The sequence below is a fragment of the Dryas octopetala genome, chromosome 2, assembly GCF_963921425.1.
Source record: "Dryas octopetala chromosome 2, drDryOcto1.1, whole genome shotgun sequence".
NCBI lineage: Eukaryota > Viridiplantae > Streptophyta > Magnoliopsida > Rosales > Rosaceae > Dryas > Dryas octopetala.
The window spans coordinates 1,181,889-1,253,102 of NC_141367.1; the positions used below are offsets into that span (position 1 = coordinate 1,181,889).

The window sequence follows — 71,214 nt, forward strand, 5'->3', positions numbered from 1 at the left end:
AAATGCCAGTTTGTTCTCCTCCTTTCTCACCTTTATGCTCTATTCCTGTTACAGCAGAGCCAGTCTTACCTGCAGTACCAGCTCCACCTGTTGATCTTCGTCATTCTACACTCACTATTGTGCCGCCTGTTTATCTTGCTGATTATGATTGTTCCCATGTTGTCTCTCCACCAGTGGCTATTTCGAAAGTGAATCCTACAAGTACTTCTTTTCCTCTCTCCCATTATTTATCTTATCATTGATTTAATCCTACTCACCATGCCTTCCTAGCCTCTATTACTTCTGTTACATAACCTACCTCTTTTACCCGTGCTGTTCAGCAGAGTGAATGGCGTGAGGCCATGGCTATTGAGATTCAAGCTTTGGAGTCCAATAACACTTGGACATTGACTCGACTACCCTTTGGTAAAGAAGCTATAGGCTGCAAGTGGGTATTCAAAATTAAGCTTCGTCTTGACGGTTCTATTGAGCGTTATAAGGCTCGATTGGTTGCAAAAGGATATACGCAGCGTGAGGGTCTTGATTATCATCATACCTTTGCCCCGGTTGCTAAATTGACCACAGTCTGTTGCTTACTTGCTGTTGCTAGTGCTCGTAAGTGGCCTTTGTACCAAATGGATGTCACCAATGCCTTCCTCCATGGTGATCTTGATGAGGAAGTGTACATGAAACTACCTCCTGGTTATTCCAAACAGAGGGAGTTTCGCGTTTGTCGCCTCAACAAATCTTTGTATGGTCTCAAACAAGCCTCCCGCCAATGGTTTGCTAAACTCTCTACAACTTTATGTGCGGAAGGTTTCATGCAGTCTCGGGCAGATTATTCTCTTTTTTATCATCACACCGGTACTGCTCAAACTCTTGTTTTAGTTTATGTTGATAATATAATTATCACTGGTGATAACCCATTCATGATCTCTCGTTTAAAAAAGGCTTTTCATCAACAATTTCATATAAAGGACTTGGGTTCTCTCAAGTATTTTCTAGGCATTGAAGTTGCTCGTGCTTCTACTAGTTTGTTCTTGTCCCAACGAAAGTATGCTCTAGACATCTTAAAGGATTTTGGTTATCTTGGTGCGAAAACTGCTGTCACCCCAATGGAACAAAATTTGAGACTCACTTCTACTGATGGAGACATTATTCCTGACCCCGTAGTCTATCGTCGCTTGGTTGGTCAGTTAATTTACCTCACCATTACCCGTCCTGACATTGTGTTTCCTGTCAATCTTCTCAGCCAATTCATGCATGCACCACAGTGCCTCATTTAGATGCTGCTCATCGCATTCTTCGCTATATCAAAGGCACACCGGGACAAGGCATTCTTCTTCCTTCCAATAGTGATCTTCGCCTCTATGGTTATTGTGATTCTGATTGGGCGCATTGTCCTCTTACACGTCGCTCCACTACCGGTAATTGTATTTTCTTGGGCTCCAGTCCTATATCTTTGCAAACAAAAAAGCAAGTAACAGTGGCTTGTTCTTCAGCTGAGGTTGAGTATCGTTCCATGGCCAGTACAACCCGTGAGCTCACATGGCTGCGTTCTCTTCTTCGTGATCTCGGTGTTCCTCTTTCTGCCCCTGCTACTCTTTTTTGTGGTAATCAGGCTGCATTATATATTGCTGCTAATCCGGTTTACCATGAGCGTACCAAACATATCGAGATTGACTGTCATATTATTCGTGAGAAGATTGTAGCTGGTCACATTCGTACTGCCAAGATTCACACTTCCTGTCAACTTGCAGATGTGTTTACCAAGGCTCTTGGAGTTGCTCAATTCCGATCCCTCACCTCCAAGTTGGGCATTCTCAATCTCCATGCTCCAACTTGAGGAGGAGTGTTGAGATTACTAGAGATAATTCCTTTTATTTTCTAGCTATTATCTTCTTATGTACAGATTTATTCACTTTGTTTTATCTGTAAGTTAGATAAGTTCATTCTTGATGAGCCTTATCTCTTATTTGCCTTTACGTCACTTTTGTTGTAATCACCTAAGTTGAGTTAAAGTCTTGGACTCTTTTACCTGTATCTATTTATACACACAATTCAGTAAATGAAATTATCAAGTTGGAAACATATCAATATTCCTGTTTTCACACTTGATGACTTGAATTGCTCCCAAAGGGCATTTCTACGTTATCACATGATAGAGTCAAAAGAATGCATCCTGTTAAACACAATTATAGTACATAAAAACAAGAAAACCCAATCTACACTTTTTACATACATTAACACAGATACCACAACCAGTGCACGATTCTTCCGATAGAAAAGCAATCTTAGACTTTCCTGTAACTTCAATACATTGTCCACCTGCAGATTTATGGTTAATAGGTAAGACAATGAATATTTGTAGCACTAAATGACATGAAAAAATGTGTCAAGATAAAATAATTTGTAAAGAAGCTCAATCATATGGGAGTACACAATCACTATCATCAAGCACGGGAAAAAAAAAAAAAAAAAACATTTTCCTATGCACAACATAGAAATGGGGGAGTAAGTGATTTTATTTATTTTTGTTAATTACATAAAGACTTGAACCTAGGATGTACTCTGAGAGAGTCTTAAATGCTCTCTTGCCAGTACTTGATGGAAAAATTATTTGTTGCGGCTTTCAAAAGGAACCAGGCTTCTTTGGGGAATTGGTCTCTAGCAATGAGATTGCTAAGAAAGGTTTTGAGATTGAAGTGGCAGTGTCACAAAAATGCAATGCTGGAGTGGCTAGCTGAAGCTGGATCAATGAGGAATACATGCATGGACACATCTGAGATTTTTTATTTGAACTGGGTTTGAGTGCCAAAAGAGAGATTCTGGGTGCTTCAGATTTAAAGCACTGGTTTGGGTGCTTCAGATTTTAAATTCAAAGAGAGAAGAGAAAGAAGAGAGGAAGAGAGAGAAAGGATGGAGAGAAGGCAAGGAAGGGATCATTTTTTTTCTTAGATTTAATCTTTCAATTAATATTTAGGGTGTAAAATGATGATTAATCCTTCTGACGTACGGAGAATATAAAGGATTTGATGACACAGAACAGTTAAACACACGAATTAAAATTCAGGGGGAAAAGTGAAATTCAGGAACCAAAGTAGTACACTGGCCAAAATTAAGACAAGGGGAAGTGTTAAACTTTTCCCCTCTAAAATATGTTAGCAATCAAAAAATTCTTAAAACGGTTACATAAATTACTATTTTTAATAAGTGTTATACTTCTTTTATTATTGGACTTTCTCAAAGAGAGAAAAGAACGATGACAAATGAAGAGTTAAAATTGACATGGAATATTTAATAAATTTTTCTCCTGCATTTTAGTTAATGACCATGTAAAAGTTAAGCTTCTTGACAAAGTATAATTTCTGAAGTACTATCATGGGTAACAGAAATAGTGTTGACATTATTATAAATTGACCTTAACATGATACTCAATAATTATAGTTCAAGTTTTAAGTCCATAATTATAATCAATGCACACTATATTGAAGCTATATGTCATGCACTTCTTATAGATATCAATATATCTTCTTGGACCACCGCCATTTCCATCAACATTCATATTTTCATCTTTGATCATAATTCAAAACAACAGGAACTCAACAATACCGAAACAATGAAATAAGTCATGCAAGCCATTCTCAGATTACAAACACTTCAAAGACCAATCGAACCAAAGTATTACATTTCATGATAAGCATCCAATTCGGGGAAAAAAAAAAACAGCTAGCAGAGGTTGCTTAAAAAGGAAAACACTCAGTTGAGAAATCCAAGTAATCTGATAACTGGTGCATACCACAAAGAACCATAGTATCACGATTGTAGTTGAAGATACAAGACAAGATATGCTTCCTATCAGGAAAATAAAAGAGACCCATTATCTTTGAGTAATTTAAGGGAACATAATATTTTGTTTTAATATTAATTAGCATATAATCAATAAAAAATCATATAAATAAATAAATACATTTGCAAAAGAAGAAAATAAAAAAAGGTAGCATAATATACGAGAAGAGACGACGGGACAATTGGTCTTGCATCCCAGGTTACATGTATTGGGCTTGCATCTGTCGGAGCTCACTAGTGCTATAGGAGTGAACTGATCTTCGAGATTTGGTTTTTTGTTGGGTACAAACTGATCTTCCATCTAAGACGGGAACAAAATGTTTAGGATTCTACATACATAACTCAAATAATACTTCTAAGCAAACTAGCCACCTGGGCAGTGGGATAAAACAACCTGACGAAAGCGACCGATCGACCCGATACGAATAGAGATTAGAGACGAAAGTGAAAAACCTACATGCACACGTAGAGAAAAGAAAAGAAAAACTGTCGTAGAGCGGCCGCCATTGGAGCTCTGCTTCCAAAGCTCTCTTCATCCACTAGAACAAAACTTACCAATTCACCGTAATACATGTGCGTTGGGAGTGTTTTATTCTAGCATCTTACGGTAATTGAAGAGAGCTTTGGAAGCAGAGCTCCAATGGCGACCGCTCTACGACAGTTTTTCTTTTCTTTTCTCTACGTGTGCATGTAGGTTTTTCACTTTCGTCTCTAATCTCTATTCGTATCGGGTCGGTCGCTTTCGTCAGGTTGAGCTCAGGCCAAATTATAAGTAATTATTCCCTCCACCAGAATATCCTTGGACTTTCTTTTTTTGGTACCGTGGACTTTTAATTCATATTCACTGTAAGAAAATTAGGATTAAATACCAAATATCAATAGTTTTTCAGTAAAGCAGAAAGACACTAATTTTTTTTAGTTTAGATACTAACTTAGAGTAAGACATTTTGGATTAGGTCACAAATCAGTTTGTTATACAGTTGTGACTGTCAAACAGTTACAGTTGTAATTGTCGAACAGTCACAGTTGTGATTGTTTAAAATTTATAAAAAATCAAAATTTTTAAGGATTTTATACTTTTGATTTAGGTTTGGGAGATGAAGTCCTATAACCCAAAGACTAAACATTAAAGTTTAAACCTTGCAAATATTGAAAAAACAACAAATCAATAAAAAAGTTATGACTGTTAGACAATCACGGTTCCATATAACCATGTTTTTTAAAGTTAGTACTTAAACTGAAATTTAGTACTTAAAGTGAAATTCCATAAATGTTTTGATAGTTAAAATAAAAAAAACATTACAATTTGGTACCTAAAGTCAATAGACATTTCTTTGCCTTGTAAATTTTCAACACTTTCTATTGGTAAATTGGTAACGCGTTTTTAAGTCTATAATGTGCTAATTCGGCACGTGCGGGTTCGAGTTATGATCCTACCTTGCACATGCGATTTATTTGATGGCTATTAATTTGAGGGAATTCTATTTTTTAGAAAGATTGAAAAAAATTTTAAACTATGATGGTACGATTAAGGGGATTTTATTTACGTAAAATTGAAAATATTTTAAACTATGGTGGTACGATTTAAAAAATTAAAAAAACCACAAGAATGACGGAAATATGAGGCAAAACTACCATGGACCGTTTATGACATTTAGCCTAAAATGTAAATAATTCTTTTAACTTTTCAACTTATTTAATATGGCCAAACAGAAAACAAGAGTCTAGCTGATACTAAAATGATCTGGCCAAATTGGTAGCTCAACCATTGATACCATAATCCATATAGCGGTAGCTCAGCCTAAAGTGTTATCTTGAATATTTGATCATGTAATAATGACATTAATCATATATGCTAAATTTGCCAACCGGCAACTATTATTTTTATTTTCTCTTTAAGTTTCCAAGCACATCCGCAACTACCTTAATAATAAATATACAATTTTCTGCATTTGTACAGCAATACAAAATATCATTACACAACCAAATACATGCACTATAGCATAAAACTGTACATGTATGGAAGTATATATCATACCTAAACTACTGGTTTCCCCTCGCATACATCACAAATTGTATATCCAAGACCCTCACAGTATGGACAATTCTCTCCCTCATCCACCCATTCCAAGAACTGCATCATTGAACCAAATAATTAGAACTATATCCTGGACACTGCTGGAAAATGATAATGGCAAAAGCATAATGTGTGTGTTTGTGTATGTGCATGTGCATGAATGGGCACACATGTAAAATCCTCTGACCTGTGGTTCAATGTTTGGCTCGCCCGTTCCATCACATTCTGCAACAAAGAAATACAGATAAGCTACCAAGAGTATGAGGACCGCTGAAGACCATTTTAACATCAAATTGTGAGGTCGTAATTTATCAGAATCTGTAATAAGAAAGGCTTTTTAAGGAATTCATTACGAGCATATCAAAGTTCTTCAAAATCCAGTTTTCTTGTATTCCAGATGTTCATATTTTTCACAACAACACAATGGTCAACTCATAGGATGTCTGAAGGAAATTGAAGCATCAAACCCAAAACCAATTGGCAATGGGTGGAGAGGCCCAACACCTTTTTTTGTTTGTCTAAGGCCCAACACCTTATTAACAACTATGAAAGACCTTACATTCCCGATATGGAATCTCTCTCTCAACAAGGTCAAGCCACCAATTTTTATGGATGAACCTTTATTTTTCCAATAACTACACAATGAAAATGCATAAATGACTCTTCAAATATGTAGAATGAAAGACATGAATGAGTCTTCAAATATTTAGAAGTCTAGGAATTTTAAACAGTTTTGTAGTAAGTTTATAGGTTTTATAGATTCACATATAACCTTTGCTCTCATTTTGTGATTTTGAGATCTTAAAAACTTCTTCTGTTGTGTTTGAAAAACAAATGAAACACGCTGCACTATTTGGTTGTGTAGAAACATAAAATCCCTTTCTGAGATAGAATATTTGATTGGAGTAATCTCATTGACTAGGTAAATATTAGGACAACAGTAAGAAGCCAACTTCAGACCCTGTCCCAGCATATACTAAGAAAAGGAAAGTTCATAAGATAAGACTAATGGCTACTACTATCTCAGTAATATTACTAAAATCCATTTGTGATTTTTCAACATTATTTTAAAAATATCCAATCAAACAAAAATGTGAAAATACATATGATGCATGGTTGGATTAAGAGTATTACTTGAAAAGTTTAATCTATCAAGGCAATGGTTTCTGAATGAATATAGGGACAAGGTAGGAAGACAGACAAGAGTACCTGTACACAATAAGCGACCCTCGCCACGGCAAGTAAGACATCTTGTTGTGGTATCCATTTTCTTGCTTTCACCACTTTTTTTGTTTCTGTTCGTAAGTCTAGAAGGTTCTTCCCAGCGATTCTCTCCAAGGAGAAAAACTCGATGATGATCCACCTCTACTTCTATTGCACCTTCTTCTTCCACAACAGTTTTCCGGACCTCTGAAATTTCTGTTACAGAAGTAACTGCAGCTCCATTTACATGTTCCTGAAAAACAGAACCCACTCATCCATAAACAGAATTACAACTTTTCAGGCCATGTACTTATTCACTACAATTAACATTGCACCATGTTTTGCATTAGGAAATTTTCGCATCTACACATACAATTTACACCTGATCTTACAAAAAAAAAAAAACAATTTACACCTGATGGTATCGATTAAGATGGCAGATTGTACAGTCCAAATTGTCTGCTGCTTGTATCAAACTTAACAATTCAAACTATGCACTTACTGCTTGTTTTCCAACATATAAACCACTTGTGGAAGCTAGAAATCATTTGAATAGCATTTGCAATCTCATAATATTAGCTATATCTATTAATATAAAAAGATTACAGTGCAGCATAGTTCCTTGGTGGAAATAATACATGTAAGTATGTAACACATGAAGATGCAGATTATAATATTATATGGTCAAGCTATACTATGTATGTTCTGTTCTGTTGTATTTGTCTGCATGTTATGTGTTCATCTCATGAAGTGGAATCAAGAAAACCTTGTGTCTGAGTTAGCGGTGTAGAGTCAGAGGTTTATGTTGATTTCTTAATTAAGTAGGAAGGTTGGTACTGTTGGTGACATTTAGTTACAATGACTCTGGTTAAAGAAATGAAGGCTTACTTCACTTCAAATTGAACAATCAAATGAGTTTTTGGTTCCTCTTAAAGCAAACTGTTCTTTTTCACCCAAGTAAGGAATGCAAGTAATGACTTACCAGACATTCTTACAACCGAACTAGTACTCTCTACATAAATTACATTATTGCTAAGTGCAATTCCAAGTATGATATATTGGTGTTGAAACTTAAACATCAATTGCTCCCCTTATTGGAGGCTAATGGTATGTTGTCCCAAGGCTATGGAAACTGTGGCTTCAATACTTTTTAAGATTAGACCACTTACCATATTGGCTGACAATTAATTAACATGAATGCTGCAAGTCTGCAACCACAATAACCCTAAAACCTCATGATTTCAACATACCTTTGGAGTAACACCCTCAATTCGTTGCTCCATTAATCTTTCAAGAAGTTCTTCAGTCACTATTCCATCTTCAGGGGCACCTACGGAGGCCTGTCAAAAGTTGATTCCATGAGATGAATGACAGTTAGCAAACCAAGAACAGCTTTAACTAACCTATATAATTTCCATTGGGAAAGTTTGTTCAACCTGATGATTCTGAGTTTTTTCTCATCATGTATAATGAAATTTGTAACTTACTTGCCAAGTCTTCACAGCACGTTCGGTCCCGCTTGAGAAGCTAGAAAATTCCATGTCTTCCTCACCGGAGTAAAAACCCAATTTTAGCAATGCTTCCTGTCAAATCACACATATAGAACAAAATATTGCATAGCATATTTGGAAGAAAACACTAAAAAAGGAAAGAACCACACATACCCAATTACAAAAAAGTTTCTTATTGACTTCAGTATATGCAAAATACCTTTTTAACTATTGCAAATAACATTCACGGATATACATTTAATCTTTTAATCACAATATATCATTAAAAAAAATTATTAAAAAAAAAAAAACATAACAAATGAAGCATAAAAACCCCAAAACAAAACTCGCCTTTCAAAAGCAGACCTGCATTGCTCGAACCTCTTGGCCTTCCGATCCCTGCCTCAGAGCCTCCCTCGTCTTCTTCTCCTTCTTCACTTCCGAAACCGTAAACACCTCCTTCTCCTTCTCCTCCAATTCCAAGGGACTCGAAATGGAGCCGGTCTCCGCAATCCGATTCTTCTCCTTGAGTACCTGCAGCAAGCCGGCGATGTTGGCGATGGTGTCAGACTCGGAAGCCCCTCCCTGGAGCGAGGCCTGGCGCTCCAAGGCCTGGATTTTGAGCTTGAGGTCAGCGATTTCGCAGAGGAGGGCGTCGCGGTCACGCGCCCAGCGTTGCTCCTCGCGGACCCAGCGCTGTTCTTCTCGCAGCCAGCGCTGCTCCTCGCGGAGCCAGCGGGACTCTTCGCGCTCGTAATGGGAAGCATTTGAATTTGAAGAAAAGCAAATTATGTGAGATTTGAAGGTGAGGGAGCGGAGGAGGCAGAGAGAGTAGTGGTGGGCTTTGGGGTGGTGAAGAGTTAGAGGAGGAGGAGGGTGGAGAAAGAGAGTGAGTGAGGAAGAGGAAGACATCTCAGACTGAGACTGACTCAGAGGTTTTAGAGAGAAATTGAAGAAGAAGAAGCTGTGGATATCAATTTTGACGAAGCTTTCCAACCACACGTTCCGGGTATACAACAAGTATGCAACCCTCAACTGCCTTCGTTTGGCTAACCGCCACTATCAGTTATAACGGTCATTTCACAATCTCCTATTTTCCAATTATTATTATTTATTTATTTTAATATAATAGAGGAAAAAAAAAACTAGAAAATTCTCAAAAATACTTCTATACTATATTTTTTAAAAATAGGATTAAAATTATTATTTTATGCTGTTTTTTTTTTTTGGCCAAGATTATTTTATGCTGTTTAATTTTAGGTGGGACGCTTGTTTCAAACTGCATTTTTTCTCTTTGGTGTTATGGACACTACATTATTGTCACTCACTTTTACTATGAGTAAAAACTCAATCATAAAATTAAATTGCATGTGATTATTTTCTCTCTTGACTTGTATGTTAATGCATATTAATTTTCCACATGGACCACACATGATATGTAATAAAATTACATTTGTATGATGAGAAAATTTTAGCTAAAGGACTCCAACTATACCTCATTTCTCTATTCAGGACATGAATTTCACTTTTGTCAACTGAGAACTGAAACTTTCATTTTGTGTCAATTAAGAATCCTGTTTTTTTCAATTTTTATTTCAACTTTGGCCCAACTTTGGACCCATTAATCTTCACCAAATTCAGAAAAATTATACTGAGTTTAAAGATATGCATCAACTCTTTACAACCATATAAAGATCACCCAAATCGGACCTCTACAACTCTGGATAATCGGCCCCAAAGTAGGGTGCTCAAAACTGTCCAATTTTCTAGATATTTTCCCAGAGGTCCGATTGGACAATTTCAGATATTTTACTTTGGAGCCGATTATCTAGAGTTGTAAATGTCCGATTTGAGTAATCTTTATATGGTTGTAAAAAGGAGATGCATACCTTTAAACTCAGTATAAGTTTACTGAATTTGGTGGAGATTTGATAGATCTAATGTCGGGCCAAAGTTGACATAAAAACAAAAAAAAAACAAGGTCCTTAATTGACATAAAATGAAAGTTTCAGTCCTCAGTTGATACAAAATGAAATTGATGTCCTGATAGAGACATGAGGTATAGTTGGAGTCCTTTAGTTAAAATTTTTCTTTGTATGATTGTCATATGTAACTAAGTTTAATTAGTCAACAATCATTAAGTATAGTGCTTTAAAATCAAAATAAGACGCACAGAAAAAAATCTCTTGTTCGATCGCATGGTTTTTGGACCTTGTATTTTGGTCTCATAAGAAAAACACTCCAAAAAACAAGGTATATCCATGGATTTAAATTTCAAAAATTTTGGCGAAATTTCACCGAAATTTTTCGATTTTTTGAGGTATGGAAATTTTAACCCTAAACCAACAAAATTTCGTTTCAATTTCGATGATTTCGCCGAAATTTTCGACTGGGTGGATTTATGGGTTTTGGGAGGCTGGGTTTTGGGGAGGTTGGGTTTTGGGAGGAGCTGAAGCCGTGGAGGAAGAGAGGAAGGGCTGGGTTTTGGTGGGTTTCAGCGGCAGGGGGCGGCGACAGAGGGCGAGAGGAGGGAGAAAGAGATTAGAGTGGGCTAGTGGCCGGCACCGATGAGGGGATGAAGATGCCGAGAGAGAGAGAGAGAGAGAGAGAGAGAGAGAGAGAGAGAGAGAGAGATGAATGAGAGAGAGCACGAACTGGACTTCTGATGGAGGATATGACTATATGAGAGAAAGAAGAAGAATAGAAAAAAGAAAGAGAAAAGGGAAGAAAAGAAAGAGAAAAGAGGGAGGAGAGAGAAGAGATAGACTTAGAGTAGTGGGTTGCGTGAATGATGAAATGAGGAAAGAGAATGAGAGTAGACTAGTAGAGTGGGTTGCGTGAATGATGTAATGAGGAGAGAGAAATTAACATAAAAAATTTAATTTGAGTTTTTAAAACTCATGTTTATAAATTTACAAAAATATCCTTCATTTCAAATGCTCATATCTCTTAAACTATAGCTTCAATCGATGCACAGTTTGCGCTTACGTGTTCGTGTGTTCGAGACCTTTCCAACAAGCCACAAATCGAAGTCAAAAGTCCAATAGTTCGAAAAGTCAAAAAACAGGTCAAACTAATTTAAAACAAAAATTATAAAATTAACTCAAAATATTTTATTTCTCAAATAAATTTTTAAAATAAAACTTGAAAAAATACGGGGTCTCACAATCTATCCCTCTTATAAGAATTTCGTCCTTGAAATTCCCAAAGAAAGTAATAATTGAACAACTTCAAACAAGCACAACAACAATAATCTAAAGCTCTGAAAAGTTCTTTTCATTTATAAAAAACTGGAAATAAATTTCACAACCTCTGAGGTGTTTGTTCAATCAAATTTATGTAATTATTAATTAGTGAACTATTTTTTTAACAGTATTTGCCTCCAACGCACATTATATTTATCTTATATTACATGAAACCTACTATATAATTTGGTCTATTCAATGTTTTTTATCAATGTAGTAGATAATATGTTAAATAAACATATGGTAAAGTTTCATTCAAAATTTCCGTATTTTGATAGCAATTTCCGTCGTTTCCGTCTAATTTCTGTCGAAATTTTAAAATTTTTGAAATTTCCATCGAAATTTTCTCGAAACCCGAAATTTTATTCCTTGGGTATATCCCAAAATTTTAAACCGATTCAACCCAACCCATTTAAAACATAACTTGGGTTGGATTCATCCATTTCTAGCTTAACCAAGTCAGATTAGGTTAGTTGGTTGATTGAACAAAAACCTAAGCCTACCCAACACGTGTACACAGAGACGGACGTACCTCTACAGCCACCCCATGTTTTGGCAAAAAAAAAAAAAAGCTTGTAGTAATATTAGCCCAAAAAATAGCTTGTAGTAATATTACCAAGAACACAATACTCAATTGTTGACATGCACCCAATAACTCCTTTTGAATCTTTAAATTTAGAGTTAGCTTTTTGAGTTATGGTTTTAATTTAGGGCTTTCAATTTCAATTAAGAGTTCTAAAATTTTAAGTTAGGGGATGTTTGAGTTTGTTATAATATGTTATAGAACTATTAATTTTTTAAATTGTTGATATGTTGTTAATTTGTTAATTTATTTTATTAAATAGTCATTAATTTTTTAATTGATCACACATAATAGACAATTCTAATATTTCACACATTATTTACAATTTCATAATGTGTTGTCCTCCATTTATGAATTATGTCATGAACTTGTTAGAACAAGAAAATCATAATAGTTGATTGAGAGATTGATTCGTCTTGTGTTGACTCTTCCTGTTTCGAGGGCAACAACTGAACGAACATTATCATCCATGAAATTTATTAAAAATCGACTTCGAAATAAGATATGTGATGAGTTTTTTGCTTATTATATGGTTATCCACATTGAAAAATATTTTGTTGATACTATCAGTTATGATTTTGTTATTGATAATTTTTATATTATGAAGAATCGTAGGGCACAACTTAAGTATGTGTATTTTTTGTTGTTTATTAATGAAATTCACTTCGAGTTTTCTTTGAATAAATTGCATTCTAAATCAATGAAGTGTTTTAATAAGTTATTTGAATTTGAGAAGTGTCATAAACATAAACAGTATGCCATCGAAATTTCAATAGCCTTAAAGTTTAGCCCACCCCGTTTTAAATTTCTGGGTCCGTCCCTGTGCGTACACCCCTATACGTTTCCCTTCACTAACGTTTAAGGTTGATGGACACATTTCATTATACATTAAAAAGGTACCATTAAGGTACACAAATTCAAAATCCCTAGCAATACTCTTAAAAGAATCAAATACATATCAAGTTGACCTATATTTGAAGCATCTTGTTCTTTCTCAGGATTTGTTACAATTTTCTTAAATTATAAATTTATTAACTTGAAAAGGGGGAAGATGTACCTCAAAATGTTGGGCAAGATTTCAAAGGGCATATTTAAGCACTTACACATGCGTCCACAAAATAATATTTGACCATAGAAAAAAGAAAAAAAAAAGTAACGTCGATAAATAAAGATTGAAACATTTTATTTATTCCAAACTCAGGAGATACATTACATAATACATTACATAATGTAAAAATCGATCGCATGGTGTGTAGACCTTGTATGAAAAACACTCCCAAAACAACATAAAAATGAAAATTCGGTATATCTTAAAAGTTGACAAAAAAAAAAGAAAGTATATCCCAAAATTCTATTTAAAACTAGCTCGACCCAACCCATTCAAAACGCAACTTGGCTTGGATTCATCCGCTTCTAGGCTCATAATCGATCAGTTTCGATTAGAAAAAACCAACTCAATCAGATTAGGTTAGTTGGTGGATTAGACTCGAACCTTAGCCTACATAACACATGTGTGGCCCTATTACAAACCCTTTCCCCAACGTTTAAGGTTGATGGACATTTTTCATCATACATTAAAAAGGTAGTTTCTACGTTGAGTTATTTACACTTACACCTCTAAGGTTTATCGTCTTTTTACGTACACACTTTGGGGCTTAAAAAATTACACACACTCCATAAGGTTTCCAAACTGTTGCACATAACCCCTACAGTGAGATGAAAAATGATGAGAAGATATGCAAAAGACATGCTAAGGGGGTGAAATAACCTAATAAAATTACTCAAGATGTAAGGTCCAACATCAATACAAATATCTTCTTTTTTGTTTATTTATTGTTTTCTCTTGCAGAGACTTATATGCAACCATTTTGAAACCTTAAGAGGTGTATGTATAATTTTTAAAACTCTAGAAGATGTATATTGATAAACCTCAAGGGATATAAGTGTAAATAACTCTTTCTACTTTGTAGGAAGCAAATAGTAAGGTACCACTAACATGCACAAATTTAAAATCCCTAGCAATACTCTTAAAACAAATTAGATACATATCAAGTTGACCTATGTTTGAAGGCATCTTTGCATCTTGTTGTTCTTTCTCAGGATTTGTCGCAGTTTTCTTAAATTATAAATTTTAAAAACTTGAAAAGTGGTAAGATCAACCTCAAAATGTTGGTCAAGATTTCAAAGGGTATATTAAGAACATATACATGCAATGCACGAAATAATTTGATCATAGAAAAAAAAAAATACCATTGATAAATAAATGATAGAATCATTTTCTTTATTCCGAACTCAGGAGGTACAATACATAATGTGAAATTTTATATTTAAGTCCAGCAAATACATATCATAGAGAATCTCCTCAATAATCCTAATGCAGATAATAACTGAATTCAACATACCCCCAATTTCTCACACCCCTGGACCCCTGGTGCCCAAACCATACTTTACATATACAAAAACCCCCCTATGTCTAACAATTAACTTTTCCATAAACCCAATTCCCACTTCGTGCCATCAGTGTGTAAATGAGAGAACACCTGTTAGATAGAGAAACCTGTTCAATATCATCGAGTAACAGTATCCCAACAACAGTTAATCAAGGATACATACAGCAAGGCATCTATAGATAAACATGTCATAATAGGTGTAGTGGCAACCTGGGTCTCTTCGGGCACTTGAAACATTGATCAAGTATCTCCCTTTCATGCTTAGTCCAGCTTGACATTAGCGTACAGTAACGTATCCCTGGTGAGTGGCATATTCAAAAGGAAGTATACCTATACAGAAACAATGACAGCCAAATGTCAAGAAAATATCCTTTAACCATTTGTCTAACTGTATCACATAGCCACCAGGGCCAAAACACAAAATAGTTTCATTAATCTACAAGATCAATCAAAAACATATATTTGTCAATACACATGAGCCTATTGTACAAAGGTATCTTGATAAGACTAATTTGAGAAATCCCCGTTAATTTTTTTCCTAACTCCTAATTTGAACTAAATCCCTATACCTGTTAAATCAATGTAGATATTTGAGTAGAATTAGTATGATTCTTCTCATCCTTAAATTTTCAACTTTTTTCACCAAATTCAAGCCAAACATCATGTAAAAAATGGTTCTTAGCCATCATTTCATCATTTTTCTTTTCCTTTTTTTTTTTTTTTTTGGCTGTTACTGTAGGTCTTCATTGACAAGTAAATCTTACCCCCAAGAGAGTTGCAATGATAAGAATTATTCCTGTGATCCAAGCTAGTATTCGTCTAACCAATAACACTTCCACAATGGTCGCATTTGTTGGGACTTTTGTTTCTGACAACCAACGCGGAGATGGCCGATGAGTAAACATCACACTCAGCATCTTTTCCGACGCCACAGGTGCAAGTTCATTGAAGAGGATAGCTCCAACAATTTGACCTGCCATATTGTTAATTTAGTGTCAATTTTAATGACTGAAGAAAAATTTCAACCAAATTATTGAATGAAGAAAATTGGCTACAATATTTCAAGAAGCAGGAGCTACCTTACAAGGACAAAAATTAACTATGTGAAGACTATCACACGAAACGTCAAGAATTTTGTATACTTGGCATAGGAATATTGCAAAGTTACATTCTGAGATCAGACAATAATTAACAAAAACCAAGATGAAGATCACCTTTGTATAAATCTTCGAGTGAATCAAATATCTTGGACAATGTAGCAAGTAGTAGCTCCACTCCATGTTGAGCAACACCTTCAGGTCCATACTGCTCTTGCAAAACCTATCACAATATTATAAAATTTTATGAAGCTATGTAAGAGAACACAGTTGCCTAAGAAAAAAGAAACATAAAAAAACAGAAGTGAATACATATGATGCAAGTGTGCGTGTTTGCTCATGTCTGCGCATATATTGAAGACACATAACTTGTGGAATCATCATTTTGAGAGTATATTTTGATGTATAACTTTTTTTTGAGAAACAAAAGGATTTTATTAAAATGATTATCAATATAGATACAAACACAGTGAAAAATTGGACACTGAAAAATTGAAAATACATAAAAGACTAACCAACCAGCTACTACAAACATCATACAATGTCCAATACTATGTCAAATTAGCATCACAAAACATCTAAGCTAAACAAGAATAACTTAAGATCGCAGCCTTCCACAAACCGCATAAATAAGAAAGATTACTATAAGTCCCCCCCACCCCCCAAAAAAAAGCAATATTTAAAAATTCTCTTATTTCATTCCATCTATACAACCCACAATATAGCCATCATACTACAAATTCACAAGGCTTGTTCTACATGGACTACCACCAGCTGGGTGTTAGAGATATTTTTTTTTACCTTCAGTGAACTACTGATCCACTGCTACTGTACTTTTATTTATTTCATATTAATAAATTTGTTCTGTTTCTTATCAACAAAAGAAAACATAAAAGGAAACCGTCACACTTCAAAATATGCACTTCATTCAATGGATTCAAGCATTTAGCTGCGGGCATAAGTAGGTGTTGAGTGAGCAACATATCCCAATAAGAGAAGTACCTCACATAAAATAGTTCTCTAAATTATATTATGCAGCTTATGCTTATAAGAATGTGGATAGAATTAGGAGAGCAATAATTCAAAACTTTCTTGTACGAACAAAGAATTAAAAAAAAAATTAAGTAAATATAAGAAACCATCAAAGGAATCCTTTAAAATGAAGAGGTAGGAAATCACTTTTTTCACTGATAAATTCTGGTTTGTCATAATGGACTAAGTGGTTTCTTGGGTTATGCCTTCTCTTCATTGGATGTCAGATCAGAAAAATAGAAAAACAGAGTCTCTGCTAGAGGATACATCTGAAAAGTGGTCTTCTATTGTTATGACCAATTTGGAAAGAAAGAAAGAAGAGAGGTTATTGAAATGCAGAACAGAGAGTAAATGGTGGAGAAGAATTGTTTATTTATTTCATTTTATTTTGTAAGTTTGGACCCAAGTCCAACACCAAACCCACCCTACAAATTATCACTTTAAGGCCCTGGGGAAGATTAATGAAGTTAAGAACCACTTCCTTGTAGATTATTATAAGCTTTAGAGATGCAATAGCATCCTAAAACTTTGATCTTATAGGTTGCATTTCCTATTGTTAATGAGCAACTCCAAACCACCCCCCCCCCCCCCCTTTCCCTAACCATACACATACACACACAACAAGAACACTATTGTCACTACTTTGAAGTTTTGCAACATGACATAATATAAGACTCCAGACTTTTAATCTAGTTATGTTCAAATGGCCACTGGATGCATGCTCGATGCCCCTCAGCTTATTCATGTTGGCACATGATGAAAATATCTCCACTTAACTGTCCTAATCTGGGTGCATTCTATTCATTTTCTAGGAGTTCATTATATCAAGCATCACAATCCATGCAGAACGCCTACGGCTTGTCCTCCTTATCTTAACTGTTAGATTACTAGCTAAAATATAATCTTTATAAAACAACACTTACATTCAGAAAATTAGCTTAACTTATGTTCTAAACTTTGAATTTACAAAAAAAAAAAAAAAAAAAAAAAAAAGGGAAGGAAACAACACCTTGATGCCATCAAAACAGCCTGTTAATAACTCAGCTGGACTGTGAATACTGTGCACCAAATCTTCATGCATCGTCATTGCCCTTCCAAAATTGCGAATGAGAGACAAAAGGCTAGTTGTGAATTTCCTGTCTGCCTTCTGCAAACACATAAGATGCAGATCCTCTAATATAAGTGGCCAAATTTTTTAAAAGTATAAATAATATGTATATAATCAAACAGTGAAACTATAATACTGAATACTAAGAACCTTTGACATATGAAGCTTCAAATTGTCACCATTGGCCAAGGGGATGGTCAACTCTCCATTTAGTGGTTCTGATGTATCAACAACATATGATCCACCCATCAATGATGCCTAACAAAAAAAGTTCAATACAATCTCAAATTCATTTCCATGTATATGGGGGAGAAACCAAGCATATGAATAGGTAAACAAAATATAATATAAAATAACTTTAAGCATGACTCACAAAATCGCCAATTTCTTTGTCAGTATAATCTACCAATTGTTCATCCAAAGAAAACACAGAGACTTCACCTTCATCTGCAACAACCCATATAATGAACAAACTCATGTAATTCTAGATAAGGAATGGAAATGTTCCTGCATTATTTTAGCGAATTATACAATTAGAAAAGGTCATATACCCGGAAGTTCAATGTCAGCTTTGTCTGCACCAAAATCAATCTTGGTACTATAGGCACTTCTGAGCATGGCATTATCTTTGACTACAAGCGAAGGATCTGCATGTATAATCCATCCACGTTGATGATAAGCCCACAACAAAAAACAATAAATATACAATATAAGAGTCATAGCTTAACATGCATTTGGAAAGCAAGGTGTAAATACCTCCAATTCCTCTGACTTCCAGCACAAAAACAGCACGAGGTCTATTGAATGGATTAGGAACGAGAACCTCATTCAACTACCAAAATAACAAAAACACAACAAAAATATCATGAATTAAACCTTTGAGCAACAAGATGGGAAGTAATAGAGAAAATAACTTCACATTACTCATTGTATCAAAGACCTTAGATGAACCATCGGCGGAGAGTGTAGGAGGCGGTGCAAATCCAAGCAACACTGACACAGCAGCACTGACTTCTGGGAGTAACATTGAGTTAGGCTGTGAAATCAAAAGCATGTGATATTAGCAGGCATGAAGAACAACATGAAATTGTCCAATATCTACAAACAAGTTAATAAATAAATAAAGACAAACTACCTCTTGCAATGTTGAATAAAATTAAAATATAAGAATGTGGGTATGCTTAAAATTTGGCAAAAAGAAAAACCCAAGAGTCCCTTTTATGTATAATTTGGGAAATAGATCGATACGATTGAATTTCTAACAATTTCAGTTAAATTATATTAAATTGAATAGGTGGTTTACTTAGAAATCCAATCGAAGTAAAATTGTTGAATACAAATAGGTAAATGAGAAGCAGAAACAGTTGCTGGAATTACCTTGACAACATCGTTTGAGGACGGATTGCGAAGAAACCGATGAGTAGAGCTATCAATGAAGAAGACGGAAGCAGCACCTTCGGCCTGGATCAAAATCGAACAACACCAAAATTATCAGATCAACAACCTTTCATCGATGCATACATATATAGATACAGAGAGAGAGAGAGAGAGTACCCTAGCTTGCGAGAAGAGAAGCGAGGAAATGGTGAGTAGGTAGAAGCAGACACTGCGTGCGAACAAATCCATTGGGGGAGAGAGAGGGAGGATCTGATCTGTGGCTCTGGGGATTGAAAGCACGAGGGAGGGACAAACCGAAATTTCCTTATGACTGGAGGAAAGAAGCGACGTCGTTTGAGAATCACGAAAGTAAACCGTGTGCTTTCGATTTTGGGCTACAAGGCTTGTTGACAAGTACGACAAATAAGTTTTTGGATTTATCTTTGCACCCAAAAGAAAATACTCAAACTGAGCACATTAACGAGTTTTAATAACTCACACAATATCCATGTTTGGGCTTAATTTTACTTTTGATAATTGTAGTGTGAGTCAAGTTCTACTTTGTTAGTGTAGTTTCAAAGTTTTAATTTTAGTCATATAATTTATAAACCATTGCAATTCAAATATACCTTAATATTTTTGCTCATTAATTCATGGGTTAAATACAAAAATGGTTCATGAACTTTATAGTGAATCTCAATTTGATCCACTAACTATAAAAAATGTCAATTTGATTTACGAATTTTTTAAGTTATACCAAAGCAGTACAAATGTTAACTTCCATCGAAAAATTTAACGAAAACTGGATATGTACACAGCAAGTGACCACATTTTAAGGGACATTTCAATTCATTCATCACATTTTCATGTGACCAATTCTGTTAATTTTCGGATGGAAGTTAACGTTTGTATTATTTTGGTACAACTTGAAAAATTTGTGAACCAAATTGATACTTTTTATAATTTATGGACCAAATTGAGAATCAATGTAAAGTTCGTGGATCATTTATGTATTTAACCTTTAATTCATTGAATCTATCTTTAAATTGCTCATGATTTATAAAGTATATGATCAAAATCACAACGGTTTATAAAGAAACATGATCAAAAGCGCAATTGACAATTAATAAACGAAAATGCTAATATGTTATTGAATTGCAACAATTTATAAATTGCATGACCAAATTCAAAGCAATTGAAATTATATTAACAAAAGTAGAAGTTAGCCCAAAATATAGGGACCAAATTTTACCTTTTTGAAACTTCTCAATTTGAGTCCAATTTTGATTTAGGCGTTTAGTATGGACAAAGTGAAACATCAGTTAAAAACTTGAAGGAACAATAGCAATATTGTTGCAGTGTGAGAATGGGGGCTAGACAGAAAATGCAATGTCAGCCCTGACTGATGGGCAACCAACCTTAGTAATCACAAATGGCAAATGAAAAAGCTTACCGTTAATTTATACCAAGAATCCAAACTTGATGCTATGGTGATGATGCATGCAAGATTGAAGATGGGTCTTGTTTTAATTACCAAGGCATCAAATGTCAAAATTGACACTTCAAAATTTATAAACCGTTCCTCTCACAATCAACTTTCACATTAGCATGTAATGAATAGATATGAGGAGAATACACTTCATAATTTTTGCACCATTGGTTGCAAAGAGCTTTGCTCTTGCATCTAATTTGTTACAAACATATCTGTCACTTTGTCATAGCCAGGAAAACTATATGAAAAAGTGGTTGCTTCCCTTTATCGCATTCAATATGAAACCAACCTGAACTTTGAACATCCACTGAGAAATTCTCAATTCTCAACCATTCATTGATTAATCAATCAAATCCACTATAGCTAATCCTCCACAGGAAAATTCCTACCAATCACCATTCATGTATGGTGCTCCTCTGGTTTCATCTTTGATTCGGATAGAATCAAATATGTTATTTATTTCACTACAACCTGGTATTCTAAAATCAAAAAGGATGAAAATGAAATGTTAATTTGGATTTCCCTGCCGGCTATATCCCATTGCATGCACTAAGACTTCTACTTTTTGCCCCCTTTGCTTTTTCTTACTGGTGCAGCATTTTTCTGTGGAACTCTTCGTTTCCGTGTCATAGCAAATTCTCCAAATTTATGACCAACCTTTTCTTCAGTGATCTTGCAACGAATATGAGTTTTTCCATTATAAATACGGACGATGCTACCAACGAATTCTGGTAAAATTGTAGATCTACGCGACCAAATTTTCCTATTATTAAGAAGATCTTTGTTTTTTTTCATTTTCATTAGGAATGCATCAACAAAAGCGCCGTCATAATAATGAGACCTGCACAAAAACAAAATCCAACAAAATCACAAATATTCTTTTGGAAAACCACACACACACACACACATATATATATACACAGTAATGATCACTCGCTCACCATAGAGCGGGGAATTCCCCGCTCACCTAACCACAAAAACAATAGTAGCAAAATGTTCAGCAAAATAATTGCCACAAAAACAAAAATCATGGCAAGTAAAAATAGTGCAACCGCGTCAAGAAACATGAGAAAGAAAGAGAGAGAGAGAGAGAGAGAGAGAGAGAGAGAGAGAGAGAGAGAGAGAGAGAGAGAGAGAGAGAGAGAGAGAGAGAGAGAGAGAGAGAGAGAGAGAGAGAGAACCAAAATAATTATATAAAACACATACACAACCAAAGAGACAATAACAGCAAAAAAATTAGTGAAAAAAAAAATCACCACAAAAACAAAAACATGGCGCAAAATATTGCAAATAGAACAACCGCGTAAAGAAACATACTCTTGTTTGGCTTGGGTACTGTAACCTGCTTTATCATGTGCAGCCAGTCCCACAGGAACCGCCTTTCCTGAGTTCTGCTATACCAAATGGACCAACCCAAAGAATACCAACACCAACAGCACTGTTAGATCCACACAATGCTATCAAACACATAGACAAATACATATGTACAAGGTAATTATTACCTTAGTGGAGGACATGGGGAGGAGTTTCTGAACCCAACCACGGTTGAGGGTTGACATCAGTCGCTTTGCCATCTCTTCCTCTGTTTCATGAAAATTGGACTTGGAATGAATGAAGGTTGTTCCATAATAAGAACAGAAGAAACATGTTGGTAAGGGAAGGACAACTTGGAAGGGGTGTTTATCGATTCAAAATCAATGATTTTATGCCATACAAGACCAATCCAATCATTGTCTGTCCCTCACACTATACCTTGTCACACCCCAACCCGAGAAAATCCTCATTTCTCAAGTTGGAGTGAATCATATCACTATTATAGAATCAAATTCAACCCGAACCAATTACATAATGTAATCCAATCCAATCTTGTGGTAAGTATTGTACATTTTCATTGATTTGGTATTGGTCTATAACAAAATTGGGTATTTTTAGGAACTTCTTTAGCCTTTTAAGTATAATAAATAAATAAATAAATATATTTTTATAAGTGTGGTATATATCTATATTAACACGAAAACAGCATCATATAAGGTTTTTTAACCAATTTTGGACCTTTTTGCTTCAACACAAAAATGAAAATCTACGTCCTCAAATTAATTAGATCACTCAAGCATTGCCATACATCAAAGCCAATAAATAAATAAACAACAATGACCTCTCAGTGCATTAGCATAAACAACACATAAATAGCATACAAACTTTCCTTTATAAGATACAAATATAAAAGCATCACATAAAAACAACATCCAGCCATCAACATACACCTCATCATTCTTCAAATCATATCAACTCGACAACACCACACCAAATTAACAAGAAAAATATTCCACAATGACAACTCTCACCCTATATCTACTTTCACCAAATCAACAGAGTGTTAGGTTATGATGCAAATAAGAAGTTATATATATTTAGCAGATTAGAAACACAAAATTGATTTCATCAAATCAACTAATGTTTCATACATAGCTTTTGAATTTAATTTCATTATCTTCTAAAGGCTTCTTTTCTAAGGTGAGCAAGTTCATCAAACCCTAAACGGAGTCCATAAATTAATTTAACCATGGATGTACTCACTGAGTTATAGTGGTTATATGAGGATGTAGTAGGGCGTACTAAGCTTTAGGGCCTTAAAAAACATGGATGAGAAAAAAATTAAAAAAAAGGGGGGGAAAAAAAAACTGAAAAATTTATAAAACAAAGCTAGGCCGATCGGTCAAACTTGGGGAAAATTTGGGGCTGCAGAATAAAGACAAAGTAGTCTGGGTTTATTGCTTGAGTGTGTTTTTTTTCGTGGCTTATTGATAAACAATCCCAAAAGAAAAAGTCACGTTACAGGAATCAGTGATGTTATATGCATAGAACAAAAATGACGGAGCAACAAAAAGAGGCAAAGTAACACATACACAACTTGCAATCGGTGATGTCATGCACATATACATATACATATATAGAACATATAGTTCAAACAACCATCAACATAATAATGATTATTTTAGTTAAAAAAGAGGACAAGAAAATCAGTAAATTATTTTAGTTCAAACAACAATGAACATAACAAAACATGTCCTCAATAATGAACATACTAGCAGAAATTTCCTAGCTCAGAATTATAATAAACACCAACAAAACCAGCAAAATTCAATACAATTAAAATCAATCCCAAGTCTCCCAATAACTTTTTGGTGCACAAACAAGATGAACTTGAAAGATGTTTAACTTTGACAAGTACAAACTTCATGTGCTTAGCAAAAAAATTATGAATAGTAGCTGTGATGCTTCTAGCTAGTATGTCCCAAACTGATGTAATGCCAAAAATTGCCAATGCCATTAATTTCTGGGCTACAAGGCTTTAACCCAAGCAAACTGGTGTGAGATGGTTTAACCCAACCTAAATTTCTGGGCTTTGATTCTCACCTCATCAGAATTTAATCCTTAGAATGAAGCCCAATTTTCTCATTTTACCATTTTTTAAGAAACAAATAATAAATAAAAAAAAAAAAAACAGATACCTGGAACTGAAATCAACAACCAAGTGCAGCAGCTGAAATCAATAAAATATCAGCACCTGAAAAAAAATTAAGAAACGACCCAAATAAACAAATTAATAACAGAAATTTGACAACTAGCAAATCAAGCAGAAATCCCCAAACCCAGCAACAACCTCCCAACCTTCACCGATACCCAAATCGAAACAGAGGGAAAGAGAGCGAGAGCTGTTACGTACCAAGCAGAAGTCAAATTACAATGTTCTTAATTTCAATGAATTAATGTTTATGAAAATGGCAAGAAGATATAGTTGAGGCTTATTTATTTATGTAAAAAGTAAATGGGAAATATGAATCATTGGGTGTAGCTCTGAAAACTCTTAGGCAACAGGTACTCGCTAAGATTTGTCTCTCTCTTCAATTCTTTTCTTTAATGTGAAAATGAGTATTGATATTAAATCGTGTAACTTCATTTGTAACTAGTACTAGTTTGTAATTATAATCAAACCCCAAAAAAAAAAAAACCCTAACATTCATTCAGAAATATATCAATATTAAAAAAAAAAAAGAAGAAAAAAGAACAAAGGTATAATCTGACATTCTGACCTGTGTTTGAGCCAAATCCAAATCTAGAGAAATATTCCTGACAAACAGACTGAGAAACAGAGAAGAGAAAATGAGAGAGAGAGAGAGAGAGAGAGAGAGAGAGAGAGAGAGAGAGAGAAGAAAACAAAGTACAAGGAAAGCCGGAAAGGTGGAGAGACCTGCGACTGAAGGATGAGAGGGAACGAGATGGTCGTTTCTTTTTGGAAGTGATAGTTCTTATTGTGGGCTGTTTTTGATTTAGCCCATGCCTTTAGATTGTCTTAGAAAATAACAACTAGTGAAGCCCAAATTCTTATTTAGTCCACTTCTTAAATAGCACTGTGTTTGGTTTACCATGGACTGTTCTTAAATAGCCCAGTCCAGAGTGCTACCACTGGATAAAACCAGACCCTACAATGTACACTGCCCACGTCCAAATTAGGGACTAAAAAATTAGGATGAAATACTAAATTGTAATCCTTTTCAGCAAAATAGTAAGGGACTAATTTTGTTTAGCTTAGATAATTTTGTTTAGCAAGAAGAAGGATAAAACCTTTTGGATTAGGTCAGAAATTTATACCGAAAGCCAATACCTAAACTAAAATGACATAAAGTTTTGGTATATGTCAAACAATATCATTCTCAATATATGTCAAATTTCGTCTCCCTAGGACTCATGGCTAAAATCTTTTTTTTTTGTTTGGTGAATTTTGGGTGTTGATGTAAAATTGGGGCTATCTGGGTGAGCTTTGGGTTTCTTAATTTGTATAAGGTCCAACATCTTGAAATTGTTAAGTCCAATGCTCTTCTCTTTGCATTGGTTGAGGGAATTGATTAAGCAACAAAAGAAGTTTTCAAGGTTTACTAACTCAACATTAACTGTAACGCACAGCGGCAGCAAGAGTTAATTACATTTACACCTCCTGAAGTTTATCGATTTTTCACATACACTCCCTGGAGTTTCAATAATTACATATACACCCTCTGACGTTTTAAAACTGTTACATATAACCCCCTACAGTGAGACGAAAATAATGAGAAATTATGCAAAAAAACATGCTAAGGGATTAAATAGCCTAATAAGATTATTCAAGGTGTAAGGTCCAATCTGAATACAAATATTTTCTTTTTTATTTATTTTTTTTTTCTTTTGTAGCGGGTTATATGCAACAGTTTTAAAACCTCAGGGGGTGTATGTGTAATTATTGAAATCCCAAAGAGTATATGTGAAAAGACAATAAACCTCAGGGGGGTGTAAGTATAATTAACTCACGGCAGCAATGCTTCATGATGAAGCATTTATCTCTTTTGGTTACTAATTAGGGTGGCATAATTTAAGTCAAATTTACACAACACCGAGGCATAGTTGATCCCTGTCAGTCTTGAATGAATCAGACAAGATATTAATTTGGGTCTGAAAATTATAGCATAGTGCGCACTATTGGTTTGAAAATTAATGCAAAAGAACCAACAATGGATCAATATTAATTTTCTAATATATTTGAACTTATTTGGTCAGGCCATTTAATAATTAATGGATGAATTCATTAATTAGTAATTAAACCATTTCATTAACGTACATAACTATATGTAGCTAGAAAGAAGAGAAGATGTTTTTTTAGGTGAAATGGGGGGGGGGGGGGGGGGGGGGGAGGGGGAGGCCCCAAAAACGAACATCTATTGTGATCAAGAGAAGATGGATTTGAGTATACATGTGGGAGCATTAATTTTACTTATAAATTTGTCTGAAGCTTATAAATTACAACCAGCAGGTCATCCCAAAATTAGGATTTGGGAATAATAATGACTTAACAAGAGGCATATATAATGAAAAAAGGAAAAGAAACTGTTAGGTTTTTTTACATTTTACCTATCTAAATTTTAGAGTCGATCTTATTTCATCACTTAAAAAAAATTGTACTAGTTTACTACATAAATTAAAAATTTATTACAATGTACCACCTCTGACTCATTTTGTAAACTTTTGTTAAAAATAAGGGTGTTTTGATCTTTTTTAAGTTCCTATTGTTAGAATAAAAAATAGTTTTTTTATATTTTACCTATTTTGACACAATAGAAACTAACTTGAAAAGACCAAAACACATTTTTTTTCACCAAAAATTTATACAAAATGAGATAGAGCTGGTACATTACAACAAATTTTTAATTCAAGTGATAAATTAATTGGTACAATTTTTTTTTTAAGATGGTGAAGTGAGATCGACTGCAAAATTCAGGTGAGTAAAGTGTAATAAAGCCAAACTGTTATGGGAGAAAAATTTACAATATGCATATATTGTTGGAGTTGGTTAACAACTCGAACTGGGGAGGGGGAGGCCCCAAAAACGAACATCTATTGTGATCAAGAGAAGATGGATTTGAATATACATGTGGGAGCATTAATTTTACTTATAAATTTGTCTGAAGCTTATAAATTACAACCAGCAGGTCATCCCAAAATTAGGATTTGGGAATAATAATGACTTAACAAGAGGCATATATAATGAAAAAAGGAAAAGAAACTGTTAGGTTTTTTTACATTTTACCTATCTAAATTTTAGGGTCGATCTTATTTCATCACTTAAAAAAAATTGTACTAGTTTACTACATAAATTAAAAATTTATTACAATGTACCACCTCTGACTCATTTTGTAAACTTTTGTTAAAAATAAGGGTGTTTTGATCTTTTTTAAGTTCCTATTGTTAGAATAAAAAATAGTTTTTTTATATTTTACCTATTTTGACATAATAGAAACTAACTTGAAAAGACCAAAACACATTTTTTTTCACCAAAAATTTATACAAAATGAGATAGAGCTGGTACATTACAACAAATTTTTAATTCAAGTGATAAATTAATTGGTACAATTTTTTTTTTTAAGATGGTGAAGTGAGATCGACTGCAAAATTCAGGTGAGTAAAGTGTAATAAAGCCAAACTGTTATGGGAGAAAAATTTACAATATGCATATATTGTTGGAGTTGGTTAACAACTCGAACTGGGGAGGGGGAGGCCCCAAAAACGAACATCTATTGTGATCAAGAGAAGATGGATTTGAGTATACATGTGGGAGCATTAATTTTACTTATAAATTTGTCTGAAGCTTATAAATTACAACCAGCAGGTCATCCCAAAATTAGGATTTGGGAATAATAATGACTTAACAAGAGGCATATATAATGAAAAAAGGAAAAGAAACTGTTAGGTTTTTTTACATTTTACCTATCTAAATTTTAGGGTCGATCTTATTTCATCACTTAAAAAAAATTGTACTAGTTTACTACATAAATTAAAAATTTATTACAATGTACCACCTCTGACTCATTTTGTAAACTTTTGTTAAAAATAAGGGTGTTTTGATCTTTTTTAAGTTCCTATTGTTAGAATAAAAAATAGTTTTTTTATATTTTACCTATTTTGACACAATAGAAACTAACTTGAAAAGACCAAAACACATTTTTTTTCACCAAAAATTTATACAAAATGAGATAGAGCTGGTACATTACAACAAATTTTTAATTCAAGTGATAAATTAATTGGTACAATTTTTTTTTTAAGATGGTGAAGTGAGATCGACTGCAAAATTCAGGTGAGTAAAGTGTAATAAAGCCAAACTGTTATGGGAGAAAAATTTACAATATGTATATATTGTTGGAGTTGGTTAACAACTCGAACTGGTTTTGGTCACATAGCTGCTGCAGGAAACTTGCAGCTTAGGCAATGACCAAAAATTCTATTAGGACTAAACCTTGCAGCCTATAGGGATTAAGTGTTAACTGGTTTATTAAGACTAAAGGGATTCCAAAAGGACAATGAGTTAGTATTATAGGCTAATAAGGATATCCTATTGAGTTCAGTAATGGGCTAAACTCATAGGATCAGCCACTATATAAAGCTGAGATCCCTTTGCATACAATATACACACGATCAAGTCCTACTCCCCATCAAATAGAGAAGTGTTAAGGTGCTGCAAGTGCATGCAAAGGTCTTAATGAACACCTTGATGAAAGTGCTGAGAAAGCTGAAATCACCACCTTAATGAACACCTTGATAACAACTAGGTTTGATGGAGAAATGAGTGTTAAGGACTTATCTAGGTTTGATGAACACCTAGATAAGTCCTAAGTGTTAAGGTGTTGCAAGTGCAAAGAAGGTCTTAGGCTTACCTCCACATCAACAAATGGATGCTGCCATGGTGAACTAGGAATGTGTTCCATTCATACAAGGCTTAAAGATAACATATATGCCATGCAAGAAACCTTTGAATGTAATGGGTTTATCTTCTTCATTAGGAGATAGAATGATAACGACCGTTTGATATAATATTGTAGAAAGCTATATTATTGGTTTGTTGAAAATGAACTAATAGAATTGTGAATATGTAAGTTAAGACCAACATTAATCAAAATGTACGTACCTTCAACATTATGTTACAAACAAGCTAGGGTAGCCAGTAGCTAACCAGAATGAATTGAGTGGTCATTTCTCAACTGGGACCTTTAATTTGCATCGACTTCACCCACCACATGTAGCCAGAACATTGTGCATCAAACCTATATAGCATGCACGTACACTTTTTGGGTTGGCTTTTATTCCTTCAATTATTTTGCCTCTTTGGTGAAACTGTGAAAGCAAACAATAAAACTTGGAAGGTAGAGCGGTTGGATAAAATCAATGCCAATAGTTAATAATTTTGTATGCCATCACCATCTAATATTAAAACATTGCCATTGCGTTGTTGGATATACACGACAAACATACACCGATACACACCATGTAAATTTAAATGGGTACTTCATAGTTCATCCAGACTCAAAATGAATTTTATTATGGTAATGAAGCTAGCTAGAAATATATATTTATAAGTTAACTAACATTAATTTAATATAATGCTTCCCTTAATTGCATGAAGAAGTTTTTATATCTTCCATGAAGAAGCTATATTGCATACATTAATTCCCTACTATAAACCACATTCAAGCTAGTGATCGGCATTGCTTTTCAGAAGTACTAAGAAATTAAAGGATAAGAGGAAAGAATGAAACTGCAAAATGCAAATTAAAGACCCTCCTTTAACAAACACATTACATCAATTCTATAGTTTCAGCATCTAGCACTTTAGTGGCCACCGCCAGCTCCGAATCCAGCTCCACCGCCAAAGCCAGCCCCACCACCAACACCAAAACCACCACCGCCACCAAACCCGCCACCTCCACCGCCGCCCACTCCACCGCCAACACCTCCACCTTTGCCAAACCCTCCACCAGCTCCAAACCCCCCACCAGCCCCCCCACCAACACCACCTCCACCGCCAGCACCACCGCCCGCACCACCTCCAAGACCTCCACCACCACCAGCACCACCGCCAGCCCCACCACCAAAGCCTCCACCTGCACCACCACCCACTCCACCTCCACCACCAAGCCCCCCACCTCCACCAGCACCACCGCCAGCTCCACCACCAGCACCAAACCCACCACCTGCTCCACCACCATGGCCACCACCAAGTCCACCTCCGCCGCCTAGACCCCCACCACCACCAGCTCCTCCGCCTAAACCACCACCAGCTCCTCCGCCCAAACCACCTCCAGCTCCTCCACCCAAACCACCTCCAGCACCTCCACCAAGTCCACCACCACCTCCTGCACCTCCACCTAGCCCACCACCTCCTCCTAACCCACCTCCAGCACCCCCACCTAGACCACCACCACCGCCAAGCCCACCGCCACCTCCTGCACCACCACCAAGTCCACCACCACCTCCAAGCCCACCACCACCTCCAAGCCCACCACCACCACCTAGACCACCCCCACCACCAAGTCCACCTCTCCCAAACCTCCCATGCCTAAAGCCCTTCTTATAAATCCCATGCCCTAGACCACCACCATCACCTAGACCTCCTTTCTTATAGAAAGGCAGTGGGCGATGAAAAAGCAAGTGCTTATCATCCTTAACCGCCTTATCATCATCATCAGCCACAACCACCAAACCACTCACAAGCAAAACACATAAAACAGCAACCAGCTCCCTCATTTTTAAAAAGCCAAAGAAACAATGGAAGCTAGCTAGCACTTGAAAATGTGCACAAGCTAGTGCAATGAAGAGTGTGGTATATATAGTGGAAATTAAGAAGAGGTAAATGGGGTAGAAAGGCCCAACTGTCACACGCTTAGAAGGAGCTAGTAAATTAATGAGGCTCATCTGCCATTGCAGCAGCTTATTTATTTGTCCAACTGTCCTCCCCCTCCAACTCAAACACGCTCTCTGAGACTCTGATCACACATGAAGGCCCTATTGTTCTCTGCTTTTGCATTGGATTTGGGTTTTGACTCTGCCTAGCTTCTTTTCCATTATCTAAACCTTTTCAATTAATTCTTTTCATTGTTGCAATAAATAATTAAATGTGATAGATGGTAGTCAAACAAAATGAAAATAAAAAAATGATATAAAGATCCGGGTCAACTTTGAAGTTGATCAGTGTTGGGTTGCATGCCAATTCCCAATTCCAACATCCAAGCCCAATTGAGTTGAAAGCTGGTGATCTGGGAATAGGTATAGGTTCAATTCAATATGTACATGTGTAGGCCCTAGCTACTGTAATTTCATTTAATGGGGCCTTGGGGTGCCATTAATGGAGCAACCAAACAATGTACCCCTTGCATTATGCCTTCGTACTCCCAGCCCTATTATGTTGCGAGCGCTACATACAACTTCTTACGCCTCATCTCTCTCTCCCTAAAATCTATTAATTAATTTGTGGATTCTCATGAAATTTATGATCACATAAAATAATTAATTCAATAAATTTCTCAGTTTCAAGTATATAGATTAACATAAATAATTAATTGTACTTTTCTTACTTAGATTTGAACAAAATTCATAAAGACTGCAATACAGGAAGTGGAATTTAGCTTTGTTCGAATTGAGAGCAGTCAGATTGGGGAAACAGTGCGAACTGTAAAGAGAAGATGAACAGTCTAACTCGCAGGACCTTTGTTTTTTGGGGGGGTTAACAGTGGTTTGTGGGCTGTTAATTAAGTTAATGGATATGTCAACATTACATATATGTAAATTGAAAACAATGGATATGATTACCATCACTACAAGAAAAGTCACTTTTTGCAACATTATATTTACAACATTTAATTAATATGTAAATGCTGTTAATTATAAATATTCATAACATTCAATTAAAAAACAGTTGGATAACTATGTTAAGTTCTACCAAACTCATTCTTCCTGTGCAGAAGTTAGATAACCCTATCAGCTCTCAAATCATGATTGTACAAAAGTGATTTGAACTTCAACCCTAAACCTCAGAGGTATGAGGTTCTTCAAAAATACCCAAAATCCAGTGGTGCTTTCTCTTTCTCTTACCAGTGATCTTTGTATGATAGTAGTTGTGTTAAGAAGTGAAAAATATGGTACGTTTCTCTTCCTATTCTTACTTTTCATATTTTGTTTCTTTGTTTGGGTATAGCTAGCTCAGCACACTAGTCCATTTGTTTGGGGGTATAGGCTGTATAGCTCACACTAGCTTGTCCACTAGTTAGAGCTTTGGACAATAGGGCTTGAGTTCTGGGTACCATGGTTCAAGCCTCAAGGGAACTTGGATGTGGGTATCATCGTTCATCGTAATAATTTTTTTGGGTGTGGGTTATCTTTGTTCATGATAGTAAATTTTTTTTTTTTGTTCATTCTGTTGCTCCCTCTTCCTTTACAACTAATTTTCTTTATAAGTGTTTTTCCGTTACACTCTGTTTGTATGTCTCTATATAATGGAACCTAAAAAAATTAATTGGAAATATATATGGTGAGGACCAAATCTATGGAACCTGAAATTCAGACGACTTTTTGTATTATATTTGAGTTTTAAAGATATTCAAGGATGTGTAAGGCTTTTGATTTGGTGTGCAGGCCTCACGTACCCTCATTTTTTACTATTCTTTAATTTTTTTTAAAAAATATTATTGTTGAAAAAAAAGGGTAAAATCTTTGCTAATTTTGATAAATAAAATAGCACATTATATTTAAATCAGTAAAACATTTCAATATTACATAATAGTCAATGTAAAGTTTCTTTTCCAATAAAGATTAATGAGTTTTGAAATTATATATCATTTTAGTCACAAAGCTCAATCCACTTAATGATGTAATGTACTTTAGTGCATTGAAAAATACTAATTTGCCCATCCCCTTTTTTCATTACTTATAGGCGTAAAATTATGACATTATTCTTAATTTAGTTTAGGGTTTAGAAATGGCATGCAGGGTATATAAATGGGTTTAGGGTTTAGAAATGAGATTTATGGTTTAGAATTAGGGTTTTGAAGCTTATGGCTTATGCCCAAAACCCGAGATCTAAATCTTAAGCCGTTTTGCTGCGTAGCAGTAAAAAACAAACCTAATTAATACAAATCTAAATTTAAATATTAATGTATGTTTATTAATCTATTGTAATTTATTTTTTTTCATTTTGGTCAATAGTGACTCAAATGAAATTATAAAAAAGTGCATTGATTAAAATATAATTGTGAAAATTTTATTAATTTATTAATTTATTTGTAATTAGCCCTAAATAAAAAGTGGTTGAAGTTCTATGATGAACTTTGCAATATGTATTCTTATTGGTATTTCTCTTTGTTCGTGGATTTATAGCAATTGTCTTGAGATTGCAACTTTGTCATAAAACATAAAAGGTGTTCCCAAGGTCATATGTGTATCCTTGGGTATTTATTTCTATTTGTGGGTTATAGCAATTTTCTTATTATTGGAGTGTTATTATTAATCTATCTCATGCACTTTTATTACTAATCATAGAGTGACTTTTGATAGACCTTTGTAAATCTTGTATCATAATGTCTGTTATTCATAGAGCAAATAACACCTTATCTACAGGGGCCATGCTTGCTATGGTTTCCTCAGTTAGGCTACCATTTGAATCCTTCCTAGATTCCCCATCAAGTAGAGTAAGCTGCTTATGCAGATTCAGTATATACTCTGCCTGCAATATTCATTTGAACAAAATAGGGAAAATAAATAGAAATAAATGAGTTCGTTTAGGCCAGAAAAATCTTACTTCAAATTTAGTCGGCCACATTTCAAAGCTAGCTTGGTCAAAATTCAATTTTATTAGAAGCTAATGAGCAACAATATTTTGACATGACTAATGAGAGACAAACCAGAAGAGTGATACTTAAGCTACTTTTCACTTTATCCAACCAATGATAATAGATATATTGAGCTTCATTTGTACTACGGGTAACATGGGCAATCAAGCATTGAGCATGGAAGGCATGTCTACATGGAATGACATAGAATGAAGCCATTTGTCCTATTGATGTATAGCCCCTAGTCATTTGATACTCCCTACCCACAGTTAAAATTTTACGCCGACAAACCTGATAGTTCATAGATTGTAAAGTCATATTTCAGATATAGGCACCAAGTAAAATAACGAAATTTTTTGTTTTGTGGCTGTTTTATCTATGTTTATAAAGAGGCTACCTTCGTCGTCATGATCAAACATTCCCTTGTACACTCTTTTGTTTTTAGTATAAAAACAAAAGAGTGTACAAGGGAATATATGTTGGTTGCTGTATTTTTACAAGGGAATGTTGTACATTCCCTTGTACTTTGTTTTTAGTATAAAAACAAAGTACAAATCCAGATTGGATTTGTACTTTTCTGCATCAAATAGATTTTGGTTGCTGTATTTTTTATGTGATATCTTAGAAATAAGTTTATTTTAACTATCAATCTGTTACAGGTTTTTAAAAGAAAAAAACAGAAGGCACAAAAACTACTAATACAATTCACTATTGCTAATTCCATTCTCAGGTAACATTTTTTTTTTTTGGTTACAAATGAAGGCCAAAGAAAGAGGCTAGAGGGGGGAGGGGGATCGAATCCCGGTGAGGTGGAGGCAGCACAACTGCTTGGCCAACTGGCCTACCCCAAGTCCTCATTCTCAGGTAACATTTGAAAACCCTTGATTGAATTTTTCTTAACTATTGTCAATATTATATATCCTTGTCTTTTGTTAAAAACCAATTTGACTATTAGAAAAATTAAATAGAACCAGATGTAATGGATGAAGGTTAAAAATGGAAATTATTTTATTTTGGCCAAATAATTGAGTTTCAAGGTACAATATTGATTTCTAAATTATATAAAGTGTTTTGTTAATATATTATACATCTTAACAATAAAAAGATTTTATACGTCTGCAAAACTAAGTGTTGTGACTTGTGACTTGAAACCCAAAAAAAGTATGTTAGCAACCCAATATATAGTTAGAAAGCAAAAATTGCATAGCAACGGTATAATGGCTAACATACTTGTAACGGTATAATTGTATATGAGAGTTTGTTTTTAGGAAAAGAGTAGAAAGTTTCAAGATATGAAGGCAAAGCAAACTCTCATTCACACCACAGGTCATAATGGCTTTACTTGTTTAGAAGATGTAATGGTAAAACTTGTATTGTCTATCAATCTTTATTTCTTATAAAATTGAAATTAATGAGTTATCCACTAATTATTTCTATGTTTCTTTAGAGATAAGAGAACGGATCAGTGTCTAGAGTTGATGTGTGGCTTCATGGATATTAAAAAAAAAAAAAAAAAAAAAAAGGAAAGCCAATAAGTGAGGCACTTGCTGATGCAACGGTAATATACATTAATATAGTAGACCGAAGGGGTTGGAATCCCTTATGGGAATTGTTTATTTGAATTTCTTAACAGTTATATATACATTGTGTTAGTTAGCTATTATATATGGGCTTATTCTCTTGTATTACTTGTGCCCTAAGTTTATGGGCCTCTTGTGTACTTGTATAAATATGATTATTGTTAATGAAAAGATCATCAAATTATACCTAAACTCACATGGTATCAGAGTAGGTTAAGTTTTTTACCCCCCACCCGAACCCTACTTCTTCCCAGTTCCGGTGCCTCATCTTCTTCTTCATCATGTCTGTCGCCGCCCCAACTGCTGGTGTAACATGACATGCACTAACATCAACTATCTTCTTTGGGTCAACTTTATGCGACCTTTTTTGGTTGGCCATGATCTCTGGAAGTACCTAGATGGCTTATTCTCTCAACCTTCTGAATTTCTTCCCCTTGCCGAGGGCACCACCGCTGGTACTCCACCAACTCCAAATCCGGCTTTCGTTCAATTGTACCAACAAGATCAGCTTGTTCTGAGTTACATCACCTTTACACTCTCCGAGAGCATTCTTGCTCTGACTGTGGACACAATAATTCTTGTTCTGAGTTACATCACCTTTACATTGAATTTTTGGTGCATGTGTTTATAACACTCATTCTTGTCATGTCTCAATATGATTACTTCGCTTCTTCTTAGTTATTAACTCGTCAATGTAAGCTTGAATCAGCTTAATTGTTGAATGACATCTTTTGTAGCTATATTAATTTTAATATCTTCGCTTTCCTATATTGTTTTTCAGGGATCGTGACTCCTTGGTAGCTTCCTTTATTTCTTGTCTCTTTTTTTGGATTGTTGACTTTTATAGTTGATGTCCTTGTTGTATGTTCAAATGTAGGAGTAACCGCTGGTGTAACATGACATGCACTATTCAGGATTCAAGAATAGGGTGGGCTAAACTTAGCTTACGAATTTTTTTTCATAATCGAAACTTCTTTATCATAAAAAGATATAAAGCTCGACAGTACGAGTGAATTTTATTAATAAATAAAATATACACCTAGTTAGAGGGGACGTAATGAGCTTTACCCTCACAAACCTTTTCGGATTTTGATCATGACCCGACATTATAAAATTTGAGCCTATCATAGTATCAGGCATTTATCAATATATAAGAACATGTGAGCCTATTATGCATTCATCAATATCAAGTAGAAGGTATTAAAAATTTGACTTAGTTATTAAAGAATGAGATAACATTAAGAAAATTTAGGCCAAAAGACGTTTTTTGTCCATGTACTATATATGAGTCACATTTTGGTCCCCATCATTTCAATTTGAATTTTTCAAGGATCGTGGTTCCATTAATGTTGCAATGAAGTCCAACCAATCAAAATCGTTTACTTCAGAGTTAATCAGGAGGTGCCACGTCTGCATTTTCTGTCCCAATTTTGACGGATTAAACTTGATTGTGATATTAGTGGAAACACATGCCTTAAAAAATTCACATTGAAATGACGGGGACCAAAGTGCGACTCATCTATAGTATAAGGACCAAAAATTTCCGAGAATTTATTTAGACATCAAAGAATATATTTACCAACCTTCATGGGATAATTATTTGTATCCAACTTGCTTGTGACCTTGTGAATTGTGAGTGTCAATTATATTCACCACCAATACTACAAAGATAGAAATCTGCCCAAAAGTGGCAAAACCCCAGTTCAACAACTCATAAATCAATTTAGTTCTCATAAAGAAAATCTTTAATATTCAAATAATCAAACCCTAATTTGAATAAGTTTAAAAAATTCTCAATTTATATAAATAATAGAGCAATGAAAAAAAAATACTTGATTATAGAAGTATACAAGTTGATTAGTTGAGATATGAATGATTTGTGTGAAGACAAAAAAAAGAAAGAGTCGTGCAATCTGGAAGTGGGGTATAGGAAGGAGTTGAATGAATTAGCCACTGAACACGCGAGATAAGGACTGGGGATTGGGCAAAGTGAGGGTCTCCAAATAAAAAAAGAACAAAAGGAAAAGGATTAAAATTAGGAAGTGGGCTGAGATTCAAATTGGGGTGGGCTGGGTACTAAACTTACCTAGGTAAGAGAAAAACAGCATGGGCTATAAACCTGTAGCCCACTATATGTGAGTGTGTTTCGGATGGATCAGATCGGAAATAAGGTGTTTCAATTTCAATCTAAAAATTTTAGGATTTTTTTTTTCCCAAAAGTTAAGAAAATGTGATATTCGGAATTTCAACATCTAATTCTGATTCGAAATTTTTTGATTTCTCGAAATTTTGGGATTTTTTTTTTTTCCGGAATATCACATTTTCTTAACCTCACATTGCTCTTTGAAATCCCCAAGTTTTAAAACCATTTTACAATCTTTACGAAAGCTATAAAACTATTTAAATTCAAGAAATTGAATAAATCAATATACAACTTCTTAATAAGCAACCTTCTAAAATAAAAGAGTTATAAAAACATTATAACTGAAAATCTTTATAAACTCGAAAAAGATTTTCTCACTTAAACCCATATTTGGTATTTCCTAAGATAACAATTAAATTTCACCATGCATATATCCTAAAACCTGGCCATACACCTGTGCGGAATTCTTGCATCGCACAGGCAGGTAATATCTTGGCCATACACACGCACAGAGTAAAATCTATACACATGCAGGCAATCCTGGTCATACGTGCACGTAGAGCGGCCCCCAAAGGACTAAGCATCTCGACACACGACCCGCAGCTTATATGTGTGTCGTGATGGGTCCCAAATACCTGTCAAATCCAATAACCTGATGGGTACTAATGCGGGTGGTTTTGAAAGCCGATAACAACTCAACAAATAACAAAGCTTTAACTTAGAATTTTAAATCTCAAACCTTTTACAAACTTTTCAAATGAAATAACGAGTCTGTACAAACAAATCTCCCCTTTCTCACAATAGGCCCAAAATAAAGTGAATTATAAACATAAGAAAGAGAAGTTATAATAAATTTTGAGAACCTCTGGCTCAAGAAAATCAACATATGAAAACCCTAATTTAAAAAGATCACTTGTGAACATTTTTGAAAGCCCAACGTTTTTAATTCATACATCAAAACCTCAAATAAAACTCCCTCATGAAATAATTGAAATAATACAGTTTTCATAAACTTATCAAAAATCGAACATCCAACTCAAAGATCCTTATTTCTCAATCAATATAAAAAAAATACAAATATAAATTATAATCATAAACTTTCATTAACATTTTTAGAATAAACATCCACTCACTGTGAAGAACCTAGCTTCGATCCTCCACCAGATCGTCACGAGCCACGGTCGTCTGGCCTAAAATGGAGGTGATTGGCGCCGAAATTTGGCCATAATTTGGCAAGACAAAAGGGACGGCAGTTGGGGTTTACTGGGCTATTTTCGGTGCAGTGGGGAGCTGGGCCAGCGGGAGGAAGCCAGGGAGAGGTGGCCGGCGCCGAAAGGTCACGCTGGTGGGCTGGGTCGGTCGAAAAATGGCTGGTGAAGGTGGCAGTGGTGGCTGGTGGTTGCAGGCAGAGGGAGGAGTGCCGGAGAGAGAGAGAAAGAAAAGAGAAAGAGAGTACGCGAGAGAAAGAGAGAATAAATGAAAGAGAGAAGGTTCGAGTGAGAATGTCTATTGGGTTGATTTAAATTAATTTTTGGGGTTTAAATTTACAAAAATACCCCTCCTAGAAAAATCTCCAAATTTCTTTCCACAAAACTTCAATTCAAGATTCATTTTCACCTACACGTTCAGGAACCCAATTTCTAATTAATCGTCTCAAAATATTGGCCAAAGTTTCATTTTTAATTCACCCCTCTAAAACACTATAACTTCCTTCCAAAAACTTAATTAAAATCCGACAATTAATATTAAAATTTTGAATCCCAAAAATAAACTTGGGGTCGGATTGTTACACCAGTGATATTGTTGATCGAATTTTCAGTACTTATACTAGGTTTGGTAGAGGTGAGAAGGATAAATACATATGGAAGCTTGTCCCTTCTGGTTCTTTTACTGTTAAATCTGCTTACATGGTGGTTTTTGAAGAAAGGGATATGATGATCCTTGGTTCTGGGGTTTCATTTGGAAGATGAAGCTAGCTCCCTCCTAAGATCAAGGCTTTTCTTTGGTTAATGGCTCATGGGAAGCTTCTCACTAATGCCCACAGGCAAATGAGGAATCTCACTAGTAATTCTTTATGCCCTAGATATTTGGAAAGTTTTGAATCCCTTGAACACTTGCTCAGAGATTGTAAATAATCTATGGAACTCTGGCAGGCTATGGGGCTTTTTGAGGATAGCTTGCAGTCTTTCTCACTGAATTTTTCAATCTTAAGTCTAAACATCTCTACTTTAATATATGCTGTTCCCTGGGGTTTATGTTTATATGTGGGCCTTTGGTTTATTTGGAAGTGGAGACGTTCTTGTGTTTTCAGGGATGAGTTTAATCCCCCTTATATGCCTCAGCAATCTCTTTGTTTTCTAAAAATTGGTTTGTTGCTAATCAGGTGGACTCCACTCGTACTAATAAGCATGTGGTCCAGTTAGCTTGGACTTCTACTCCCTTGGGTTGGGTTAAGGTTAATTCTGATGGAAGTTTCAAGGGTGGGTGTGGTCAAATCTCTACTGCTGGTTTGATTAGAGATGATAAGGGTGCTTGGTTGATGGGTTTTTCTTTAAACCTTGGCTATGGCAATATCTTAGAAGCATAGTTGTGGGGTATCCTGAAGGGTCTTTGCTTTGCTTGGGATTCTGGCTTCAAAAGAGTACAGGTTGAGAGTGACTTGGCTTCTGCTGTTAGCTTGATTTTGTTTCAGCTGGATTCTAAACAAGAGGATAGATAACACGCAAGAGTTGTTCTTCTCAAGCCGTGCCTCTTAAAATGAAAAGTCGTTTCTATATATACATCTTGAGGCATACTATGTTACAAACTAAAACGAATAAGTGCTTTTGCTAAAAGAGTACATGATTTCACAATCTTTATGTTTGAAAATAATTACTGGTGCTGTATCTATATGGTGAATGTTGCTGTATCTGCAGTGTTGAAAAAATTTGATACAATATTTTTGTTGTTTCATTACTTTTACTAGGGGTGGGCATAATAACCAGCGCACCGAAACACCGAATCAAATTAACCAAATAAAAACTGAAAATACACCGAGTTGACCATAAACGTCAACACCATAAAAAAGACCTAACCAAACCGTATATAGACAGTTCCGGTTCTGGTTTCATGCTCACTTTGCCTGAACCAACCCGAACCGCACAGTATAATTTTTAAAAAATATAATTATATATTTTTATGCACATTTGATACATTTTTGTACACATTTGATACATTTTTATACATATTTTATACACATTTTATACATTTTTATTTTAGATCCTAAAATATATTTTATATAACCCTATGAGTTTAATATTCTATATATATAATAATGTTTTAGTATAAATTTTAGTTATATCTTATATAATAAAATTAGTATATTTTATTTCTATATACTCTATAGTTTATAGTCTATATATATAATAATATTTTATGTATATAGAGTTATATATAAACTTAGTATATAACTATATAGTTAATAACTTAGTATATAGTCGTATACATACTACAGTAGTTATATATAACTATATGAGTAATATATAGTTATAGTAGTATGTAGTTATATATATACTATACTCATTATTCTATAGTAGTTATATATAATCTTATATATAGTTATAACCTATAACTTAAGCAGGTTGTATTTATTTTAAAATTTTAAGTACTAAGTAAGTTAAACAAAGTTCAAAGTTCAAAGTTCAAAGTTGTATTTGTATTTGTTTAATTGGTAGAATGGTAGTTCAAAAATCTAATTGTGTGACCAAAATGTTCAAAAACCAAATGTGAGTACAAACAAAATAATTGAGCTTAGGCCCAAATCTTTGGGCCCAAAACCGTGCATGTTGCACCAAACCAAAGCGTCCCTGCAATGGTCTGGTTTGGTTTGATTTTTCCCCATTTTGTTCGGTTCACAGTACCGAACCGCATTGAGAGAATACTTCTGGCGCGGTGCATGGTTCTTGGGATGAACTAACCCGAACCGCACCGTGCCCACCCCTAGCTTTTACTATTTTTTCTTGTGCTGATGGTGGTTCCACTAAATGATAAATCTATGCTTCACGTGATCCTATCGTTGCTCTTGTATAAGGTGCAAAAGTAGGGTTTGGTCCTTAATGGAAATTTAAAGTATTTTGTCCTAAAAATAAGTATTCATGTACGAGGGCAGATTTGTAACATTCTATTTTTGACATAAATTTTAACACAAGTTTTTAATGGTGCACATTCCACATAAAATTTCAACAATCCGAATCGTTTATTTTTTAGCTCTTTATTAAAGGATCATTTTTGCAAAAAATTTGAAACCTCAGGAAATGTATGTATAATTTTTGAAATCACAAGAAGTATATATAAAAAGACGATAAATTTTAGGAGGTGTATGGTTCTTGGGATGAACTAACCCGAACCGCACTGTGCCCACCCCCTAGCTTTTACTATTTTATCTTCTTGTGCTGATGGTGGTTCCACTCAATGATAAATCTATGCTTCACATGATCTTATCGTTGCTCTTGTATAAGGTGCAAAAGTAGGGTTTGGTCCTTAATGGAAATTTAAAGTATTTTGTCCTAAAAAACAAGTATTCATGTACGAGGGCAGATTCAGAACATTCTATTTTTGACATAAATTTTAACACAAATTTTTAATGGTGCACATTCCACATAAAATTTCAACAATCCGAATCGTCTATTTTTTAACTCTCTATTAAAGGATAATTTTTGCAAAAATTTGAAACCTCAGAAAATATATATATAATTTTGGAAATCACAAGAAGTATATTTAAAAAAACGATAAATTTTAAGAGGTGTAAGTGTAAATGGGACCTTGGATCACCAAATGGTATCATTGTAGTATAAGGCCCACAGAGTCCGAAAAAGGAAACCCAAGCAGCCCAGGTTCGGTTTCCAAGGCTAAGGTTCGGAGCTAGCTAAGAAGCTCAGCTTCGGTTAATGTTCAAAGTCTGATTCACAGCGTAAAACTTGCGAAGTGTTGGAACTCAACTCCATGGACTTGTGATCACAATTCACAAAGCCCTCCTACCTCATGCCCATGCCTTGTCCCTCATTTTCTCAAATCCCAATAAACAGATTGAAAATTGCGTGAATTTTCGTGAAAATATCACGAATTTTTGGGCTGCAGAGCGTACAATTCTCTGAAAATTTTCAACATCAAATACTTGATCAACGACGATCGTCGTTCTTATAGCCTCTGATCCATCAATTTCTTTCTTCTCAGGTTGGTTCCTATCAATGCAATGCAGTTCCAGTTCCAATTCAACAATCTCGCCAATTAATTTTATTATTTTGCAAAACAATACTATATCTTTTTGTTTTTTAATATTGTGGTCATATTATTGATTATGGAAATTTTGGATTTTGATTGCAAAACTGAATTGGGCTTTCTTGGTTTTGAGCAGTTTGGCTTGTATTTGACCCAAACAATGGCGCAGAATAATTGGGAAGCAGATAAGATGTACATACTGTGATTTACTTATTAGTTGACTGTTTCATGCTTTATGTTATGTTTATGTTAATGGGTATTTGTTAAATTTGGTTAACTTTGCTGTGTCTTATAGGCTTGATGTGTACATTTATGATTATTTAATAAAGAAGGAATTGCATGCCACGGCTAAGTCATTCATGACTGAAGGGAAGGTTGCACCGGATCCAGTAGGTAATGGATACTAACTATAGCCTAAAAAATCAAATATTTACTTCTTATTTGCGTTTGTAGTTACCTTGGTAATGCAATACAACTTGTTTAATGTGGATTAGATTATGATCCATTTGAATGGTCCTATTGTCTATGTTGCTCGCTTCCAGTCAATTCGATAGCAATTTTTCATACTTATGGAATTGGAATGCTAAGACCGTGTGATTATTTATTATGTATAATATGCAGCCATTGATGCTCCCGGGGGATTTCTTTTTGAATGGTGGTCTGTCTTTTGGGACATTTTTATTGCAAGGACAAATGACAAACATTCTGAGGCTGCGGCAGCTTATATAGAGGTGACTTTTTAAATTTTAATGGTATAGATGTGGCTGCTGGTTACTTGTGCTACTTATGCCGAAGTTTCTGCTGACCTCTTTATACCCTCCTATGGTGTTGATGTGCAGGCACAACAAATTAAAGCAAAAGAGCAGCAACAGCTGCAAATGCAGCAGTTGCAACTAATGCGCCAAGCTCAGTTGCAACGAAGGGATCCTAATCACCCTCCCATTGGTGGTCCACTAAATTCAATTAGTTCTGAAGGAATGCTTGGGCAGTCTACAGCTAGTGCATTGGCAGCAAAAATGTATGAGGAACGCATGAAACACCCCAATCCTATGGATTCAGAGACATCCCAACCACTCCTTGATGCTAGAGTGGCCCTTCTAAAATCAACAACAAATCATCCTGGGTAAAATACTGGAAGGTCATATTTATTATCAGCTTTCTGATATTTAGTTCTTTTGGTGGCTTATTTACTTGTTTCCACATGCTAAAGCAGTCAGTTGGTTCAAGGAAACCCTGGTAGTGTTAATGCGGCATTACAACAAATCCAGGCTAGAAGTCAACAGACCACTGTAACTACTTATACAACTCCATTTGTGCTGTTTTCTTCCTTTATGTTTCTTTCTAATTTTGGTAAAGCTTTGATTCTTTTTTCTCTGTAGGACATAAAGAGTGAAGTTAACATGGGTTCTGCTCAGAGATCTTTGCCTATGGATTCTTCAATTTATGGGCAGGCAATGATGCAGACAAAGCCTGGAATGGGAAATGCAGGTATGATTGTCTGATCCTTAGAATGTAAGAATTAAGGAAGAGCTATAAACTACATATTTTCTACCAGGCAGGAGGTGAAAAGATTACAGGCATCTTTCTTGTGCTCACTTTCCTACTTTCTTTGTTTCCTTCCACATCTTTCTAGCCCCATCTTCAACTTATGAGGGATAATTTCAGATTAAATAATATTTAGACCTTTCTGTTTAAAGTAAATGTCTTCTAATTAGCGAATGCCTTTTCCATTTAGGATATATGTCTCCTCTATGACTTAGAGCATGATTATCTTTTGATTATTGCATAGTTCGTTAACTCAAAACTAAACTTTGCAATGAAAAAAATAAAGTTATGCTCATTGTGTACAGTTATACACTATGGCCACTGCAGCCCTTTTTTTTTCTTTCCTTTTTAAGAACAAAAAAAGTTAAAAAAAGGCTATTCTTTGTAAAACATCAATGAATGTACCTAGAGTGCCAGGTGACTTCCTGGCTCACAATCCCTCGTATGCATGTTCTTGGTGCCTTGGTTGCGGCACTGAATATCAGACTAGCTCCTTGTTTGGCATGCCTTGGTGCTCAAACATCTAGTCTAGAAACAGGTGGGGATGTCCAAGAAGGTTGATTGCTCAATTCAACTTAGCAATGTTCATTCATTTATGTCAAAATGGGTTACTATTCAGAGATGTTTAAGGAGTCATACTTTTATATTTGGTCATGTTTGATTAATTTTGTTAATTTTGCTAATCATCAAAAGAATTTTCTTAAAACTCTGTATTTTTTGAATACAGGATTGAACCCAGGAGTAGGTGGTCTTCCACTGAAGGGGTGGCCTCTAACTGTGAGTTGTATTCTGCATATCATACGTTCTAGGGATTTATTCCATAAATATGACTAGTCAAATGCTATTAACTGATGAATGTGCCAATATATACAGGGCATTGACCAAATGAGGCCAGGTTTAGGTGCACAAGTTCAAAAGCCTTTCCTGCAAGGTGCAACTCAGTTTCAGCTTCTCTCACAGCAACAACAACAGCTCTTAGCACAGGTTCAAGCACAAGGCAATGCTGGTAGCTCGTCTATCTATGGAGATATAAGGGGATTGCCTAGGGGCAATTCAAATGCAAAAGATGGCCAACCGATTGCAAATAATGGATCTATAGGTTCTCCTATGCAGTCAACTTCATCGAAGGTACGATGACATTCTCAAACTTACTGTGATATTATTCTTAACCTCTCTCAGCCCCTGAAGATTCTGATATTGATGTGAAGTCCTTGATTTTACATGCCATATCTTTTAGTATTTGGCTTCTCTCCAGTTGGGTTCTAACCGGAGAGAAACCAGTTCATAGTGGGAATTCACTATTCTCAATTCAAAGATGGAGCCATGCATTATATTGAAAACTTCTCACACAAACCACCATTTTCTAATTTCAAAATTTACTTAACAGAAAGGAAAGAGACATCAAGCTTCAATGTACTGTATTGAGACTGAAAAATTGCACACAGTGTCTCTCTCTTCTCTTCCACACAAATGTCAATAATCTGTAGAATGTTTTTCACACACCCTCTTCTCTTCAAGCCTTCAATGCACCCTTTTGTGACTGGCAATAGAAAATAACAAATGTGAAACTAATGAATGAGTTAATCAGGTCAGTTCTAATAAACTCCCAAAAATCACATTCTAATCTAATGTAAGCACTAATAACACTAAGATCCCTGCTTACTAAAGGCATATGTAAATTAGAAGGAATTTAAAATTTGGGTCCATAGATATCTGTCCAATATGAGCAATCGATAATTGAAAAAGAAAACATTTTACAAATATTTGGATCCATAGATATTGGATAGAATTCAGTATAAGCTTTTGGGGCGGGGCAAGAACGTTAAACATTGTGGGGTGTTCAGTGTTGGCAGCATTATGAGTCATTTGGATGGAGCGAAAAAGAAGAATTTTTTAAGAATATAGAGGGTTGGGAGTGGATGAACTTTACGAATGAATTAGATGTTGGGCAGCTCTTTGGGCTCCAGTCTCAACAGATTTTAGGGAGATTTCTGTGAGTTGGTGTCTGTTATTTATTAGATTTGGAGATGTTACAGTTTTACTGTACAGTAAGGGCAGATTAGAGAGTTTCTTGTTGTACTTTAGAGGTGGGTTTCTTGTCCACAACTTGTACATTTTGCTCAATAAGAGCAATCAACAAGACCTTAACTTGCTTACAGATTCAATTGAGGCTAAATGCCTAATGATCAAACTTTAAGCTAAATGACTAATAATCAGCTATTAAACTAAATTACTAATAATCAGCCTATATTGATATGTAAAAATGTACCCTGTGTATTGAAAGACATGTCATCATGCAGTCTTCTGGTGTGTTTTCTCTAATAACAAGAACTATATATTAATTATCAAAACCTACATGCATGAGTACATACGTACAATGTAACACATGTACTTTTTTTGTTTTTTTTCTTTCAGCATACTTCTTTGAATTGTTCCTATATCCATGTTGATTTGAGTTCTTGATTGCTTTGCATATGTGCATAAAGGAACTTCTCTAGTGTTAATAGATTTATATATTTTGTCATGGTTTTGATTTCGCCAGAACCTTCGGTGTGTTTTAAGCAGTTATAGTGGTGATGCCTCTCTGAACTTTGTTGTGTTTTAATCAGATAAACATGCCACAGATGCAACACTCTTCCTCTCAACAACAACAGGATCCGTTGCAGCCTCAGCAAGTACAACAGGTTGTGTTTCCATTTATTTTCCTTCACTGTTACAACCTAAATATTTTATAGAGCTCTTATGTTCGAATATTATTTTTATCTATGATTTTCATGTAATAGAGTAGCCGCAAAAGGAAAGGACCTTCTTCCTCTGGAGCTGCTAACAGTACTGGTACAGGAAATACAATCGGTCCTTCACCTAATTCTCAACCATCAACCCCATCCACACATACCCCTGGAGACGGAGTTGCTATTCCTGGTAATTTGCCGAATGCTAATAGCGTTCCAAAAAGTATGATGATGTATGGAGCAGATGGAACAGGTGGCCTTACATCATCCACAAACCAGCTGGTATATAAAGTTTCAAGTCTTTTTATGTAACCTTCACAATCTACAGATAGGAAGTAATATGGATAATCTGAACTCCATAACACATGTTACTTGCAAGTAAAACGATAGGATCCAAAAAGTAGCACTCTTCAGTGTAGATATTTAATTGGAACAAGCAATTACTAAGTAATTTCATACTTTTACAACAATATCTTAACCAGATGGAAAACGAATCCCTCTAATTTGATGGTCCTAATTATTTGATTATATTTTATGTGCTTAGTGGGGTCTGTGTTATGGTGCGTCTTGAATTGGAAAAGTTTTGTATAGGGTTAATAGCAAGACATGTATTTTCTAGTAATCTGAGGTTTTGAATTGCATGTCTTAAGTGTGCTGTACTTTGTGTTCCACTGCAAAATTTGATGTCAAAGATTGCCCCACATATTCATTTGGTTCTCCATGTTTAACTATCTATACCCTTACCATTGTTTCCGCTTAGGGTGCTTTAGATTAATGGCTCACATGCATGTCTTCTACTTAATTTATGTAATAGGACCTCTCTAGTATATTGTACTGATATGTGCCGAATTCCCACTAGGAATCGAACTTTGCCAAGTCCCTTTCAAAAGTATTTTTGTTTAAATTTTCATTTGCAGGATGACATTGATCAGTTTGGAGATGTTGGCTCCTTAGAAGATAATGTAGAATCTTTTTTATCACATGATGATGGAGATGGTAGGGATTTGTTTGGCACATTGAAAAGAAACCCTGCACATTCTGCAGAAGCTTCAAAGGGTAAAAGATGATTTCATGCTTTGAATAGTGTTGATTGATCCAAATGACAGCAGCAGTGACTTTTTTCTCTTCAAATCAGGTTTTTCCTTCAGCGAACTTGGTTCAATCCGTAAAAGTAGTAGCAAAGTTGTCTGCTGTCATTTCTCTTCAGATGGAAAATTTTTGGCCAGTGCTGGGCATGACAAGAAGGTATAATTCTTTCTTGGGAATGAATTACATGTTTTAAACATACAGGTTCAGACATATACCAGTCTTTTCTCCTCTTCTGTTTTCTCATTGGCATATTCTGTTTGCATGTTATTAAATTAAGAATCGCATATCATCTAAGGTCTTAATACTACTAACAAAAGTACAAAGAGCTTGTTATATATAATATTATAATGTTTAAAAGTGTTTATTTATTTATGCTTCCCACAAATGATGGAGTTACTAGTTACTACTGACTTGTATCTATGTGGGTCCAGAAGATGAATAAGGAAATACGATACAGTTATTAAATAGTAATGGGGAAAGCCTTTATAGTTCTATTGATTATTTATCTGAAAAATATATACTGATTGCTACACTCCATAGATGACATTTGAAGTCAACCCTGATTTTAGTGCCTGGAATTCCTTTGTTTCTTTTTACCATAAATTTATTTATTTATTTTTTGGGAAAGAAGGTTTTATACTTTTATGTCAAAAAATTGATACTGAAGATCCTTATGGCCTTTTACCATAATGGTGAATGGCTTTGGTATATATGCACTGGCTCCGCTTGGTTGAGGGGTTTTATAATATTCTCCCAAAATGGCCTTTCTCCAGTTGCACTTGCACATAGTATTGTCAATTGCAGGCAAGCCATTTTTTTGATACTTGTAAGATGTAGGGGTGTTCAAGATCCAATGCAATTCAATCCAATTAAATCGGTTTCGACAATTTCGGCAAATTGGATTGGATCGCAAAATTTACAAAACTGACATCATTGGATCGGATGGCGGATTTCCTCATGAAATCCAATCCAATGTTGTTTCATTTCATACTTTTTTGGTCTTCTACATTCGAAACTATAAAAATAGTGTGTAATGGTGAAATTTTGTTTGGTATACTAAATATGAAAAACACTGTTCTTTAGCATTTAACTTTCATTTCATATATTATTCTATTAAAAGTTGTTGGTATATTTCAAAAAAAAATTTCTTCATTAAAAAATCAATTATCTAATCGAATTCAATCTAATGTCAATTGGTTCGGATTGGATTGGATTCTAACCTCATATTGGATCAGATTGGATTGCAAAATCTACAATCCAATATACATTGGATCGGATGCGGATTTGCTAAAAATTAACAGTTTCAACCTGACAAACACCCCCAGTAAGATGTTTGGGATGGTGGTTTATGGTGAAGAATGAGATAAATGGTCTAAACAAATACTGCCAAAATAACTTGTCACCTCCTATTGTACTATGTACTAGTAGAGGGTTGTAGCGTACTAGCCTTAAACAGGGCTAGCATGGTAATTTTTCATTCAAGACCTTTGATTGTGGGTTTAATAACCTGTGCATGCATGGTAAAACTAGTGGGGAAAAAGACACTCAGAACACAGAGACACACACATGTATATATAAAATAGAGAGAGAGAGAGAGAGAATCTGTGGTGGTCCTGATATTTCCATGTTGCTATAGTGGCATATACTCGAATTGGCCCCTGTTTTATTTTAGCTTTGTTAACTTTTGAAATCCACAACCAAATAATAAGAAGGTTTGAAAAAAAGTGAAAAACAATTGTTAATTTATGAAATGGCCATAAGCTCTACCCCAAGGATGAGCAATGGGTAGAACCTAGGTTGAAGTCTTGTTATAAGCAAAAATTCTTAATTTTTCATATTGGTTTTAGTTACTTCTGATCTGATAATTGTGACACCTGCTTTTGGGATTGGTGATAATATGAGAAATAAAAATTTCAGTTTTACATTATTTCTTCCCCAAGTCAACAAAAAATCAGATGCACTAGAAAAAGTTTTAAAATTCTTTATTGGAATTCAACATGAGTGACTTTTTAATTGATTGAAACAACAAGAATCATAAGTAAACCAAATTTCAATATCAACAAGAAAATGAATGATGTGGATACTTATCTTTTTCCATGTCAGTAGGTTGTTGTTTGGAATACGGACACACTACAAACGGAAAGCACACCGGAGGACCACACCATGATAATTACTGATGTTCGATTTAGACCAAATTCAACTCAGTTGGCAACATCTTCATTTGACACAACTGTGCGACTTTGGGATGCTGCTGAAGTAAATTCTATGCTCCCTTGCTTTTTCTTTTTAATATTGTCAAATGCATTATTCATAAACAATTTTTGGTTGCCCTTTGTGGTTTTTGTTTTTCACTACTAAATATCTGCAGACTGAAGAATAGTTATTCAACTCAGTTGGCAACATTTTTTATGCTTGTCCATGAGAGCTGACCTTTCATCTCTCTCAAACGAATTATAATTTTAGTGCAATATAATATTTGAGATTGTATCAACTGGATAATCTTGTTGACTTCATGCGTTATTTATGACTGATCTTGTTAGTTAGAAGATTCATTTTGAGGAAATGCTGAATTTTCACTGACGAGAGCTTTAGGACTTGAGATTTTTCAATAGTTGACTATGGACTTTAGGTGAAGTGATGAGGTGTGATTTAAAAAGGTTTCAGATTTGTATCTAGTTTTGGCCCGTATATGTCCCAGGATAGTCAGGTAAGCAACATTGGTGTTATTTAAAGTGAAACATGTATGTTAAGAATGGGTTTACATTGTTGATTTCAACAGAAAACATGATTTCATAAAAGATACGGTATATTTTAAAACAGTCATTATTTGACCTGTCTCCACTTACTTCTGCTTCCATTTTTTATAGCCTCCACTTCTGTATATTTTGTATAATGTCAATGACTTCAGGTCCTTTGTTTTTCGTTGGAAGACCTGAACACAGTAAGCATTCATTACTTAGATTTGAAATGCATGCTCATGAATTTCCTAACAAGCTTTTTCTTTATCACTGATGAAAATTATGGTCCACATATATAAAGGCCACTTATCCTTTTTTCCTGCCCCCCTTGTTTTGGATTCTTAAGTGTTTGAGTTCATTGTTGCAGCCAAGCTATTGTTTACACACATATACAGGGCATACCTCGCATGTAATGTCACTCGATTTCCACCCTAAGAAAAATGACTTTTTCTGCTCCTGTGATGCTAACAATGAGATTCGCTTTTGGAATATCAATCAGCATTCTTGCACTCGTGTTTCTAAGGCTAGTATTGGGACCCTCCTTTAATTCTTTCAAGTTCATGATTAATTTTGGTTTATTTTCTGTTCTAAATCTCAGTCATTTAATGGTGCAGGGAGGTTCAGCACAGGTGAGATTCCAGCCGAGGATTGGACAATATTTGGCTGCAGCATCTGGGAATGTTGTGTCCATATTTGATGCTGAGAGTGACAGGCAGACACATTCGTTGCAGGTATAATTGGCCATTGTTAAGGTTTCATTTGCTCTGTAGAATCACATCTGAAATGTATGCTATATTTTCATATGTTGTTACTAATCTGACAGCACAATCTTTGAATCTCAGGGCCACTCCACAGAGGTACACTCTCTATGTTGGGATACAAATGGAGATTATTTGGCATCTGTAAGTCAAGAGTCTGTAAGAGTGTGGTCATTATCCTCTGGAGAGTGCATTCATGAGCTCAGTTCCAGTGGAAACATGTTCCATTCTTGTGTCTTCCATCCAAGCTACTCCACTCTATTGGTCATTGGAGGCTACCAGGTGAACTTTACTGTGCTTTGGTGATGTCAATGAAATTTGGATTAATTTTCTCAAGTTTGAAATATCTAATAATATCTATTTTCTCGGAAGTGGGCTGGTCAGTAGCCACTTAGAAATAGAAAAGAACAGATTATTCCTGTAGATTGTTTGGCCACAAGTAGATTTCAGAGATATTACATGACCAGCCACTTAGAAATAGAAAAGAACAGATTATTCCTGTAGATTGTTTGGCCACAATTAGATTTCAGAGATATTACATGACCAGCCACTTAGAAATAAAAAAGAACTGATTATTCCTGTAGATTGTTTGGCCACAATTAGATTTCATAGAGATATAACATGGAAAGAAAATTTCCATTATGATTTACTGCCCAAATGCTATGTAAAAGCAGAGTGGAACTTTCTTATGCCAATCCAAATGCATTTCTTGAGGGAACATCTGATTTTTTAAATCATTGAGACCGAATTATTTTCTACATTATACTGTAGGATGCTAATGCTGATTTTTCTTTACATTTAAATGCTTGCAGTCATTGGAGCTCTGGAACATGGCTGAGAACAAGTGTATGACGATTCCTGCACACGAGTGTGTAATATCAGCTTTGGCACAGTCACCAGTTAAAGGGATGGTCGCCTCTGCCAGTTATGACAAATCCGTTAAAATCTGGAAATAAAGTTTATTGATTGTTGGTTCATGGTCTCCCCAACTACATAGAGAATAAAGTTCAAAACATAGAAGCTCGTCGTGTAGTTAATTTGATTTAATATCTTTTGTTATTTATTCTTTTTTCCACTTAATACTATTTTTTTCCTTTACATGTAATAAGGTGATGATTACAGTTTAGATGTGTTAAAGCGACCTACATACATGTTATCTCAAAAATGAAAGGTGCGATTGGATTAAATTCGATAAAATGCTGTTTTACGTGAAAATTTCAAAGGGCTCCATTTGAATCAATATACATGTACAAAAATTGGCCCAGCTGCTAAAGGAAATCTGATTTTCTTCTCTTTTTCTTTTTTCCTTTTTAGTAGAAGAGCAAACAAATGAATTTACTAACATTTGAATAGCATGTTGGGTATAAATAAAAGGCTAAAATATGCTTTTGGTTCAGACCCGATTCCATTTACTGATTTACTTGGTTCCTATTGTTCTTCCTATTTTTCTAATTTCAATAAATTTATCCTTTGTTAAGGTTCAGTATGATTTAAATGGATAATTTCGTTTCTTCATATTTTCTCCTAAGAGCATAAGATGACCGCTCTAAAACACTTTCTTGACCCACCTCCACCCGACCCAGCCAGCCACCCCACCGATGTAGCCACAAATTAATCATAATGGGCATGATAACAATAGAAAATTTTCTCCTTCACACTATCATCTAATAGAAAAAATTTCAGCTACTGATTATCTTAACTTCTTGATAATTGTTGTGAGAGTCAACAAACTACGGTTTACAAAAAGATACGTGCAATTTTGTGTCATCTTCTTTTATTTAGGAGACTGTTCACTAGTTTTTAGTTAAGGTTGGCCAAAATTTAGCACGCATGTCATGAGAAACACATAGACCAAGAACATCATGAGCACAAGTTGGGCTCAAACTAGGCATCACTCGTTTAACATGAATTTTCCATTTCTAAAGAACTTTTAAACAAGAAAATTCAATTTTTCAAGGAAAAAAATGTTAATATTTAATCATTAGAAATAAAAAATCATCATAAGATTATTTAATATACGGGTGATGTTTGGAATCTAATAGATACGTGTAAGCTAGGTTTGCAATTGGAACCCAACTAGAAAAAAACTTTACCAAGTTTAGAAACCTATAAAAACTTCTTTCGAGGAATGGGCTAGACCGGGCGAGAGGAGTTCCTTCCAGGGGAGCATACAATTGAAGATTACTAAAACCATACCAAGCATCTCAGTTATACACAAAATAAATAAGAAAATAAAGGATTTGTTGAATTTCAAATATTAAGAGGATGACCAATTCACCTCAAAAGAAAAATATCGCCTCTCATCGGCAACTAATCTAGCTCCTAAAATATATGACATTGTTGATCCATCCACAAGGCCATAAAAAGAGAGAAATTAAGGGGCAGGATCCCTTTAGTTATTTCCTAGACCAAAACTTTTTCTTTGTAGGCTTTAGGTTAGGTTGTGTCTAGTCTATGTCCATGGAAGGGTCAAGTGAAGCATGAAGATTGTCTTTCTAAAATGAAAAGCTTCTTTGGTGTATTGGTGTGCTTTGAGGTTCAAATCTTGGTTAAGAAAGTTAAGTTTTCCTAGACATCATGCACGCATTTTAGGTTGTTAGATAGCATGTTTATGGTTGAGTTGGGTTGGGTTGCATATATGTTATAGAAGTTGGTTTGGTAAAAAGAGTTTTGAAAGAAATGCTTACGAATAGAAAAAAATTTAAGGTTTCAAAAAGGTGCTCAAGCTTGTCATGGCAGCGAGCAGGGTGCTCGAGCTCCTCAAAGTGGGGCTGAAGCCTTCCCTGGCAGCAAGCAAAGGTGCTCGAGCTCCACTTGAATGTGCTCTAGCACCTACTGCAAATTTTGCTCATTTATTCCTTTTTCAGCTTCATTTTTTAATCTATTTCTATTCTAACTTGGGTTGTGAATACATCAAAGCATCAAGTATAAATACATAGACTTTTTCTTGGTTGCTTGCACCAAATTTACTTTTGAGAGAATTTGTATCCTAGGTTTAGTGTGTGAGATTTTATTGATTCTATAAACATCCTCTTTGCATAAACACAAATCATATTGAATAGTTGATCTTGCATAATCATAGATAGTTTGAATTGATTTTATATTATAAAGCTATTCAAGTTATCACATCCATTCATTTATTCTCCATCAAGATTTTGAACTCCAACTTCAAGGTCGACGTCAGGTTTGGGAGTTCTGGTCTCTTCAAATTGTTGGCAAGTAGGTCTCCATGCAATCTACACGATCAAAAAGCTACAAGTGGTGTGAGGTTAGTTTATCTTTCTATAATGAGTCTAGATAGAGTTTAAAATCAAGTCGATCACTAGATGTATCTAATTAGGTTATCGTATTAGATTGCTTATATGGACTAGATCTCTCAACTTTTACCCAGTAGAGAGTTTTCCGCGACAACAAATCTTGTGTTCTTTGTTTGTGTGTGATTGCTTTATTAAATTGGTTGATTCATATCTAATTAATTCATTGCATATTTATTTAACTTGGTAAAATTTAAAATTGTGATAATTCCCCCTCTAGGTTTATTTAGTGGTCAACTAGGGAATTTCAGTTATTTTTATTTCTACATTTGTTTCTTTCTTACTTTCGATTTTGGAGACCCACCAAAGCATAGTTTATAATCTCTCTCTTTGTTGTGAACATTGACCTGCAATAGTTTATAAACTCTTTTTGCGGAGTATATGAACTCTATTTAATTTTTCATTGATCTAAAGTTGTCCCACAATGCTTATACAAATAATTTTAAGGTTTGTTGACTTAAAGTATCAAATTTCAATTTTTTTTAGGGTAAATTACAATTATATACCTCAACTATACATCACTTTTCAACTTGGTACCTTAAGTTCAAAAAGTTGCATTAAGGTACACAAATTACGAAACCGTGTCAATTAGGTACCTCCGTTAGTTTGGCCGTCAAAAAAGCCGTTATCTGATGACATGACACACCACTAAAAGACTTCATTTCAATTTAGTACCTCAACTTTACCATATTTTTCAAGTTCATACTTCAAGTTAAAAAACTTGCAAATAAATAAATATTTTCCAGTTTTTATCTCAACTTCACCCCAACTTTTGACCCATCAAATCTTCACCAAAATCAACAATCTTATTCTCATTTTGAAGCTATGAATGTCCTATTTATAACCATATATAAATAATTCAAAAATAAGCTATGAAACGTGAGATAAGTAGTCACAAATTAGGCTACCCAAAATTGACAATTTGTTTGAAAAATTTGACAGTTTCGGGTAGCTTACTCTGTGACCAATTGTCTCACATGCCACCACTCGCGGTGGCTGTGAAACCCAAAACTGGGATTTCAATTCCTTTTACAATCGGGCCAATCCAATTCAACTAACAAGTAGAGGAGGGAGAGAGAATCGAGTTGGTTACTTGGGTTCGACAGAATCCACCGTTGAATTTGCCATAAATTGGTTAGGAAAGCCGCGACCTTTGTGGCTTCGATCTGCCACACTCGATGGTCAAATTTCCCTCTCTCCCTCTCCCCCTCTCCCTCTTCCCCTGTCTCCTTCTCTTTCCGCCACCCACCGACCTTGGAGTTAGCCACTCTGATCTAGGCAGAGTGGGAAAAATGAGAGTGAGAGAGAGAGAGAGAGAGAGAGAGAGAGAGAAAGAGAGAGAGAATTTGTAATCTGTTTTTGCCAAAAAAAATTAGATTAAACATTCTAATTAACTAGAATTTTTTGTTTAAACATTATATTTTATATATTTATTAAATATTGTATGAGATGAATTGACGAAAAAACCCCTAATTTTAACTGTGATGGCAAATGATACATTGTCACGTGAAAGTAAGATTGGATGGCAATTTGTAAACTTTTTTAGCCTGGATGGTGTTTGTGCATAGGACTCATATTCTAGATGATATTTATGCAATAAAGTCTATAGTTTAAGGCTTAAGCTTTAATGTCTAGTATCTAGGTTGTACGTCTTTATTCTTCAAGCCTAAATCAAAAGTCTTAAACTTTTATAAAGTCTGAATTCTTATGAACTCCATATAGTCACAATTGTAACTACATGACAATCACAGTTCACAATTGTGACTGTCGGATAGTGCCTAAACTACACTTTCTTGCTTCTGGTTAGTGCCTAAACTATAAAAAAATTAAAAAAATCATGTCTTACTGTTTTGCTAAAGAACTATTGACATTTGGTATTTAATCATAATTTAATTTTAATTTGATGTTCTTCTCAATGAGACAACACAAATTATTAAAAGAGAAATAGCACATTTCCTCCCAGCATTATACAGTTCATTATGTAGTTACTTTGATTCACTCTAGTTCGGTGTTCTATATTACTGTGAATAATTTTTTTTTTTTATGCATTTTTATATTTCCTTTTTTCTTTTATCTCTCATAATTACTTTATTTTGAATGTTCCAGCAGTAAAATCTATACCTGTATAGTTTGTATTGTTGTTATTGGTTGAAAATGAGCAATCCAATAGCTACAGCCGACAATGGTCTAGAAGGCATGAGCGATTTGGAGTGGAAACCTAGAATTAATATGCAGTTCCAAATTCCAATCTAAAGAAAGCATAGAACCAAATTTATGACATAATTTGTGGTCCAATTATTGTCTTAAAGCAATAACTCAAATAAAAATAACTATTAGAAACCGTGACATAGAGCCATAGAGGTTCCTTTCCCTTTAAAACTATGATTTTAAAGACTTATAATTTGTCTGTTGAATAAGGCTTTCACAATGAGAGACGATAATCTATTGACTACAATCACTGCATGAACAAGAAATAAGAAACCAAACAAACATCTACCCATCTTGTCTAGAGGGATGCAGAGAAAACACTTAAAAGGGGAGAGGGAATGCTTGAAGAAGAAGAATACAGAAAACACTGAGAACTGTGCGAAATGGCAGAGGCCAGACTTACAATAAAGTTGTGTTCTCAAATGATGATTGTGTGAGTCCAATGATGGGAGCGTGCTGGAGCTGTTGCCACCATTGGGGGAAGTTTGTATGACTATTTCATTCAAGTTTTTTTAGGTCATGAACTATTTCATTCAAGCTGAACAGACAAGGTCAGGAACCTAGGCTGAAACATAAATTTCTTTCATTTTGTTACGAGATATACAAAAAGATCATACATCATGGATATCCAGTTTTCCTTGATACACACTCAACAACTGAGGTAATAGGTGGAGATATCTGGTCACAAACCTCTCCAAGAAGTACTTCTCTGCAGGCAGCACCACATAAGCCAAACTCAAGTCTTCATATATCAATTCTTTTAACAACAAAACCTTAACAACCTTACACCTTGGAACAAGCCTCTTCTCCAAACTGAAACACAAAACCCCAGGGCATGTTGTGGCGATCTTTGTGGACGACCAGCCCATCTTGTTCACCAGAAAATCCATTGCCTGCATTATTTTCTTCTCTGACAGAATCATACACTGGGGGCTCTTCCTGAAAGCAGTCACAACATCATTTTCAGACCAACCCCATTTGCTCTTGTAAATTACGCGATTTCGGTTCCATATGGACTTGCTACTCTCACCACACAATGCTCTTAGTGCTGACACAGAAGTAGATTTCTTCATATTAAATCCCATTTCCTTAACCTCATTCACAACTTCACGAAACTTTTCATGTTTGTGCATCACAATTCGGGCGTTATGAGCTAGCAACAGACAAATGCATAACTGGGGCATACCCAGTTCTCTCAAAAGCTCAATATTGGCCACCACATTCTTGGAGTGTTTATCCAACAAAAACCATGACCTGCTCTTCAGAACAGGAACAACATTTTCCTCAGAAATCAGACTTATGAGGAAATTGTAAGATGGTATAACCTGTTTCTCCAAGCTTCTTGACAAAAGGAGTGGATTAAAAGCCAGAACTCCTGCAAGGTCCTTCCTTGAAACTCCAACAGAGCTGAAAAACTCAAGCTTAGGCAAAAGGGTTTTCTCAGGATCGGCTACAAGGACTTCTGGGAGTGACCTCACAAGCTTTGAGATCTGGGTTTCGGAGAGTCCGTGGTTTCTCAAAAGGGCCAAAACAGAGTCGGCTCCTTTGAGATTTTGCTGCAACTCCACCTTCTTGGATGCTGAAATTGCATCTTCTGGGGACAACCCACATGAGTCTATAAGGTAGGTGAGTGTCAACTTGTGTTGGTTTGCTAAGATTGCAGAGATTTCTGAGGTGATGGGTCTACAAAGCAACTGGTTTTGAGGAAAAATGTATGAGGGTTTTAGATCTCCAACAATAAATCTTTTGGTTCTGGAAAATGTGCAAGAAACGATTGAATAACCCAACCTGAGGGTCTTCATGTTGGATATGATGATCAATTTTTTCTAACCCATCATATTCGATTCTTCATAAAATCTAAAACCCTAGCGTGGTCCGTGTGATTTTCATAAGGTAGAACGACACCGTTGCTCATACTCATCCCTAGCTACACGTGCGTTTTAAAGTTATCTCGATTTTTTTTTTTTTTTTTTTTTTTTTGCCCATGGAAGTTGTGTGGATTGTATAGCTATTTCTGCTGAGGGAATGAGAAATAAGAAGGGTGGGTCTATTTAAGAGAAATTTGTAAAACTAATATTTTTTGATTTTTGATTTTTATTAAATATTTTGAATCATTTTTAAAAAAATTTATAATTCTAACACGCTTCATTTTGGGTGTAAAGCAATGTCAAACCAAAATACTCAATAAACATTGGCTCTCCTTAAAAAAGAGGTGATCCAGCTCACTTTCTAATATGGCTACCTTATTACGACTTCACTCTAGTCACTAGCTCTACCCTCGAGAAGTGCTCGAACTCCTCTCGAGTAGTGCTCGAACCCTATTGAATACTGCTCGAGGGGTGTTCAAGCACTTATCGAAGGGAGATTGAGCACTACTCAAAGGTCAAATTTCTTTGAAAAAAAAAAGGTTAAGTCTTTAATTGATTTAAATTTAGGTTAATTTTCCAAATTTCTCCTATTTAAACTCACATTTCTACTCTTTGTGCCAACATGGTTTTTTTTTTTTTTTATCAAACAGATTTAACTTGACACTCTTCTAATTTTGTGAAAAGAAATATGGCTACATTAATAGCTAGTTGGTGTATGAGCATAGTATCTACACTAATACTTTTATATTTGATAAGAATTACTCAATATACCCACCAATATTCCAAAATTATCCTCAACCCCTACACCAACTTAACAAAGTATAATATTATTGTATTGGAGAAAATTTACAAACAGAACACATACTTTGATGATTGTTTCATTTCAGGATATTAATTTTGATTTGTGTTAATAAAGGATACATACTTTTATTTTGTGTCAATTAAGGATCTTATTTTATCTTAACTTTGGCCTGACATTGGACCCATCAAAACTCCATCAAAATTAACAAACTTATACTTGGTTTAAAGCTATGCATCCCCTCTTTACAACCATATAAAGATCACATAAATCAGACATCTACAATTCTAGATAATTGGACCAAAATTAGGGTACCTGAAACTGTCCAATTGGATCTCTGGGAAAAAATTTGGAAAATCGGATAGTTTCGAGTACCCTACTTTGAGGCCAATTATCTGGAGTTGTAGAGATTCGATTTGAATGATCTTTATATAGTTGTAAATAGGAAATGCATATCTTTAAACCTAGTATAATTTTTCTGAATTTGGTGGAGTTTTGATGAATCCAACGTCGTGCAAAAGTTGAAAAAAAAAAAACTGAAAAAAAAAAACATGGTCCTTAATTAACACAAAATAAATTAATGTCTTTTATTAACACAAAACAAAATTAATGTCCTGAAATGAAACAACCATCAAAGTATGTGTCATGTTTATAAATTTTTCCTTGTTGTATTATATGAGAGTTGACTCTTTCTATTCCTCTCTCTTTTGAGAATCTGCTTCGATCACCCTTTGTGGTGATTATTTATGAGCTCTCCTTCAACCTTTTTGGGGTTTTCCATTTATTTTCTTGTTTTGTTTTCTCCTTACTTTTTATTTTATTTTCTTTTATTTTTCTTGACAGCTCTAACAATTTTGGTAATTTCAAAAGTCTGTATCAATTTGGTGTTAATAAATATTGTTATTTGGAATATGAAGTTATTATTAATTGTACTATCGACCAAAAACCCCCCAACAATATACTTAAGGATAAGTAATTTCATTTTTGAAATTCTCAAGTCGATAACTAACAAGTCTAGAAGTGAGGTGAATAGGTTTAAACACACAAATCCAATTTTAAAAAATTACCAAGTTGATTAATTAACTAGTGGATTAAAATCAATCAAACTTAAGCAAGCAAGCAAACAACAACCAATCACACAGAGAACACAAGAATTTGTTGACGTGGAAAACCCTCAACTGAGAAAAACCGTGGGACCTAGTCTTGAGAAAACAATCCATTTTGATATCTGAAAAGTTACAACCAGTGACTCGATCCAAAACTAACTAGACTCCTTCAAGAAAAATAAATTGACCTCACACCACTTGCATTTCTTCAATCAAAAGAATTGTATGGAGACCTTCTTGCCAAATCCCTGAAGACAAAAGCTCACGAACCTAGCTTCAATCTTGATGCTCGGGTTCAATTGATAACGAATAATGAATAAATGAAGATGATAGTGTGCATAGATTCACAATGAACAATCCATTGAAACTATCTATGTTTATTCACGTTGATTTATCTTATATGATTAGTGTTAATGCAATAAGGATGCTCATATAATCATAAGAAAACTCACATTGATCTCTATAATGCACAATCTCTCAAAAGTGTATATTATGTGTGAGCTGATAACTCTAGAATTGCATATGATTTATACCCTTCTTTCTTAGTTCTTGCTTTGTTTTTTAGTTAAGCTTGTGCGTTTTGCGTCTCTTTTATTTAGTTTTCTGCTTGTCAAACCCTAGAAGCTAAATGGAAGCAATTGGAGCTATAAAGATTGAATCTTGGACACAAAGAGAGGTCAATAATACACTTCTTGGACGTAAAGAGAGCTTGTATGGCATTGTAGGAGTTTTAGGAAGTAATTTGGATGGTTCTGGGTCAATCTTGTGAAAATTGCCTTTGCAGATAAGTCAAATATTCGTGTAAAACTACACCACCTTAGAATGAACCAAATGATGAGCATTATATGGTTGGAAAACTCTAGAAGTTAGCTTTCTGAAGAATTTTACGGTTTGCAATACCAAGTTTTTTAGAATAAGTTATGTTGGTTTTAGTGTCAGTTGTTCAGTTCAAGAAATCTGCACGAGAATTGAAGAAATCATGCAATTTAATCTTGCATCACAAGTTATCAATTCGGGAAGAAGGCCATTGGACGATTCTTGGGCAGTTTGGGCAGTTAGAGGTGCCTAAATTATGTTATAATTCAGTTATAATTGCCTAGGACAGCTGAAGTTAGGATTGGGCAAGGAAAGCTAACCATTTGTGTATTAGGATTCCCAAAATGGGCTGGATTTGGATAGGGATGGTTTTGGGCTGCCTTGGCTCATTAAAAACCCTAATTCACGTCTATTTAAAAAGAAGAACTCAGCAAATACACATACAATTTCGTTCAAGACCATCATAAGCACAAAAACACAATTTTTCCATCATTGCCGCAAGCTAGTTTCCCAAGAAGCCAAGAGGCGTAGTTCATGAGCAAACTAGACTTATGGAAAAGCTAGATATTATAAGAAACAAAACCTTAACAAACTAGGAAATAAGTCACAAACCTTAGGATCAGTATGATATATTTAAGTCCTAATTCAATTATGAAAGTTTATATTAGGTGATTTATCTACCTAATTAATCTGATTAAAACCACAGTCAGTAATCAGACCCCAATTTTTGTTTATATGATGACTCGGGGACTAATCAAACAGACTTAAATCTGAAATCGTAGATTGACATTTTTAAATCAAAATACAACTTTTGTAACCAACAAAAATCCAAACACATCAAAGTATCAAGTGAAAACCTATACACTCAGAGGACCCATCACAGTAGGCATCCCAGTGTTATCCACAACTACAGTGGTGTGTTATTAACAAGACAGTTCCATATGACATATAACAATATCAAGCATATATATTCAATGCAGATTTGTGTTTAAAAGTTGAATGAGTCAGTAAACATAACAACACAAAATGGAGACGAAGACACTCAAGATGTTCACCCAGAAAAACCACAAAGGATAAAAACTGAGGGTTTTTTTCAACTAACCGAGCAACACACAAGCTCAATCACTAAGTCCTAAACTAAGTGGCAGCTGCTTACCCCTTTGTGCAACTTCCAAAAGCATGGAAATCAGTCAATCATGAAGAAGGCAACTCAATCTCCAAGCTCATCAACCCATGACACTGATCCATACCAAGCACAACAGATTCTTCAATGTATGAACATGATATGCAGATTTGGATTCTTTAAAAATCAACATACTCAAGCAAGAGACATGAAAAAGCTAATGAAAAATCCTAGATCTAAAATCTAAATTATAGTGTTTATAAATTTGTGAAAAACTTTAGAACACACTCAAATACATTCAGATTTTAGAGGATGAAAAACAAGTCAAGAAAAGTATTTTAGTTTTTCAAATTCAAAATCATTTTCTTACTTGAAAAAATGAGCACACACCCAAAACACCAAGCACTCACGCATCAAGAATGCCCAGATAAAATTCACGTTACTTGTTCATGACCCAGACCAAAGACGCCCAAATACTCACGACGCACACACCTACTGTCTACCTGTGCCACGTGGAAGTTGAATAGCGGTTGTCCACAAGAGACAAATAAAGGTATATTCTTTTTGACTTATAAAAGAATCCTAGTACAGGTGTAGATAAGAATGTAGAGCTGTAAATCAAAAAATTCCTTATTTTACAAAATTTATAAAGGAGAAGAAGATGAATAGTGCCGAAGAGTGAGTGTGAGAGGCGTGAAGACTTAGCTGAAAATAAAAAAACCCATGACCTGTACAGACTGAATCAGTGAACAACCAGTTCATGTGCAGTGCACATGCTTGTTTAAAGAAAGAGAAATGAGCTTTAATTTGAATGGGCTTTAAGAGTCAAGTCACGAAATGTGCTACTGAACTGTCAACAATTATTCAAGTGATAAAACAGCAAGTGCAATACACGTGTGAAAACAATTGTTCTTATGATCAGTGAGTAACTAATCAAATAGACACAAAACTGTTTTTTCATGAAATGCATGAAGTGCATTATACCTTAGATTTTTTTGCATTGCAACTTCATTCTTGATTTCTTCAACACAAGTGATCTTAACCTTAATTTTAGCCTAGAGCTTGTGAGTGAATAATTTAAAAATAAATACAATAATTTTGACAAAAAAAAGCCAATTCATAATCCTATAAAATAGCAAATTCTAATCTTACAAGATATAGGATCGATCGGGCGAGAATTCTACAGAGGGTCGCAGAAGGAAGACGAATTAGTAGGATCGGTCCTACAATGAACTGGTAAAGATGACCCTATTGGAGGATCCAGAGGGTCGATCCTCTGATACATTTTTTCTAAAATCCCTCTTTCACACATAGGATCGATCCTCCCAAGAGTAGGATTGGCCCTCTGCACTCTAAAACATATTTTTCATGTTTTGTAATAGAAATAGAAATATACAAAGTCAATGTCTGTGAGAAATGAGTACCAATATGACATCATTAGACCATGAAAATATACAAAACTATATTTTGTAAATATAAGTGTCTAAGACGAAAACTCTTTTTTCATTGATCTGCAGTAGTCCTACAATTCTTTTACAAATAGTTTTGGAACACATTTGATTAAAAGAGAAATACCACATTTCCTCACATCTGCATCATCCAGTTTATTTTATAGTTACTTTGATTCACTTTAGTTTGGTGTTCTATATTATTATGAAAGTAAAATTTCCAAGCATTTTTTTTATATTCACTTTTTTCTCTCTTCAATATTTTTATTTTGTATGTTGCAGCAGTAAAATCTGTACTTGTATTGTTGTTATTGGTTGAAAATGAGTAATCCAGTAGCTACAGCCGACAATGGTCTAGAAGGCACGAGCGATTTGGATTGGAAACCTAAAATTGATTAACCAAGTTGATGGACATGATTTGCAATCCAATTGTTGTCTTAAAGCAATAACTTAAATAAATAATAAAAAAAGAAAGCAATTACAAAAAATTAATTTTAGGGTCTACAGTAGTAAAATCGTATCTCACTTCCATGCTGATGCCATGCTCTTCACCTTAGATTTTAATTTGATTTGTTGGTTTAGTCTGTTGAATAAGGCTTCCACAGTCAGAGACAACAATCTATTGACTACAATCACTACATGAACAAGAAAGAAGAAACCAAAAAAACATCTACCCACCTTGTCCAGAGAAAACACTTAAAAAGAGGAGAGGGAACGCTTGAAGGAGAAGAATACAGAAAAACGTGAGAAATTGCAGAGACCAGACATACAACGAGGCTCTGTTCTCGAATGATGATTGTGGGAGTCCGATGATGGTGGAGTGCTGGAGTTGTTTCCACCAGTGGGGGAATTTGTCTTAGACTAATAATTTGGCTGTTTTTTTTTTTCTTTTTTGGGTCATGAAACTACTTCATTCAAAGAAGTCCTGAAGCCAAAAGAACCAAACAGAAAAGCTCAACCTAATCACACAAGGTCAGGGAGGGAGAGAGAGAGAGAGAGAGAGAGAGCCAATGAAAGAGGGGGATACTAGGTGGGATAGGTAAGTTATTTTCGCAGAACAAAATTTAAAAAGAAATCTAACTGCAGGAACAAAGAACAAACAAGCGAACAATTGAGGCTACAGGGGAAAGACTAAAAATAAAAGGATAAAATATGCTTTTGGCTAAGACCCGATTCCATTTTACTTGGTTCCTATTGTTAAAGTTACAATAAATTTATCCTTAAACGTTTTGGGAGACTATTATTTGCACTCATCTCTTGTAGGCATAAAAACTAACATGAGATAAGTATGGAATTGGACAGTAATGAAAGGTAAAGTTCTTCACTTTCTTTTTTCATGAGAAATACAAAAAGATCATACATCTTGGACATCCAGTTTACCTTGATACACACTCAATAACTGAGGCACTTGGTGGAGATATCTGGTCACAAACCTCTCCAAGAAGTACTTCTCCGCAGGCATCATCACATAACCCAAACTCAACTCTTCATCTATCAATCCTTTCAACAACAAAACCTTCACAACAGAACACCTTGGAACAATTCTCTTCTCCAAACTGAAACACAAAACCCCAGGGTTTGTTGTGGCGATCATTCTCGATGACCATCCCATCTTGTTCACCAGAAAATCCATTGTCTGCATTATTTTCTTCTCTGACAGAATCATACACTGAGGGCTCTTCCTGAAAGCAGTCACAACATCATCCTCAGACCAACCCCATTTGCTCTTGTAAATAACGCAATTTCGATTCCATATGGACTTGCTACTCTCGCCACACAATGCTCTTAGTGCTGAAACAAAAGTGGACTTCTTCATATCAAATCCCATTTGCTTAACTTCATTCACAACTTCAATAAGCTTTTCATGTTTGTGCATCACAACTTGGATGTTATGAGCCAGCAACAGAGAAAGGCACGACTGGGGCATACCCATTTCTCTCAAAAGCTCAATATTGGGAACCACATTCTTGGAGTGTTTTTCCAAGAAAATCCATGACTTGCGCTTCAAAACAGAAACCACATTTTCCTCAGAAATTAGACTCCTGAGGAAATTGTAAGTGGGTATAATTTGTTTCTCCAAGCTTCTTGACAAAAGGTGTGGATTAAAAGCCAGAACTCTAGCAAGGTCCTCCCTTGAAACTCCAACCGAGCTGAAAAATTCAAACTTGGGTAAAAGGGTTTTCTCAGGATCGGCTACAAGGATTTCTGGGCGTGACCTGACAAGCTTTGAGATCTGGGTTTCGGAGAGTCCATGGTTGCTCAAAAGGGCCAAAACAGAGTCAGCTCCTTTTGGGGTTTGCAAGTCTACCTTCTTGGATGCTGATATTGCATCTTCTGGGGACAACCCACATGAGTTTATGAGGTAAGTGAGTGTGAAACTGTGATGGTTGGCTGAGATTGCTGAGATTTGTGAGGTGATGGGTCTGTAAAGTAAGTGGTTTTGAAGAAAAATGTGTGAGGGTTTTAGATCCCCAACAACAAATCTTTTGGTTCTGGAAGCAAAAGTGCTGCAAGAAACCATTGAATAACCCACTCTGAGACTGAGGGTGTTCAAGTCGTAAAGCAGTATCACCATGTTTGATGTTTCAAATGTCGATGATGATCAGTTTCTTCTAATCCATCATCTTCATCTACTGGGCATCCTAACATGGTCAAAATCTAAAACCCTAGCGGGGTCTTGGGTCCGTGTGATTTCCATAAGGGTGGATTTCACTTGATGGACTGATCCGTTTGGTTCTGATGGGTAGAACGGCGACGTTTCTTCTACTCGTCAGTCGTCCCTAGACTCACCTTTCTACTCTTTGATTGAAATAAACATGAAAAAAGTAAGGATCCACCTTCTTCGTTTTTGGGATAGTCATGGAGATGGAGTGTCTAGACTTCGGGTTGTTGTGAGAGATCTCACGTTAAATATGTGAGGGCCTTGTTTGTGGCTTAGTTTGGACTATTCTTTTCATTGCCAATTAGTTTTAAGATGGATGCCTAGATTTCTTCATAGTATCAAAGTAGGTCATCCACGTGATGCGCCTAACGACCACACGTGTTCTCACGTCATCCAATATAAATTATTCACGTGTTAGGCTTAAATGACGTCACACGTGCGGGGGCGTGTTGAAAGAAATCTCACATTGAAGATGTAAAGGTCTTGCTAGTGGCTTATAAGGGTTTGGGCTACTCTTCCCATTGCCAATTAGTTTTGGGATGGATGCCTAAATTTCTTCACGGGTGTGGGTCTCATTCCTCCTTTAGTTCAATTATCAGAACCGTCTTAAAGTTAAGGATAATCCCTATAAAAAATTTGACAAATTAAAAATTTTTTAACTATTTTTTTTTTTGCCATGAATTCTTTAACCATTTAATTAAAGAGTACTGCTATTTGCACATCTTTTTTTTTTTTTGTGCACCATTTTCTCCTACACACCCCTATTATTCTTCTAAAATTTAAAATTTCTCTTAACACACCCTTCCAATTATCCTAATACTCATATTTTATTTATTTCACAAAATTTCTCACCATAACACACCCCATCAATTCAAAAAAAAAAAAAAAAAAACACCCACCTTCCTTTCTCTGTCTTTGAAAAAAACACAACTCAGCCCCTCCACCCTCACCCGACCCACCCCTTCCTCTCTTTCTCTGTGTTTTTCAGTAGTCCAGTCCAGTCATCAATCATCTTTGGCTGGATTTGGACATCAAACATCAAACATGACAGGATGAAGAAAAAAAAGAGGGAAAATTTTCCCTAAGTCATTTTCTTTTCTCACAAACTCAACGTATTATCCCAAATTCATTTTTTGGGGTTCAGAATCATAATGGAGGAAAACTGTGAAACACACAAGGCTTTTGTGGATGAGACCCTCTTTATTCCCCTCAACGGATTTGGTTTCAAATGCCCACCTCCAAATGCTCATCCACACTCTCTCTCTCTCTGACAAACATCCACCTTTAAAAAAAAATAAAAAATTTTGGCGACCCGTTCGGCGAACCAGTGCCTAAACTAGTTGTTTCATTCGTCAAGTAACCATCGAACAATCTTGTTCTATTCGGCAGATGATTGTCGAACGAAACAACCAATTTTCGGCGGACCAGTGTCGAACGGCATGCTCGGGTCGCCGTCCCTTCCTGCTTGGGTCGTCGTTTTCCTTGGTTCCTGCTTGGGTCGTCGCTATCCTTGGTTCCTGCTTGGGTCGTCACCGAACGAAACAACCAGTTGATGGCGTTTTTGGATTGGAGACATGGTATGTTTACTGGTTTTTGTTACACAGAAACTGTAATTGGGTTTGAAGGAATTTTTGTTGATAGAAGAAAAATTAGTTGAGGAGACACATTGGGCTTGCAAACTTCACTGATGGAGAGAAACAGACCAGTGGGTCATCGTCCTGGGTTTTGTTTCCAGACAAAGACAGAGAAAGGGAGAGAAGAGAGTGGGAGAGAGGGAAAAAGAGATGGGGTGTGTAAGGAGAGTTTTTTTTGTCCTTTAATGTCTTTTCTCTTTGTGTCAATTAAGTAAATTCACAAATTAAGTTTTTAGAGTGTGCAAAAAGAAAAAAAATGGTATTCAAATAGCAGCACTCTAATTAAATAGTCATCATAAGTGTTCAACAAAAAATCAATGTGTTAGTCTATTTATTCAATCATAATTAGATGTCATAATGACTTCTAATTTAAAACCTTAAATTTGAGATTTTTTTAAATTCGTGTTTGAAAATTAAATTCAATGCTTAATATATGATTTTTGTCATTCTTTAGTAAAACTCGTGAGTTTAAAGTTTAAACAAATTATTAGTTCGATTTGAGAAAAAATTTCATGATAGGTGGATAATGTCTTAAAATTACAAAAAAATATAAAACACAAGAAACAAATTGAGAATATTGAAATTACGATGACCAAATATGTTTTGGGGCCAAAAATTGAGTTTATCCGCACAAAAATTAACTCAACAAATGTTGGAGGAATGTTAAAGTGATGCACCTGCACTTCAAAAATGAAAAAATAAATATCAATTAATTACTAAAGTCCCACATAATACATATAATAGATCGTTAAAACCAAAATAATAAAAAATCTACTGTACTTATCTCATGCTTACGGTATCAAAATAATAAAAATAAATTAATTAACTAGGCATCATATAGCTTTACATATGGATGAATAACTATCATTAAAAACAAGGACCAATTACAAATAAATCAATAAACTTTTTACAATTACATATTAATCAATATACTTTTTTATAATATCATTTTAGTCACTATTGACCAAAATGAGAAAAGTTAAAATAGATTAATAAACATTCATTACTATTTATATTTAGATTTGTATTAGATTTGTGTTTGACTGCTACGCAGCAAAACGGCTTAAAATTTAACTTCTGGATTTTGGGTCGAGACCTAAACCCTAAGCCATAAGTTCTATAAACCTAATTCTAAACCCTATTTATATACCCTGCACTCCATTTTTATACCTTAAATTTCATTTCTATACCCTAAACTAAATGAAGGACAAATGTCGTAATTTTATGACTATAAGTAATGAAAAAAAAAAAGATGGGAAAATTAGTATTTTTCAATGCACCAAAATACATTACATTATCAAGTGGATTGAGTTTAGTGACTAAAGTGAGATATAATTTCAAAACTCATTGACCTTTATGGGAGAAAAAAATTTACATTGATCATTATGTAATATTGAAATGTTTATTAATTTACATGTAATTTGCTAGAAAAACAATTTACTTATGTCATGTTGAAGTAATTTACTTATCCTTAAAATCAATAGGTTGACATTAGTTATCTTTGCGCCAACAATATCCCTCAATGTCTCAAATTTGGCAGTTCTTAACCACCCCTTCAAAATATATTGTTGAGGCAATATATTTACATCTTTAACTTTGTGCAAATATCTCAAAATGTGCCTACAATGGATTCCATTACTCTTAATTTTTATTTTTAGTTTTGCAATTGGTATGAAGAAAAATTTAAATCCTCATCATAAAGAATATCTCACACTTTATGCATCAATCTCATCATTTCTCTTATAAACTAGATACACATATTGATGAGAGAAACTTTCCTGTAACAGGGATATGACTAATTTGGTATTTATGGGATCCAAAATAATCATATGAACCAAACACAACAAAGATAGACCAATATAAATTGGGGTAAACCACTTTTAGGCCAGAAAAGGCTATGCTGAACTAGTTGGTCTTGACAAGGGATGAGGTCAGTCAAGCCCAAGACCAAAGACCACTCAAATTGGCACATGACCATTTGCTGATGAAGATAGAACGTGGAAATCTCACTACTACAGTTTGATCCCACCAAAATCTCCATTAAGGCCATGATTAAAGGGCAAGGGAAGTGGAAAGGGGAGGTAGGGGATGGGTGCGGAACAAGGCACAATGAGCCTATATCCTATATTATGAAAAAACCAGGAGGCTAGCTGATAGGAATTTTACTGACTTAGGCATCATAGTGTTTTTTGCTCTTATGGATAACGATCGAAGATGGAATCTGGGCTT

The 71,214-nt window shown here is 34.9% G+C and overlaps 7 protein-coding genes across 11 annotated transcripts; 1 reads left to right on the plus strand and 6 right to left on the minus strand.

The window, feature by feature from the left end:
- Positions 1–5,679: 5,679 nt before the first annotated feature.
- Positions 5,680–9,617, minus strand: PTAC5 (plastid transcriptionally active 5). The gene is made up of 6 exons (XM_086232197.1): positions 8,965–9,617; positions 8,596–8,691; positions 8,359–8,448; positions 7,115–7,361; positions 6,093–6,130; positions 5,680–5,962 (listed from the first exon to the last, which is right to left on the minus strand). Exons 1-6 carry the CDS (start codon positions 9,508–9,510, stop codon positions 5,867–5,869), a joined length of 1,113 nt encoding a protein of 370 aa, XP_086088323.1. The 5' UTR covers positions 9,511–9,617; the 3' UTR covers positions 5,680–5,866.
- A 5,049-nt stretch (positions 9,618–14,666) lies between these two features.
- Positions 14,667–19,827, minus strand: PMP (putative type 1 membrane protein). Of its 2 annotated transcripts, none has more exons than XM_086232022.1 (12): positions 19,668–19,827; positions 19,491–19,574; positions 19,054–19,149; positions 18,870–18,945; positions 18,665–18,760; positions 18,487–18,560; positions 18,264–18,371; positions 18,015–18,152; positions 16,091–16,196; positions 15,641–15,849; positions 15,087–15,206; positions 14,667–14,966 (listed from the first exon to the last, which is right to left on the minus strand). In XM_086232022.1, exons 1-11 carry the CDS (start codon positions 19,737–19,739, stop codon positions 15,138–15,140), a joined length of 1,128 nt encoding a protein of 375 aa, XP_086088148.1. In that variant the 5' UTR covers positions 19,740–19,827; the 3' UTR covers positions 14,667–14,966; positions 15,087–15,137. The 2 variants fall into 2 exon arrangements, with proteins under 2 accessions (XP_086088148.1, XP_086088149.1); XM_086232023.1 differs by having other exon boundaries at positions 14,667–14,983.
- Positions 19,828–21,225: 1,398 nt separating this feature from the next.
- LOC147292367 (small ribosomal subunit protein uS19m-like) lies at positions 21,226–25,252 on the minus strand. Of its 4 annotated transcripts, XM_086233251.1 has the most exons (6): positions 25,235–25,252; positions 25,077–25,125; positions 24,495–24,550; positions 22,485–22,564; positions 22,300–22,376; positions 21,226–21,823 (listed from the first exon to the last, which is right to left on the minus strand). In XM_086233251.1, the coding sequence occupies exons 4-6, from the start codon at positions 22,554–22,556 to the stop codon at positions 21,541–21,543; spliced, it is 432 nt and encodes a 143-aa protein (XP_086089377.1). In that variant the 5' UTR covers positions 22,557–22,564; positions 24,495–24,550; positions 25,077–25,125; positions 25,235–25,252; the 3' UTR covers positions 21,226–21,540. The 4 variants fall into 4 exon arrangements, with proteins under 4 accessions (XP_086089377.1, XP_086089380.1, XP_086089378.1 ...); XM_086233254.1 differs by lacking the exon at positions 25,235–25,252 and having other exon boundaries at positions 22,300–22,373; positions 25,077–25,216; XM_086233252.1 differs by lacking the exon at positions 25,235–25,252 and having other exon boundaries at positions 24,495–24,526; positions 25,077–25,166.
- Positions 25,253–29,883: 4,631 nt separating this feature from the next.
- On the minus strand, positions 29,884–31,089 carry LOC147292368 (uncharacterized). The gene has a single exon (XM_086230276.1). The coding sequence runs from the start codon at positions 31,087–31,089 to the stop codon at positions 30,175–30,177; it is 915 nt and encodes a 304-aa protein (XP_086086402.1). The 3' UTR covers positions 29,884–30,174.
- Positions 31,090–42,852: 11,763 nt separating this feature from the next.
- LOC147292369 (transcriptional corepressor LEUNIG_HOMOLOG-like) lies at positions 42,853–53,204 on the plus strand. Its single transcript, XM_086231783.1, has 18 exons — positions 42,853–43,100; positions 43,282–43,337; positions 43,441–43,538; positions 43,767–43,876; positions 43,985–44,268; positions 44,359–44,434; positions 44,525–44,633; positions 45,418–45,467; positions 45,564–45,818; positions 47,300–47,374; positions 47,474–47,704; positions 48,340–48,478; positions 48,558–48,667; positions 50,618–50,767; positions 51,617–51,772; positions 51,864–51,980; positions 52,092–52,289; positions 52,820–53,204. The coding sequence occupies exons 2-18, from the start codon at positions 43,306–43,308 to the stop codon at positions 52,961–52,963; spliced, it is 2,334 nt and encodes a 777-aa protein (XP_086087909.1). The 5' UTR covers positions 42,853–43,100; positions 43,282–43,305; the 3' UTR covers positions 52,964–53,204.
- Positions 53,205–58,095: 4,891 nt separating this feature from the next.
- On the minus strand, positions 58,096–59,394 carry LOC147292370 (transcription termination factor MTERF15, mitochondrial-like). Its single transcript, XM_086232650.1, has one exon. The coding sequence runs from the start codon at positions 59,329–59,331 to the stop codon at positions 58,141–58,143; it is 1,191 nt and encodes a 396-aa protein (XP_086088776.1). The 5' UTR covers positions 59,332–59,394; the 3' UTR covers positions 58,096–58,140.
- A 6,600-nt stretch (positions 59,395–65,994) lies between these two features.
- LOC147292371 (uncharacterized) lies at positions 65,995–67,533 on the minus strand. The gene has a single exon (XM_086232496.1). The coding sequence runs from the start codon at positions 67,262–67,264 to the stop codon at positions 66,044–66,046; it is 1,221 nt and encodes a 406-aa protein (XP_086088622.1). The 5' UTR covers positions 67,265–67,533; the 3' UTR covers positions 65,995–66,043.
- Between the last annotated feature and the right edge of the window lie 3,681 nt (positions 67,534–71,214).

Bases quoted from the DNA above. Each gene is read 5' to 3' on its own strand.
- PTAC5 (XM_086232197.1), bottom strand. From the start codon at position 9,510: ATGTCTTCCTCTTCCTCACTCACTCTCTTTCTCCACCCTCCTCCTCCT. The intron at 8,449-8,595 runs GTAAGTTACAAA...AACTTTTGACAG, and splicing joins GTGCTGTGAAGACTTGGCAA to GCCTCCGTAGGTGCCCCTGA. The intron at 6,131-7,114 runs GTACTCTTGTCT...TCTTTGTTGCAG, and splicing joins GGGTCGCTTATTGTGTACAG to AATGTGATGGAACGGGCGAG.
- PMP (XM_086232022.1), bottom strand. From the start codon at position 19,739: ATGGATTTGTTCGCACGCAGTGTCTGCTTCTACCTACTCACCATTTCC. The intron at 19,575-19,667 runs GTACTCTCTCTC...ATTTTGATCCAG, and splicing joins TTCTCTTCTCGCAAGCTAGG to GCCGAAGGTGCTGCTTCCGT. The intron at 18,561-18,664 runs GTATATGACCTT...GGGTTGTTGCAG, and splicing joins AGCTGACATTGAACTTCCGG to ATGAAGGTGAAGTCTCTGTG.
- LOC147292367 (XM_086233251.1), bottom strand. From the start codon at position 22,556: ATGGCAAAGCGACTGATGTCAACCCTCAACCGTGGTTGGGTTCAGAAA. The intron at 22,377-22,484 runs GTAATAATTACC...CATTTGGTATAG, and splicing joins TCCCCATGTCCTCCACTAAG to CAGAACTCAGGAAAGGCGGT. The intron at 21,824-22,299 runs GTATGTTTCTTT...GTTTTTGTGCAG, and splicing joins AGTACCCAAGCCAAACAAGA to GTCTCATTATTATGACGGCG.
- LOC147292368 (XM_086230276.1), bottom strand. From the start codon at position 31,089: ATGAGGGAGCTGGTTGCTGTTTTATGTGTTTTGCTTGTGAGTGGTTTG.
- LOC147292369 (XM_086231783.1), top strand. From the start codon at position 43,306: ATGGCGCAGAATAATTGGGAAGCAGATAAGAT. The intron at 44,435-44,524 runs GTAACTACTTAT...TTTTCTCTGTAG, and splicing joins CTAGAAGTCAACAGACCACT to GACATAAAGAGTGAAGTTAA. The intron at 50,768-51,616 runs GTAAATTCTATG...TCATTGTTGCAG, and splicing joins GACTTTGGGATGCTGCTGAA to CCAAGCTATTGTTTACACAC.
- LOC147292370 (XM_086232650.1), bottom strand. From the start codon at position 59,331: ATGAAGACCCTCAGGTTGGGTTATTCAATCGTTTCTTGCACATTTTCC.
- LOC147292371 (XM_086232496.1), bottom strand. From the start codon at position 67,264: ATGGTGATACTGCTTTACGACTTGAACACCCTCAGTCTCAGAGTGGGT.